Genomic DNA, 72,089 nt, shown 5'->3' with positions numbered 1-72,089 from the left:
GCGTTAGAGGTTCCTTCATCTATCGATTCTTGAATCTCTTCAAGCTCGATTTGCCTCCCACTGTCCTCTTGGCCTATGAGTTCTCGCTCTCGGAAAACTCCTCTCCTCGCAACAAAGACTACATTGTCCTTCGGTCTATAGAAGAGATATCCAAAGGATTTCTACGGGTAGCCGATGAAAATACATCGCTCACTTCGAGGTTTGAGTTTGTCGTGAGTATCTCGTCTTACGAACACCTCGCAACCCCAAACCTTGATATGTGCCAACGAAGGAGCTTTCCCCGTCCACATCTCATGAGGTGTTTTGGCAACCTTCTTAGTAGGGACTCGGTTAAGGATATGGGTGGCAGTTTCTAAGGCATACCCCCAAAAAGAGATTGATAGCGAAGCACGACTCATCATAGAGCGAACCATATCCAATAGGGTTCGATTACGCCTTTCTGCCACACCATTTAATTGTGGTGTCCTAGGTGGCGTCAATTGTGAAACTATTCCACACTCCTTGAGATATTCGTGGAATTCAAGACTTAGGTACTCTCCTCCTCGATCGGATCGAAGCATCTTGATTTTCCTGCCCAATTGATTCTCCACTTCATTCTTAAACTCTTTGAACTTTTCAAAAGTTTCTGACTTTTGCTTGATTAAGTAGACATACCCATATCTACTATAGTCATCGGTGAAAGTCATGTAGAAGCGGTTCCCATCCTTCGTGGTCGATCTAAACGGTCCACATACATCGGTATGTATTAGGTCCAATAGACCTTCACCCCTTTCGCATGTTCCAGCGAAGGGTGACTTAGTCATCTTTCCAAGCAAGCAAGACTCGCACGTGTCATCTTCCCTAAGGTCGAATGACTCCAACACTCCATCCTTTTGGAGTTGGGCTATGCGTTTCTTGTTGACATGTCCATGACGGCTATGCCACAAGGATGCTTTATCCAAACTATTGGAAGAATCTATATTCAAAACATCATTTCCTATATTATCAACAATCATGACAGTTTCATAAATTCCATTACATGGTATAGCTTCAAAGTAAAAGACACCATTTAGATAAGCTAAAATAGAACCATTCTCATTATTGAAAGAAAATCTAAAACCTTGTCTAAACAAACCATGAAATGAAATGATGTTTCTAGCCATTTCTGGCGAATAGCAACAATTTTCTAAATCTAAACATAAATTATTCCTAAGCACTAAAGAATATGCTCCAATCTTGGTCACAGGCGACGATCTTCTGTTCCCCATGATTAGATTTATTCTTCCTTGCTCCACATCCCTACTTCTTTTTAGTCCCTGCACATTAGAACAAATGTGGTAACCACAACCGATATCAAGAACCCAAGAAATAGCATGATTAGAATCGTTAGATTTAATTGTATATATACCTGCGAAAGATGGCTTGATCTTTCCTTCTTTGATTGCTTGCAGGTATTCTGGGCAGCTTCTCTTCCAATGCCCTATCTTGTGGCAGTGGTGACATTCAGCCTCCTTTGGGTTAGAGCAGGGCTTAGTGGGATCAACTTTGGTCCCACTAGAAGAGGCACCATCTCGGGCTTTCACCTTGCGTTGGTTCTTGGACGAAGCCTTCCTCTTCTTTCCCTTCCCTTGACCAATAGCCAAGACAGGAGCCGCGGGTGGATTGGGAGTTGGTGCAACAGACTTGTCTTTGAAGTTGCTCTCAGCGACCCTCAAGAGACCTTGGAGTTTACTTAGTGTGACCTCCTCTTTGTTCATGTGGTAGGTCATCCTAAATTGATTATAGCTTGGAGGCAAAGAGTGAAGCACCATATCAATCGCCAATTCTTCTCCAAAGTCAACATTTAACTTGCGAAGGCGATCGACGTACCTTTGCATCTTTTGTAGGTGCACGGTAAGAGACTCTCCATGACCCATCTTAGCGGAAATCATGTTAGTGAAAATCTCATAACGCTCTTGTCTCGCGTTTTGATGGTATCACTCCAATAAGTCTTGATGCATCTCGTACGGGTACATGTCCTCATACGAATTTTGGAATTCGGAGTTCATTGTGGCTAGCATGATGCAATGTACCTTCGTTGCATCAGGCTCATGAGCTTCAAAAGCGTTCATTTCAGCTGGAGTAGCAATTTCAGGGTTGATCTTTTCAAGCTTTTCGTCGAGGACATACTCTTTGTCTTCGTAGCGAGCAATGGTGCGAATGTATCTTATCCATTCGCTAAAGTTCGTTCCATCAAAGGTGACCTTTTGGCAAAGGCTCATCAATGTGAAAGAACTATCGGCAACGTTGTTGTTCTTCGACATCTACAATTAGAAAGGACAAAGATAGATTAGAATATGAATACCTAAATTTCACCCAATAAGAAAATTAGGGCTAGGATCCAACAACAATATTTACATCTTAGAAAACGGATGCCGTAATCTAAATGCAAATAATTTGAAGGTAAGTGAATGACGATTCACTAATTCTCCATCATGAAAAACCTAACTCTAAGTTCTAAATGTGTTGAGAATTCCTAGGTTTGGTTGAGATTCATTGAAACTTTTCAATGGCATGTTTAAATCTCGATATGCCCCTCTCGTTTGTGACTGGGATACCGAGGATCATAAAGTGGGTGTGAATTACCATGCAAATTTACATGGTACCTTCGTTGTAACAATCACCTATTCAATGTGCCGGTAAACCACACACGCTCCATCGAACTATGATAAACAATGAAGTACCCTTTGCCATCTTCGCTTAGAACTAATTAGTGTGCCGGTAAACCACACACGCTCCACTAACTTCTTAGCAAGGTGCAAAGTGTAAATTCATGGGATTGCATCAAATTCACTTTTCCTTAAGTAACTAAGATTGGGAAATTTTGAAAAATATTTAGTTACTTTGTATTTCTTATTATACTTTTAATGAGAGGATGAGGTTACCCTATCCTACCCGTTCGGCTAACGACCCTCCACCGATCAAGCAAGCGGTGGGTATGAGTGTACACCCATTAAGCGCCATTTTATAGGCCGCAACCTTATACCCACCTTATAGACCGGCTTCGTGAATGAGGCCTACTAGCGGTAAGACTAGCATTTAGTTATACATATATATATATATATATATATTAATCTTATAATATTATATTAGTATAAGGTTGAATTTTAAACTTGTAAAACTCTAGGGTTTGAAATTTAAATTTATCTAAATTAAACTTTTAATCATAAAACACAAATTTCAAAACTTGAGGGCAAGTTTTAAACTATTAAAAACATGGAGGATCAAATAACAAATAATTCCCTTTTAACAATTAAACACATAATTATCGATATTTGATTTATTTGAGATTTCTTAAAAAAAACAATTTACCAATTAAAATAAAATAATTAATAATTATCATATAAGTAAATTAAATATTTGTTTAATTGATAAATATCATTAACTAGATCAGAAATATGCTTATATTTATCACAAAATCGGATTTGGGATGATCTAATATGATAATGATAACCTTCCATAAGATAAACACAAAGAAATCCCGAGTTTGGCCTTTCCTGACGCTCAGACTCGCCGAGTTCCCACTCTGGACTCGCCGAGTCGGGTCTACTCACCGAGTCCACAGTGGGACTCGCCGAGTCCATGACTCAGAAACATGAAAATTGAATTTTTCAGTTATAATTCATACAAACAAGCAATAATTTAATGGAAACCAAGCTAGGCTCTGATACCACTGTTGGGTTTTGGCCATATGAACATTCCTATGTGCACATGCAAACCCTAATGCTTGGATCTATGGCTTCTAATTAAATATGCTTGTATCCAAGACTTACTAATGACTAATTAGGTATAAAACAACACAAAAATCAGATCTAAAAACATACCTTTGATTCTCTTGTTTGTTCTTGTTGTCTTGGAGCTCTATAGTCACAATTGTCACTCCTCTAATGGCTTACAAACACCAACTAGCAAAAGGATGATTTGGTAGAGAAGGGAAGGTATGAAATCGGCCAGAATATCCTTGCTTAAGGTGAGGTGCCGATTTCATTGACCTAGAGGGTATATTTATACTTGTAGACTCCTTAAGGGTTACAGCTTAAACCCTAATTGGATAATCTTCTCTTAAAGCTATCCAAATCCATTCCTTAGATAACCATATGGACGATTTTGAGCTATCCTTAGCTCCTAAAATCCGTCCAATCTCTATCTATATGGATTTACAGTCTAAAGTTTAACTTTCAAACAATTGACAGTTTATACCCTCATATTTAATTAATCTCTTTAAGTCACCAAATTAATACTAATTAATCTATGACTTATATTAATTAAATAACTATATTATTAATCCTTATATTATCTCCATAATATATTAACAATATCTATTCTCTCTTAATAAATCATCCTATCAAGTTGCTATGGTGAAGGCAACCCAAAAGGACCATGCACAATCGGGTCAAATACTTGCCTAATATAGTTGCAGCCTTAGATACTATTCCAACAGTTTGAGGGATAGGGCTAGAGATTAGTGGGAGTCGGTTGGTGACTCTCTGGGAGCCTCGGCTATTGAGGCTATGACTTGGCCAGATTTTGTAGCCCGGTTCAGGGTTAAGTTTGCGCCAACTATGGAGCTTCAGAAATTGGCCAGAGAGTTCCTCGATATGAGAAAGACGACTGACACAGTGGCGGAGATCACCGCCAAGTTCCGGGAGAGGGCATTGTTGGTGCCCTAGTATGCGGGAGACAAGGATATGTAGAAAAGTCGCTATCCTGATATGCTGAGGGTTGATATCCGGGAGTATGTAAGCTTTTCAGCATGCCTAACCCTGGATTCTATTATTGCCAGGGCGAGGGAGAAGGAGATTGATTTGGATCACCTCCAGAAGAGGAAGGCAGAGGAGGGACAGGTGACTAGGGCTTCGAGGAAGAAGCCCAAGGGATCAGATGCTAGGCCGAAGGGCCAGTCGGGCCATGGCCGCTGTAGGAAACGTGGCGGGTCACATGAGGGAGCTTGTAGAGTGGGATCGTCTGGCTGCTACAAGTGCAGAAAGATGGAGCATTTCAGTTGGGACTATACCACCCCTGCGCCCACTGTTCAGACATCAGAGTTGTTGTGTTTCCACTACAACCAGTGAGGCCATAAAATGGCCAACTGCCCGAGATTGACAACAGCAGCAGCAGCGCCAGTGGTGGCGCCAGCTCCGGCGACCCTGCGGATCACTGATGGCCGGCAGGGCAAGACAGAGGCTCCAGTGGTGAGGAGCCGAGCCTTCCAGTTGACTACCGAGGAGGCACTCGCCACACCCTATGTGGTGACGGGTATGATTTCTTCTCCCTAGTTTTTATTTTATGTTGCTTACGATATTGATGTGCCATGTTATATGTTTTCTTTAGGATCATTCCATGTGAACGGTATCCCAGTTCAAGTGTTGTTTGATTCGGGTGCTACTCAATCATTTATCTCTCTTGCGCTTAGCAAGAGGTTCTCTGACTATTCGGGCATGTTGGATTGCTCCCTAGAGGTCGAGATTGCGGACGATCGATCAGTGCGATCATCAGAGGTTTTCAGGGATTGTGTTTTGAGGTTGTTCAAGGAGCGTTATTTGGTAGACTTAGTTCCCATCTTGTTGCAGGGGAACAAGGTGATTATAGTCATGGATTGGTTGAGCCCCAATGGGGCGGTGATAGACTACGCACAACAATTAGTGCGAGTCAGGACCCCAGGTGGGGGAGAGCTGGTGATCCAGGATGAGAGGCCACGACGTGGACCGGCATTATGTTCAGCAACGAAGGCTAGGCACTACCTTCAGCAGGGTTGCGCGGGGTATGTCGCCTATGTTATGGATACCCGGGAGACGGGCAAGGCATTGGTGAGCGATGTACCGGTGGTGCGAGACTACAGGATGTATTCTGAGAGGAGCTTCCTGGGGTACCTCCGAAGCGGTAGGTGGAGTTCAGTATCGACCTAGTCCCTAGTGCGGCTTCGATAGCCAAAGCACCATACCGGTTGGCTCCTCCCGAAATTCAGGAGTTGTCTACGTAGCTGCAGGAGCTGCTAGACAAGGGATTTATCAAGCCAAGTATTTCACCGTGGGGAGCCCCGATCTTGTTTGTCAAGAAGAAGGACGGATCGCATTGGATGTGTATAGATTATCAGGAGCTGAATAAGGTAACGGTGAAGAATCGTTACCCACTTTCGAGGATAGATGAACTATTTGATCAGCTTCAGGGAGCATTTTGGTTCTCCAAGATTGATCTGCGGTCAGGGTACCACTAGATGAGGGTTAGGGAGGAAGATGTACAAAAGACCTCTTTTCTGACTCGGTATGGCCATTACGAGTTCGTGGTGATGCCCTTCGGGCTCACCAATTCTCCCGCCACATTCAAGGACCTCATGAACCGCGTATGCAGACCGATGCTGGATCAGTATGTGATACTTTTCATTGACGACATCTTCGTTTATTCCAAGACATAGGAGCAGCATGAGGAGCACTTGCGAGAGGTGTTGGATACCCTGAGGAGGGAGAGATTGTATGCCAAGTTCTCCAAGTGCGAGTTCTGGTTGCGCGAGGTGCAGTTTCTTGGGCACCTTGTCAACCAAAGCGGGATTTTGGTTGACCCGACCAAGGTGGAGTTCGTGATGAGATGGGAGGTTCCAAAGTCTCTATATGAGATTCGGAGTTTCCTGGGATTAGCCGGCTACTATCAGAGATTCATCCAGGATTTCTCCAAAATAGTCGTACCCTTGACCCGGCTGACGAAGAAAGCCATTGTATTTAGCTGGGGGCCTGAGCAGCAGGCCGCATTCGAGACGTTGAAACAGAGATTTTGCGAGGTGCCAATCTTAGCCCTGTCAGAGGGTGTGGAGGATTTTGTTGTGTATTTCGATGCGTCCATCTCGGGTTTAGGGGCAGTATTAATGTAGACGGGGCATGTTATCGCCTACGCTTCGAGGCAACTAAAGCCTCATGAGGCGAACTATCTGGCGCATGAATTAGAGTTGGGAGCAGTTGCTTTCACCCTCAAGATTTGGCGTCATTACCTCTATGGGTTTTGTTGTACCATCTACACGGACCATAAGAGTCTGAGGTAACTTATGGATCAGCCGAATCTGAACATGAGGCAGCGTCGATGGCTTGATGTGGTGAAGGATTACGATTGTGAGATCCTCTACCACCCGAGGAAGGCGAACTTTATGTCCGATGCACTTAGCCGTAAGGCAGCACCGATCAGAGATACTTGCTTGAGGATGACGGTGGTGACTCTACTGTTGGAACGGATTCGAGAGGCCCAAAAGGAGTCTGTGAAGGAGGAACATCGTAAGAGTAAGCACATTGTGGGCCAGGTTTCCTTCTTCGATGATGACAGCCGTGGATTGTTGACGCTACACCGTAGAGTGTGGGTCCCATATCATGGAGGTGTGTGCCAGGTATTGATGGAGGAGGCGCATAAATCCATGTTTTCTATCCATCCCAGGGTGATGAAGATATATATGGATCTTCTTCTTGATTATTGGTGGCTCTGCATGAAGACGGATGTAGCTTGGTTCGTTGAGAGATGCCTGACCTGCTGGAAGGTTAAGGCCGAGCACCAGAGGCCTCATGGCAAGACCCAGCCGTTGGATATTTCGCTGTGGAAATAGGAAGATATCTCTATGGATTTCATCACAAAGCTTCCCATGACTACACGAGGAGTGGATTCGATCTGGGCCATCATGGATCGGTTGACCAAGAGTGCCCATTTCATACCGATCCAGGATAGCATCTCGGCTGAGAAGTTAGCCGATATCTATATACGAGAGGGAGTACCTCGGCACAGAGTGGGGTACTCGTCTGCACTTCTTCTATATACGAGAAGAAGTTTCACGAAGAGTAGGGTACTCGTCTGCACTTCAGCACTGCTTTTCACCCGCAGACGGACGGTCAGAGTGAGCGGACCATCCAGACTCTGGAGGATATGATGCGGGTGTGTGTTTTAGACTTCAGAAATAGTTGGGATACTTACCTTCATTTGGCTGAGTTTTCCTATAATAACAGCTATCATGCGAATATTGACCGTCCCCCCTTCGAGATGTTGTACGGGAGGAAGTGCAGGACCTCGATATGTTGGGGTGAGGTTGGCCAGAGGGTCATGGGGAGTAACGAAGTGGTACTTAAGACGACGGAGTGGATCCAACAGGTGCGGAGCAGGCTTCAGACTACTCAGAGTCGGCAGAAAAGTTATGCCGACGGGCGTCGTTCGGACCTGGAGTTCCAGGTCGGGGATATGGTGCTCCTGAAGGTGTCACCTTGGAAAGGCGTCATTCGGTTCAGGAAGCGGGGCAGGTTGGGCCCCAGGTACGTTGGACCTTTCAGGGTTGTTGCCCAGGTGGGCAAGGTGGCATATAGGCTAGACCTACCAGCCGAACTCAGCCAGATTCACAGTACTTTTCACATCTCCCAGTTGCGGAAGTGTCTAGTAGACGATTCAGCAGTGGTGCCTTTGGAGGATATTCAGGTGGATGACAGCCTGAACTACATCAAGCGGCCAGTAGCTATCCTCGATAGGAAGTCAAAGGACATGAGAAACAAAAGGGTGGAATTAGTGAAGGTGCAATGGCAGCACCACAAGGGCTCGGAACGGACCTGGGAGCCGGAGGACGAGATTAGAGAGCACTACCCCGAGCTTTTTCGAGATCCAGCAGCAAACTAATGAAGTCTAAAACAAGTGGCAGAGATTTGTAACACCCGGTTCCTGATACGTATTTAATTCCAGGTATTATTGTATTTTACTATGGGACTCGATGACTTGAAGGCCCAACTCGTCGAGTAGACTCGAAATTACGTTTGGGTTTTAAGTGACCTACTCGATGAGTCGGGAGACCGACTCGATGAGTAGGAGTTGTCTGGACGAAACCCTAATATTTAGGGTTTGCACCATATTTAAACACCTTAAGTGGTTCCCTTTGCAGCCTCCAACACCCTCAGACCATCCCCACGAAACCCTAGCCGTTTTTGAGTGATTTTAAGCTCTTTGTGCCATTTTGTGCAAGTTAGAAGGTTGAAGAGAAGAAGAAGGAGCTTGGGATTTCAGAAGGAGCAAGGAGATCCAGAGGTTTTGCTTCATTTCCTGTTTATTGGAGGTAAAAATTCCAGACCTTGCTTCTCATTTTCATTAGATACTCTTTTTGGAGTAACTTGGGGTTTTTGGAGCCATTCTTGGATGCAACCACGATTTTGGGATAGAGACTTCAGATCTGGAACCATTGAGGGTTCCCATGGCATAAAGGTGCCAACTTTATGGCCATGGGAGACCCATGCATCATATAAACCCCTTTTTATGGATTTTTTAGCCAAAAGCCCCATGAATAGAGATCAAGTTTGTAGCTTTACGTGTAAAACGGACCCTAGGAGGCCAGATGTATAGTTTTGATGCGTAAAGACCCATTATAATCGACTATATAGTTTTGGACAAAGAAGGACCGGCGAGTCACTTGGGTGAATCGGCGAGTCTGGTCGCTTTTCCCCCCAAAACATCTTCTGGAAATGGTTTTGGTTGAGTGGTAGGAACACTCAACCTGCTATAGGGTTTGTTTTGGACCTGGAAATCATAGGACTCAGCGAGTGTATGAATAGACTCGGCGAGTCCAAGGCAATGTCCCAACCTCATGAAGACGTACTCGACGAGTTCATGGAGAACTCGGCGAGTCAGAGGCTAGACTCATTCATTCAAATGAAGATGAACTCGACAAGTTCAAGAACGAACTCGGCGAGACAGTTGAAGATAGTCAAAAGGTGTTGTTGAAGATGAACTTGTCGAGCTCTTGCTAGACTCGATGAGTAAGGACAAGACTATGGCTGTAAGTGGACAAGGGGAATCGGCGAGTTGGTGGAACAACTTGGCGAGTCGAGTCAATCAGAAGTTGACTTTGACCAGGTTTTGACCTTGACTTTGACTTGGATTTGGGTTGACCCTTGTAAGGGTTATGAGTATGTAATATTAATCGAGAAAGGTCGTTGTGTAGGGATAGTAAAGTAGAGACGAGTTGATTTCCGTGCCGAGGACTGTGCGGATACTACACGACATCCAGGTGAGTTGCCTTCCGGTAGAAGTGGCTCTAAGGCACCAAGGTCGACCCACTAGTAGTTGATTATAGTTGAGATGATTGTCTTTGTGATAATTGTCTAGTTTGCTACTACGTGATATGTTTATGTGTTAGCATGGTTATGTTGTATGTGATAATGGTAGTAGGAGGGGACTAGTCCCCAAGTTCGGTTGTTAGGACCAAAAAGTAGGTCAGGCACCCCAGATATGTCTGACAGTATGTTTATGTTATGATATATGTGGTAGTAGTGGTAAGGGGTGAAATAGTCCCCAGAGTTCGGTTGTTAGGACCGAAGGGTAGGTCAGCACCCCAGAATGGCTTGACATGGATAGGTCAGCACCCCATAATGGCTTGACATGGGTAGGTCAGCACCCCAGAACGGCTTGACAAGGGTTGGTCGGCACCCCAGAATGGCCGGACCGGGTAGGTTGTGAACCCTAGAATTGCCCAACAGTATATATGTTATGTGATTGTTTGGTATGTGGTATGATGGGGGAACTCACTAACTTCGTGCTTATAGTTTTCAGTTTTGTTTCAGGTACCTCTTCAGCGAAGTGGAAAGAGTCGGCGCGGTAGCTGCACATCACACGCACATCAGATTTCCGCACTATGTGATTCATGGGATTGTAATATGATTTTATTATTGTTCAATGCTTTGATTTTGAGACATGTTCATGATGGTTTATGGATTGATAAGATATCAACAATGTTTTTAGTAAATGATTTTATAAATTAATTAATCAAAAATGGTTCACACACTCACACAAAGCTCAAGCTCGCTGGTTAGGGTTTTCTGGATAATGGAGGATGATGAGGGAGGCCACAAGGGGTGTTATGTTCTTTAAATAGGGGGGAACCATTAAAATTAGGGTTTCATTCTAGGAGTCCTACTCATCGAGTCGGGGCTTCCCAACTCGGCGAGTAGACATCAAAACCCGCATCCCTCTCAATCTCTACTCAACGAGTCTGGGGCTACCAACTCGTCAAGTTGCCTTGCAAAAAAATGATTAGATAAATATTTAAATGCATACCATGGATTTGGGCGTTACAATTCTCCCCCACTTGTCTTAGACTTCTTCCTTGAAGTCTTATGTCTCGAGTAACTGTGGGTAGTGCTCCCTCATTTCCTGCTCGGGCTCCCACGTCCACTATGATCCCTTGCGGTGCTTCCACTACACCTTCACTAACTGAACAACCTTGTTCCTCAAGGTTTTCGTCTCGCAATCTAGAATTTCTACCGGCCTCTCTATGTAATTCAGGCTATAATCAACCTAAATATCCTCCAAGGGCACAATTGCTGAATCATCCACCAAGCACTTCCGCAACTGGGAAACATGGAAAGTGTTGTGGATCTAACTTAGCTCTGCTGGTAGATCCAATCGATATGCCACCTTGCCCACCCGGTCTATAACCCTGAAAGGGCCAATGTACATGGGGCCCAGTTTGCCCGACTTCCGAAACCGGATGACACCTTTCCAAGGTGACACCTTCAGGAGGACCATATCACCCACCTGAAACTCTAAGTCTGAATGTCGCTTGTCCACATAACTCTTTTGCCGGCACTAAGCAGTTTGGAGCCTGCTCCAGACCTGTTGGATCCGCTCTGTAGTCTTGAGTACCACTTCCTCCTATAGAGCATCTCAAAGGGAGGTCGGCCTATGCTAGTGTGGTAACTGTTGTTATACGAATATTCCGCTAATGGAAGATATGTATCCCAACTGCCACCGAAATCCAAAACACATGCGCGTAGCATGTCCTAGAGAGTCAGTATCGTCCTCTCGCTCTGTCCGTCTGTCAGAGGGTGGAAAGCGGTGCTGAAGTGGAGACGAGTACTCATCTCCTCATGAAACCGCATCCAGAATCTGGAAGTGAAACGAACATCTCGATCTGACACCACCAAGATAGGCACTCCATGTTGTGCCACTATCTCACACACATATATCTCGGCCAACTTCTCGGCCGATATGCTCTCCTGGATCGAGATAAAATGAGCACTCTTGTTTAATTGATCCACAATGACCAATTTCGAATCTACTCCATGTACGATCCTATGAAGCTTGGTAATGAAATCTATGGTGATATCTTCCTATTTCCACACGGGAATGTCCAAAGGCTGCATCTTTTCGTGGGGGCGCTTATGTTCGCCCTTGACCTTCCTACAGGTCAAACATCGCTCTGCATACCAAGCCACGTCTCTCTTCATGTAGGGCCACCAATAATCAAGGTGAAGATCCCGGTACATCTTCGTCGCACCAGGATGGATGGAGAACCTCGAATTATGGGCCTCATCCATCAGAACATGTCGTACTCCATCCTAGTACGAAACCGAGACCCTCCCATGAAGGGTCAACAACCCTCGACTATCATAATCAAACGAGGCCACCCGGCCCATGATCCGCTTGCACATCTGGCGCTCTTCCTTCAGGCCCTCAAGCTACGCCTCTCTAATATGCTCCAGAAGTGGAGTGATCACTTTCATATTCAAACATATACCTCTAATCGGAGCCGCCACTGCCTTGCGGCTCAGGGCGTCGGCCACCACATTGGCCTTGCCCAGGTAGGAAAGGATCTCATAGGCATAATACTTCACCACATCTAACCACCGACGCTGCCTTATGTTCAGATTCGACTAATCCATGAGGTACCTCAAACTCTTGTGGTCCATGTAAATGGTACAATGGACCCCGTAGAGGTAATTCCGCCAAATCTTGAGGGCGAACACCACAACCCCCATCTCTAAATCACGTGTCGAATAGTTAGCCTCGTGAGGCTTCAGCTGCCTCGACACGTAAGCTATCACATGACTCCTTTCATCAGGACTGCACCCATGCTCGTAATCGACGCGTCACAATATACTACGAATTCATCAACTCCCTCGGGCAGAATCAAAATTGGTGCCTCGCATAACCGTTGTCTAAGAGTCTCGAAGGCTGCTTACTGCTCAGGCCCCCAGCAGAATGTCAACGACTTCTTGGTCAGTCGGGTCAAAGGAACAGCAATCTTGGAAAAATCCTGGAGGAATCTCCTGTAATAACCCGCTAGACCAAGAAAACTCTAAATCTCAGTTGGAGACCTCGGAACCTCCTACTGCATCACAGCCTCTATCTTGTCCGGATCGACCAGAATACCTTTCTGGTTGACGAGATGCCCAAGAAACTACACCTCGCGCAACCAAAACCCACACTTGGAGAAGTTTGAAAAAAATCTCTCCCTCTCAATGTCTCCAGCACCTCCCTCAGGTGCTCTCATGTTGCTCCTAAGTCTTGGAATAGACCAAGATATCGTCAATGAAAACTACCATAGACCAATCCAGCATCGGTCTGCACACCCGGTTCATGAGGTCCATGAACGCGGCTGGAGCATTGGTGAGCCTAAACGGCATCACCACAAACTCATAATGACCATAGTGAGTCCAAACTGCACATCCCCATCCCTGACTCGCATCTGGTGATAACACGACCGTAGATCAATCTTGGAGAACCAAGATGCACCCAGTAGCTGGTCAAACAAATCGCCGATCCTCGAGAGGGGATAACGGTTCTTCACCGTTAACTTATTCAAATCCGGGTAGTCTATGCACATCCGATGCGAACCGTCCTTCTTCCTCACAAACAGAATCATGGCTCCCCATGGAGAACTACTAGGTCTGATAAATCCTTTATCTAGAAGCTCCCGCAGCTGCGTAGACAAATCCTGCATCTCGGGAGGACGCAACCGATATGGTGCCTTGACTATCGGTGCCGTACTAGGGACTAAGTCGATCCTGAACTCAACCTTCCTCTCTGGAGGGATCACAGGCAAATCCTCAGGGAATACATCTGAGTACTCTCGCACGACCGGTACATCATCCATTATAGCCTTACCCTTATCACGGGTATTCATCACATAAGCAACATAACCTGCGCAACCCTGCTAAAAGGTAACGGCTCGCCCTCATTGCGGAACATAAAACCGATCCGCATTGTGGCCTCTCACCCTGAATCACTAACCCTCCCCCACTAGGAGTTTGAACTCTCACTAGCTGCTGCTCGCAGTCAATCAATGCCCCATTGGGGCTCAACCAATCCATACCTACTATAACCTTATTCCCTCATAGGGAATAGGAACCAGATCTACCGAAAACTGCTCATCAAATAATTGTAGTGTACAACCTCTGTGAACCCTCGCAACCCTAACGGTCATGTCATCCGCTATCTCCACATTCAGTGGGCAATCTAGCTCCCGCGGAGCTCCTACGAATCGCTTATTGAGAGCGAGCGACACAAAAGATCTGGTTGACCCCGAATCAAACAGCACCAAGGCGGATATACCGTTCACTAAGAACTATCATACAACAAACATATAAACATAAGCAATAATCAAGATAAATAAAGAGATAAGGAGAAGATACATACCTGTAACAACATCAGGAGCTGCTCGTGCCTCCTTTGCTATTAACTGGAAGGCTCTGCTCTTCGCCACTTGTGCCTCTATCAGGACCTAACGGCCGTCTATAATCCTCAATATAGCAGGGGCGGGTGCAACCACCTTCCCTGCTGCTCCCAAAATCGGACACTAGGACCTCCTGTGGCCCCTCTGATCGCACAGAAAGCAAATCAGATCAGATGATGTGATGGTTGTGGTAGCTGTACAATCCTTAATGACATGCCCAGTTCGGCCGCACTTGAAGCAGCCCGAACTACAAACCCTACACGACCCATCTTGTTCCCTACCACACTTTCCGCATCGGCCTCGGCCCTGTTGGCCCTTCCCTCGGGAATCTACCATGGGCTTTTTGCCCAAGCCCTCCATGCCAGACACTGACTCTGGCATCCTCTTCCTCTCCATCTCCAAATCAATCTCTCTCTGACGAGCTCTAGCAATCATGTCCTCCAGCGTCTTGCAGCTGGAGCGGCTCACAAACTAGCGGATATCACTCCGCAACATCTCATGATATCAGGCCTTCTTCATCTCCTCGTCCGCCACGTACTGCAGAATGAGATGGGCCCTCTCGCTAAACTTGGCGGTGATCTCTGCCACAGTCTCTGTCATCTTCTCCAAATCCTGGAACTCCCTCGCTAACTGTTGCACATCAATCACATGTGCAAACTTGGCCCTGAACCTGGTCGAAAAATCACTCCATGTCATCGCATTCAAAACTGCATCATCTCCAATGTCTGTTCCAACCTCCTCCCACCAATCACGTCCCCTGTCCTTCAGAAGACAGGACACAAGTCTGACCTTGTCCCCCTTGGGACTTTTGCTGGTGTGGAATGCTTTGGCGACATTCGCCAACCAACTGGTGCTAGCAATGGGGTCCTGAGCCCCATGGATGTAGGGACCTCCACAAGCCCTGAACTCCCTAAAATTCGACATGCGCGACCCTATCATGTCCGCAACCTCAGTGCGGAAAGCGCTCATCTTCTCATCCAGAAGCTCCAAAACACCCTTCTTGACCGAATCGAAGATCACAGGAGTCTGGTCTAGAATAGTACATGTGATCTCAGAGGAGATGAACTCCCTCGTCTACTCGTCAAGCTTCCCGACTCCAGTGCCCGAGTCTGATCCCTCACTAGTGTCTGAAGTACCCACTGGCCTAGTGCGTAGCGTCACCATACTGAAAATACACCATAACAAACATCAGTATACTTATCATATCTCGAGAGATCTAACACACTACATGTTTCCTGGATTCATCTCAGCCTTCCTTGATTCGAGTACGGATACTTTGATTTTAGTAGTACGATCCCATACTACCTTCCACATATATTCTGTGACATCCCCAAAATCACGGCCACAAAAGACCGATTTTGTTTATGCTTTATAAAAATCAGAGTTCTTCTTTTAATAAAAATGTTGCGGAATTCGTTCCCAGAAAAACACGATAAATACGTTATTAAAACACTTTCGAAGAAACGTATTTTATTCATTTTAAAACGTTTGGGATGTCATCGTCAATACAGGAACAAAAGCATAAACAGAACTTACATTTATTTACACTAGTGATCTACATCTCTTTGATCTCTCAGTGTAATGTGACCTCATATCAACACCTGTGATATAAATAAACTGAGTGGGTCAGGTTGGGAAACCTGGTGAGCACATAGGGATTTCAATCCCACAATGTTATACCGTATATATAGTTTAAAATTCATAAAATATACAATTTCACCATACATATATATATAAACAACTCTTATCCCACCCCGTCGATCCTCGCAACGAGGCTATCCATACTCTCGGACCTAAGATTAGTCGTTTTACCTACTCCATACTCCAGGATTAGAAATGAATGAATATACCAAATCCTTACTCTCGGACTAGGGACGAATGACTAATCCATACTCTCGGATTAAAGATGAATGATTATGTCTAATCCATACTCTCGGACTAGGGACAATAGCTAATCCATACTCTCGGATTAACGACGAATGATTATGCCTAATCCATACTCTCGGACTAGGGACAATAGCTAATCCATACTCTTGGATTAACGACGAATGATTATGCCTAATCCATATTCTCGGACTAGGGACAATGACTATGTCTAATCCATACTCCCGGATAAGTGGCATATACTAACTTCTATTCTCTTAGTTTAACTCACTTGTACTCTTAAGAATATACTACCCAATATTCCTCATATTTAATTTAGGTCTACTCTTTATCCTAAATTATCAAATATAATCAGGTATGTTCTTTAACACGAATTTCAAGCAACATCAATTAACTCGCACATAAACATATAATTAATACTTCAATCAATACTTGTATTAAAATCATGTTCATGAAAGGGACTATGCACTCACTTGAAAGGTTGTGACTCAGCACTCGGACAGCGCTTCGATACTCTCAAAACAATTTCCTTTGATAAAACCTAGTATCAATACCACTAGGGTTTAGTCTAACGATAACCGTGACTAATTAATAGTCTAGCTATTATTATTATTATATAAGCGTTAAATAACACTCAATATAACTCATAATAATAGCCCAAATAATTATTTTAAGGACCTAATAACATTCCTATATTAAAACATAAGCTAAACTAAAGATAGGATAGGTACAGCTCACTTACAGCGGGTTTTTCTCGAAAACCGGGCTTTGCTAGAGCAGCGTTCCCAAGCCGAAAGGCTCTTTTCTCGGAGCCGTCGGGCGCTCCGGGGCTTCCGTCTCGTGCTAGGGAGTTACCCTAGGCTTTAGGGGGTTAGGGAGGCTTAGAGAGAGAGTTTAGAGAGAGAAAGAAGGTTTGGGAGGTGTGAGAATGAATGGAACCCGACACCTCTATTTATAGGGGAGAAATATGATGGACTCGTCGAGTCTGAGTCATGACTCATCGAGTTGGTCCATGTGGTGGCCTTCTGGTGGTGCCACGTGTCCAATTCTGGTGGTGCCACGTCACCCCTATCGCGTATCAGCCTTAAAACTTAGAAAAATCATAACTTTTGCATACGAGCTCCGTTTTCGACGTTCTTTATATCCACGCGTAGGTAAAATCAAGATCTACAACTTTCGTTTAGACTCCGTCGGCTAATTCTCGACCGATCTCAAATTTAATAGTAGGAGGCGTTTAGACTGTTAAATGACCGCGAAGAGTTCATAACTCTTTCGTACGGACTCCGTTTTCGTCTGTCTTTTTACCGTTGAGTTCCTATTAATGAGATCTTCAACTCTCATTTAGGTCACGTAAGCCAAAAACCGCTCGAACTAAAATTCGAGTTTCAGGCCGTGCACTGCTAAGCCGAATCTTAGAAAAATCATAACTTCTTCATACGAAGTCAGATTTGGGCGTTCTTTTTATCGATGTTCTTAGTTTAACATATTCTATGACTTTTGTTTATATTGCTAAGGCTAAAAAGTCTTCTATCGTAAATTCACTATTTACGTCTCCCGGTGTTGTGCCGGTTTTGCCGTAAAACTTCGGCGGGCCATAACTTCTTCGTTATAACTCGGATTTCGGCGTTCTTTATATGTACGGAAACCTTGTGACATATTCTACAACTTGGTTAAGATTATTTATTCTAAATAATCTTTTGTCGAAAATTCGTTTTCGACCCCTATTGCCTCTAATATTGACTAGCCCGGATCTACGGGCGTTACAATTATCTCCCCCTTAGGATGATTACGTCCCGGAATCATCAACAAAACAGGGTCATATAATGACTCCATACGTTATCTCTTCATCCTAGGTAATAATTATAACTTCTATATTTCTTCAAGTCTATCTCCTAGACTCGTTGACTGCAAACAGTACTCGATCGTGCACCTGCTCTCTACCTAAGGTTAGACCCCAAATTATGACCTTCGAGTAAAAAATCTCGATCCTTACTGGATACGAACTTGAGATGATTTCTCTTATTACTACTATAGATCGATGTGTCATATTCTAATGACCTATCATCGTATGTTGCAACACTTAGACTTAGGTCTCTTAGTGTTAAATTCTAAAACAGACTATGCCTTCCTTCATGTTCTAGTCACATCTAAAAAGGTAGCATCTCTAGCAACCATCTTCTTTTAACAATGAGCGCGATACTTCTATTGATCGCTTTTGATTTCCATTGTTTGGTTTAAGTCGGACGCTTCATCAAACTTGGTTCTCTGAACCACGTAACCTACTTATCGTAGTCGGACTCAATGTGATATGACCACTAGGGTCGGGATAACAACAATCTTCTTAGTCATTACCGAAACAATGGTAACGACCTACTTGAATAAAACGAAATCAATTACTGGTTTCTTGGTAACCTTGTGACTTTACCTGATCCAAGCGTGAGTCCTGTGCTTCCGGTAGTATAGGCCTCTACTACCATTCACACCTACTCATACTCGTCCCAAGTATTGTCCCGCAGTTTTTCCAAGTCACCATAAAAGAAAACCATACAACAACTTAACACATCAGATAACAAAACAAAGGTTTTATATTATTTCTTGAAACTGTTACATAGGTGTTCAAGTTCACCCTAGACTATTCCTCTAACAGGCTACATCGTGAGGTACTATCTACACGATTACTCCATAACTCGATCCTCGGATGTCAAGCCTTCACTCTTGAATCGTTGCATTGTCATCTGCTTCGTCAAGGATCATTGGAAATGCTCTCGCCTTTGGCTTTGGTGGCACATTTGGCTTTGTAGCCCCTTCTCTCTTTGGGCAGTCTTGTTTGAAGTGTCCTTCTTCTCCACACTTAAAGCAGACTTCTCTCTTGGTTGTGCATTCGCTGGCGTAATGACCAGTCTTCCCGCATTTAAAGCATGTCGTATATTTAGAGCATTTCCCGATGTGCTTTTTTCTACACTTGTCACACCATTGCGTTCCTTCTTCAGACTTCGAGAATTTTCTCTTCTCGCTGGACCTTGAAGATCCTTCAAACTTTCTCTTCTCGCCAACCTCCATCTTGCTGGCGGCTCTTCCCTTGATCATATCTTCGACAGACTTGGCAGCCCAGATAGCTGCCTCTAGAGTCGGTGCTTGACGCACTGGCACCGCATACTCCCATGGAAGTCCTTTTGCGTACTTGTCGATTTTCGTCAGCTCATCCGGAACAAGACGTAAGGCGAACTCCATCTTCTCTATGAAGTTGTTGGTGTATTCATCGATTGACAAGCTTCCCTTCTTCAGGGTTAGAAACTGGTTCTCTAGCTCAAGCAGGTTTTGAGCTGAGCAGTACTTTCGTTTGAATTGCACCAGAAATTCTGCCCATGTCAGTTGCAGGGGCTCATTAGGGCTCAGAGTCTTCCCCAAGGTATTCCACCAACGTACAGCGCCTCCTCGAAACTGACGCACTGCAAATGTGGTCTGTAGCTTCCCTCTACAACCGCATGTCATGAAGGCTAACTCCATCTCTGAGATCCAATCCATGACCCCGATCGGATCCTCCTTTCCAGTGAAAGTCGATGGCTTGCAAGTCAGAAAATCCTTGTACTTGCATCCATTCCTCTCGACCTCGTCATCTTGATTGTTCCTTCTAATCACTGGTGGATCAGCTTGACCAACGGTCCTGCTGTCGTTCCCTTCCTCAGACTGCCCGTCATTCAGCTCGGGCTGCTCAATAGGCATCGTAAGTTCCTCTCGAGCTTGTTGAAGTAAACGCCTTGTTTCCTCCATTTGACGATCCAACATCACCTGGATCATCGCTTGCACTCCGGCCATCGTTATTGGTCCGGCAGCGGCTTCCTCAACTGGTATTTGCTCAATCACTGGGGGTTGGTTTCTGTTCCCATTTGCATTCACGTTTCCGCTACGGGTTCTTGCCATCTTGATCTATACACCGAATAAGGTGAATCTAGATCTTTACTTAGGGTTGACGGTTAAATCATCCTTATCACTCCGAAACGTTTATATGCTAGTTCTAACATCGTAGTCGTACGTTTAGAATCCTAAACACATAAGGTTTCCAGATCCGGTCGGCCACAGACCATAGATCCGAATAAATAGCAGCATATAAGGCATAAAGCATTTAGCACATAAAAGCATTTTAGGCATAATTCCTAAAATAATCTAGTGCTTACACCTCACAATCATCGCTTAGCATTCTAAGTTTAAGTCTAGAAATAAATCCATATTCCTAGTTCGCTTAAACTAATGCTCTGATACCAACTGTGACATCCACAAAATCACGGCCACAAAAGACCGATTTTGTTTATGCTTTATAAAAATCAGAGTTCTTCTTTTAATAAAAATGTTGCGGAATTCGTTCCCAAAAAAACACGATAAATACGTTATTAAAACATTTTCGAAGAAACGTATTTTATTCATTTTAAAACGTTTGGGATGTCATCGTCAATACAGGAACAAAAGCATAAACAGAACTTACATTTATTTACACTAGTGATCTACATCTCTTTGATCTCTCAGTGTAATGTGACTTCATATCAACACCTGTGATATAAATAAACTGAGTGGGTCAGGTTGGGAAACCTGGTGAACACATAGGGATTTCAATCCCACAATGTTATACCGTATATATAGTTTAAAATTCACAAAATATACAATTTCACCATACATATATATATATATATATATATATATATATATATATATATATATATATATATATATATATATATAAACAACTCTTATCCCACCCCGTCGATCCTCGCAACGAGGCTATCCATACTCTCGGACCTAAGATTAGTTGTTTTACCTACTCCATACTCCAGGATTAGAAATGAATGAATATACCAAATCCTTACTCTCGGACTAGGGACGAATGACTAATCCATACTCTCGGATTAAAGATGAATGATTATGCCTAATCCATACTCTCGGACTAGGGACAATAGCTAATCCATACTCTCAGATTAACGACGAATGATTATGCCTAATCCATACTCTCGGACTAGGGACAATAGCTAATCCATACTCTCGGATTAACGACGAATGATTATGCCTAATCCATATTCTCGGACTAGAGACAATGACTATGTCTAATCCATACTCCCGGATAAGTGGCATATACTAACTTCTATTCTCTTAGTTTAACTCACTTGTACTCTTAAGAATATACTACCCAATATTCCTCATATTTAATTTAGGTCTACTCTTTATCCTAAATTATCAAATATAATCAGGTATGTTCTTTAACACGAATTTCAAGCAACATCAATTAACTCGCACATAAACATATAATTAATACTTCAATCAATACTTGTATTAAAATCATGTTCATGAAAGGGACTATGCACTCACTTGAAAGGTTGTGACTCAGCACTCGAACAGCGCTTCGATACTCTCAAAACAATTTCCTTCGATAAAACCTAGTATCAATACCACTAGGGTTTAGTCTAACGATAACCGTGACTAATTAATAGTCTAGCTATTATTATTATTATATAAGCGTTAAATAACACTCAATATAACTCATAATAATAGCCCAAATAATTATTTTAAGGACCTAATAACATTCCTATATTAAAACATAAGCTAAACTAAAGATAGGATAGGTACAGCTCACTTACAGCGGGTTTTTCTCGAAAACCGGGCTTTGCTAGAGCAGCGTTCCCAAGCCGAAAGGCTCTTTTCTCGGAGCCGTCGGGCGCTCCGGGGCTTCCGCCTCGTGCTAGGGAGTTACCCTAGGCTTTAGGGGGTTAGGGAGGCTTACAGAGAGAGTTTAGAGAGAGAAAGAAGGTTTGGGAGGTGTGAGAATGAATGGAACCCGACACCTCTATTTATAGGGGAGAAATATGATGGACTCGTCGAGTCTGAGTCATGACTCATCGAGTTGGTCCATGTGGTGGCCTTCTGGTGGTGCCACGTGTCCAATTCTGGTGGTGCCACGTCACCCCCTATCGCGTATCAGCCTTAAAACTTAGAAAAATCATAACTTTTGCATACGAGCTCCGTTTTCGACGTTATTTATATCCACGCGTAGGTAAAATCAAGATCTACAACTTTCGTTTAGACTCCGTCGGCTAATTCTCGACCGATCTCAAATTTAACAGTAGGAGGCGTTTAGACTGTTAAATGACCGCGAAGAGTTCATAACTCTTTCGTACGGACTCCGTTTTCGTCTGTCTTTTTACCGTTGAGTTCCTATTAATGAGATCTTCAACTCTCATTTAGGTCACGTAAGCCAAAAACCGCTCGAACTAAAATTCAAGTTTCAGGCCGTGTACTGCTAAGCCGAATCTTAGAAAAATCATAACTTCTTCATACGAAGTCAGATTTGGGCGTTCTTTTTATCGATGTTCTTAGTTTAACATATTCTACGACTTTTGTTTAGATTTCTAAGGCTAAAAAGTCTTCTATCGTAAATTCACTATTTACGTCTCCCGGTGTCGTGCCGGTTTTGCCGTAAAACTTCGGCGGGCCATAACTTCTTCGTTATAACTCGGATTTCGGCGTTCTTTATATGTACGGAAACCTTGTGACATATTCTACAACGTGGTTAGGATTATTTATTCTAAATAATCTTTTGTCGAAAAGTCGTTTTCGACCCCTATTGCCTCTAATATTGACTAGCCCGGATCTACGGGCGTTACATATTCGTACTTTCCTCAAAAACTGCCTCGACTCCACCAAGTCCATTCTACCACTACTGCTGATCTCATGCTAAACTCATCCTAGGCTTTCCCTAGGGTAATCACCAACCCACTCTCCGCTATCAGCTGCATAAGATATTCCTGCTATCTCCCCCTAACTAGCTCGTGAATACTATTACATATCACTAAGACTAGATAATTCTTCGAATGAGAGATCCTACCCTACAACGGTTGGACTCAAACAAGAGTTGCACAATAGAGCTAGACCTAACCTTCTGAAATTATTTAGTCCTCGCAATATGTAATGTAACATATTCATTTACTAGTTAGTAAAAGATAACTAGAACTCCTAAAAGCACAAAGAAAGAAGCATTCGAGCATCGAGTAAACATAATCTAGCATATCTGTCTCAGGCTATCCCTGACTAGTCTGTACTAGCATGCAGTTCATAAAGCTGAGATACATATACAAGCACATAAGGCATCTTTCCTAGATCCTTAGTCCTAATCTAGCATGCAAATCTCATGAAGCTGATACACATATATTAGGCACATAAGGCATCCTTCCTAGATCCTTATTCCTAATCTAGCATGCAATTCTCATGAAGTTGATGCACATATAATAGGCACATAAGGCATCCTTCCTAAATCCTTAGTCCTAATCTAGCATGCTATTCTCATAAACATATCATAACATAACTTGTATGGGTAATTTGGGAGTACTTACTTCAGCTCGGCTGATTTCATGCACCACACCCTTTTTCTCTTTTCAAAGTTATTTTCTCTTTTCAAAAAAAATTGTAAAAATGATTTTCCTTTGAAAATTTTCGTACCAAGTCCTTAATTTGTGTTCAGATACACCCGAGAGTGTGTCTGAATCCCTCAAACCAAGGCACTAATACCAACTTGAAACATCCCAAAAATACAGACCAAAAATTGTGTTTTTAATTATTAATAAAACATTAGTTATCCAAAACACATATCATAATATCTCAAACATCATATCAATGTATATCAAAATATCAGAGTATAATCATCCCAAACTGACAAATGGTGTGTGAACTCCAATCATCCTGAACCCTTCCCCTTGCTACCGGAAGTACCTGAAACCAAAACTGAAAACTGTAAGCACGAAGCTTAGTGAGTCTCCCCAAACTACCACATACCATACACATAACATGCAACTAGGATATACGGGCCCCGCCCACTCTCATGGAGATTTGGGTCCCGCCCACACTCTGTTGTCTAGGATATTTGGGCCCCTCCCACACTCCGCTGTCTAGGAGATTCGGGCCCAGCCCACTCTCTGATGTCTAGGAGATTCGGGCCCCGCCCACACCCCGCTGCCTAGGAGATTCGGGCCCCGCCCACACTTCGCTGTCTAACATGCATACAAGTATCACACAGACAAAAAGTATATCTACTTCTATCAAACAGTCACATAACTATACTCAAATAATATTACGAGATTCGGGCCCCGCCGACACTCGACTGTTATATGATTCGGGCCCTGCCCACACTCAGCTACTATCATATCACATATAAGATACGGGCATGCCTTAGTGCCGTAGACTCATTCCTACTGAATGAAACTCACCTCATAAGGCTGACTGTTGAAAACTCGAGTGAAGAATCTCTGACTACTGCTCGGCGACTTCCCGACTATCAATTTCATAATAACACTTAATCAAAATTTGATAATCCTTCCTAGGGTAAGATAACCATTTTACCCCTGGTCAAAGTCAATGCTTGGGTCAAATTCAAAGTCAAGGTCGACTCTCAGTCAACCCAACTCGGCGAGTTCCTGTACTACTCAGACTTGTCGTCAACCGATTTAATTCGGCGAGTCTCTTCACAAACTCGTCGAGTTTCGTCTGTCATAAAATTAAGACACCCCAACTCAACTCGTCGATTCCCTCCTTGGAGTCGTCAAGTTCTTCAAACCCCCAGTCCAAAACTATGTCCAGCTCATTGAGTCATCTCCTAGACTGAACGAGTTCACTCTTTAATAAAAGAGTTGGGGGACCACGACCCGACTCGCCGAGTCGCATGAACAACTCGTCAAGTCCCCCATGATCTTAATCTATTCATTCGATTTTAGTTGGGTTCATTGCCTCGAAAACATAGATATGGACCCCTAAGGTCCTTATGTCACGTAAAGTTTCCAACTTTATGTGCACACATGGGGTTTTTAGCTCACAAGGTCCAAAAAGGTGTGTTATAAAGTGCTTGGGACACCCATGGCCATAAATTTGGCACCTTTATGCCATGAGTCCCTCAAAGACTCTAGATTTGTAGTTGATACACCAAATCATGCTTGTATCCATGAATGGTTCCAAAATGCACTGCAAAAGCCGTAAACTACCTCATAAGAAGATCTAGAAAATAAATGGTCAAGGTATAGACTTGATTACCAGAAATTGAAGGAAAAGTGATGTTGATCCTGGATCTACAACCTTCTCTTGGATTCCTTTAGCTTCTTCTTCTTCTCACAAGCTTCAACTCACCCTAAAACACTGAAAAATGGTTCACACACTCACACAAAGTTGAAGCTCACTGGTTAGGGTTTTCTGGACAATGAAGGACGATGAGGGAGGCCACAAGGGGTGTTATGTTCTTTAAATAAGGGGGCCAAACCCCTAAAATTTGGGTTTCAGTATGGAAGTCCTACTCGTCGAGTCGGGGCTTCCTAACTCGGCGAGTAGACATCAAAACCCGCGTCCCTCTTAATCTCTACTCGACGAGTTTGGGGCTACCAACTCGTCGAGTTGCCTTGCAAAAAAATGAGTAGATAAATATTTAAATGCATACCTGGGATATGGGCGTTACAATCTCCCCACACCCTCAACTTTTCTTCCTTAACGAGATGATTCTTCACCACCGACTACCAAACCATCATTCATCGGATGTTTTCCAACTGCCTCTCCCTCCCAGAAGACCTAAATCACCAGACGATCAATGGTTTAAAAAAGACAAATTCGGTTTGAATGGTTTTATCACCTCTCTCTTCTTCCTCGGGTTTAAATATATAGATCGATAGGTTTAAAGAACAGATCAGGTATGTCGCTCTCATTTGCAGATCTGTAAACGCACATATGGAGCTACCGGAGAAGACGAAGGGGTGGTGGTAAGTAGGCAACGTGGCTTGAATTTACATCTGGGTCGCAAGCCATCTTCACCGGAGTTTGCTAGGGGTAGGAGTTTTTCCACAAGCAGGGGGTAGAGAGAGGCATGTGGGTCTTCGATTATCAGGAGCAGAGAGAGCCGTCATGTAACACCCCATTTATTAAATAAATAAATAGATAAAATTTATATGAATAGTAGCCCTAAAATCCATAATATCTAGTAGGGTGTTGGTTGTGGGGAGCCAAATGTTTTAATTTGGATTATTCGGGGGTTAAAGTGTAGTTTCGGGATTTATTTTGTAATGATTTTTAGAAGATAGGGGGTATTTGGTAAGTATTAGACTTAATAGGAAAGGATTTATGGAAGCAGGGGCTAAAGAGTATATTCTGGACCTATGTTGAAAAGGTTCTGTAGAGCAGGGGCCATTTGGTAACATAAGGACTTCAGTTGAAAATAATTTGTAGAGGGAGGGGCTGCTTGGTAAAATTCCAGACTTGATTTGTAAGGGATTTCAGAAGGCAATGTTTAAATGGTAAATATTGGAGCTAATTTGAAAAGATTCTTATGGGGAGGGCTGGAAGTGTAAAAATGAGTCAAGATTTCAAATTTACGGGCATAACCCATCATCCTCCTAGTTGCCTTCATATATATTGTAACAAACCCTAACCCTAGGAGCCATATCAGCCACCACCTCCACCCTTATGTCTCCCACCACTGGCCGACACCCTACTCTCTTGCTTCTCCGACCAACCAAGCCACCGGCGAACCATTGTTGCCAGCGAATTCGTCCTTTGATGTTGCTCCCGCTGCCGGCGAAGGCAACCACCATTGGTCCACGACGTACGAGTTAGGAAGACCGGGAACCACCAATCGAGTATCGTCATCGCTATCTCCGACCGATGGCGCCACCGCTACTGTTGTTCCATTGCCGACTATGACGACAAAGCTTGGTTGTCGCTGCTACCGTCGTGGTTAGAGAAAACAAACTTATCCCATTTCCTTCCCCATTTCTTTTTCGGTTGCTACCCTTCTCATGTTTCGTCGCCACCGTGGCTCCAAGCGGCCACCTGTTTGCGGTGCTCCGGTTGCGGCTGTCACCCCGAAGAGGATGAAATGGGTGCGTGTTTCGGTTACATCCTGTGTTCATGCCAGTGACAGAGAAGAACCACCATGGCGGCTAACCATGGTGGTTGCCGCTGTCAACACTGTTGTTGTTGCCTTCCTGTGTTGTTGTCACCGTCGTACACCACCAGGTGGGTGGTTGGGTGCTTTGCAAACAGAAGTGTGTGTGGGTGTGTTTTCTGTTGTAGTGTGTGTTGTGTGTGGTTTCGTTTGGCAGGAAAACCGAGAAAAGGCCACGACCACCACCATGAGGTGGTGGCTGCCACCATGTACCACCGCTAGCCACCATAAGGGTAGTTGTGTGTGTGTGTTTTTATCTTAGTATGAGTGTGTGTTTATTTGGGATTTTGGTGTTGTATGTTGTAAACAGTGTCGGAATAATCAAAGAAAACTCATAACCACCACCATAAGGTGGTGGTTGCTGCCACCAACCGCCGTGTTGGGTGGCGATGTGCATTTGCTTATGTTTATCTTGCTTGTGGATGTTTGGATATAATTAGACGAGAACCATAACCACCACCGTGAGGTGGTGGCTGCCCCCGTGAGTCGTTGTTGATCACCATTACCTAAGGTGGTAGTGGGTGGTGCCCGACTTGTCTAACCTTAGCTAACTAATGAAACCCTAATTGATCTAAAGACTTAGATTTTAGGCCTATTGGGTTGTGATTGGGTTGGAAACCCTAATTAGGGTTTAGAAAACCCTAATTTTGGATATATGGGTTTTGGAGTGTCGGGACCCGCATTTTGGATGACCAGATTGGGATTTTGTATTAAGCCGACCACACTATATGATTGACCCAATAGATTGATGGACTTAATAGTTTAAGTCCTTAATGGGCTAAGTAGGAAACACTTAACCCTAATCGTAATTTTATGAGAAAATCCTAATTTTACTTGGGCCTTAAGTTGGGCCTTTCTATTGGGCTATTGAAGGGCCATTCAAGAACAATCATATGGACTAAGAATATATGAATGGGCTTTAGGATAAGGTCCATGTGAGGGTTTGGGCCCAATTTGAAAAATTAGGCCATAGGTGGGTCATAATTGGGCGTTTATGATTATGAGATATTGGACCATTGGAACAAATGTTTGGACTAGAGTAAATGGTTGGGCCTTAGGGTAAGACCATGTAAAGGTTTGGGCGCAATTTGGAAAATTGGGCCATATGTTGGGTTTTGACTCATAGTTGACTTTTAGGCCTTTGAATTGGGCCTTGGACTTGAATCAAGCTAAGTTGGGGGTAGAGTAGTCTTTTACCCCAGGCATGGACTTATGGATTTTTGTTGGAACCCAATTATTAATTGGGTGTTATTTTGATGATGACAAGTCGGGAATCTGTCATCCAGCAGCTAGAGTTTTGTATGCGGAACTTCAGCAGTGCGAGGTGAGTTACCTTCTAGTAGAAGTGGGTCTAAGGCCACAATGTCGGCCTACTAGTAGGAGTTGTTTGTTAGATGATTGTCTTTGTGATAATTATCTGGTATGCCACTATCTGTTATATTTGTGTGCTAGGATGCTCTGTTATATGTTAGTAGTAGTAGGGGTGAAATAGTCCCCGAATACCGGTTGAAAGATACCGAAGGGGTCGTCAAAACCCATGCATGCCTAGCAGTATGTTTATGTTATGTTATTATGTGGTAGTGGTAGGGGTGAAATAGTCCCCGGTTTCGGTTGAAAGATATCGAGGGGGAGGCCAGCTCCCGGTTACCGGTTGAAAGATACTGAAGGGGAGGTTAGCTCCCGGCTATCGGTTGAAAGATATTGAAGGGGAGGTCAGCTCTCGGTTACCGGTTGGAAGATACTGAAGGGGAGTCCAGCTTCCAGTTATGCCAGACAGATACCGGTTGAAAGATACTGAGGGATAGGCATTATGTGTATATGGTATTTGGTATGATGGGGGAACTCACTAAGCTTCGTGCTTATGTTTTTCAGTTTTGATTTCACATACTTCGTTTTCAAAGGAATGGAGTCAGCTCCATCGCAGCACATCACACTATGTTTTTCGCACATGAGATCTTTGGGATTACACTCTGATATTGTTTTATGATAACATGTTTTGATTATTGACACTTTGGTTTTGACAGGGATGTTTTTATGTATGTTTTTATGTTGTTGGTTTTCATGACAACTTATTTAAAAACGAAATTTTTGGTCTTAAATTTTGGGATGTTACACGTCATTCCTACGGTTAGGGTTTGAGAAAGATTGATGATGATGGGTGGTGGGTTCTGTGGAGATTTGAATATGGATAAAAAGGGTTGCTTCCGGTTCGTAAACAGATTCCAAATCCAAAATTGGCAAAACTTCCATTCACATTTCTGTACTAACAAGATATAAGTCATTGGGATGAAGAACAAAATAGCATACGAGAGAGAGAGAGAGAGAGAGAGAGAGAGAGAGAGAGAGAGAGAGAAGCCCTAAACGGAAGGGATAAGAGGGGTGGTTTGGGTTTTTTTTTTAATTAGAATAATTAGAAAATAAATTAAATGAAATTAAAAAGAAAATTATTTAAGGGCAGATTTGTCATTTCAGGTGGAGTATGGACTAAAACTACATATAAATGTCAACCATAGGACCAAAACCACACAAAGTATCCGAAATTAGATTACTGATGCACCACTAAACTTTTTTGGACCAAAACTGCAGAAACTTGACAAACACAGGGACCATTTTAGCAATTTTGTCTAAATATTAAAAACATGTTGTGTTATTGATTTAGGCGGTTAGTGAGAGTAAGAACGAAGAAGAAATAATCAACAGACGACAGAATATATGAAGATCGAAGTGCAATTCAATCAAGTATTGTTAAAAGTGAAGATGCAGAATCCGAAATCACAATCTAATTAGTTAATTTTGAAGAAACATGGTCTGGGCAGGAACAAGCAAAAGAAAATTAAGAACAAGGTACGTCTCATGTGTTGTTATTTTATTAGACTCAATTCAGTTAACGATAGCGTGAATTGTCAACTCAGCATATCAATTACTACAATCTACACTCTACAGAAACATAGTAGATAAAATTTTCTCTGAGAAGTTATGGACCAACAGTAAGATTTTAACCAATAGTATAGTTTTGTTTAATTCTTATGTCAGCTAGGTTGATAAGTTGGAAGGATTTGCGCACGGGTGAACAGAGATTTGTTTAAGAGTAACTTTAGGTGTCACATTTAATTGAACAGGACAAGTATTAGGGCATACCAAAATATTTCAGTTATATGCTTGGGTTGGGAATGGGAGGTTGTTTTGCAAATATATGTCAAGGATCTTCGTGTGAGCCTATACATCAAGGTGAGTTTTATTTAAAGAGTAAATTACAAAATTGTCCCTGTGGTTTGTTTTTGTCAAGCAATTGAGTCCTTTAAATTACAACTAAAACAAGGGGGAAAAGACGTGAGTACTAAGTAGAACCAAAACAAGGACACTGTTTTCAAAGGAAAATATCAAATGGTGGAAGTTTTCAAAGCTTATCTCCTTTGATTCTTAAGGTTGTACATAAAAACAAGCAAGCACAATCTTAAGTTGTAATCCAATAATGCAAGATTTCACATCACCATCTAGAAAACATGAATGAAAGACCATTAATGCATAGAAAAATAAGGTTATATAATGGCAACAAGCTAGGATGACAAAAATAGAAATTACCTTTGATATAATGTTGACATTAAAAATCCTCGTCTCCCGCTTCATCAGACGAATAATCAAAATGATATCTGTTTCTGTTGAATCCCTGCATAAAACATATAATAAATATAAAGGTGAAAATTTAGAAAATATGGTTGGGGCTCTGACAATGTATAACAAAAAATGGTCCATGACATGTTTTCAGATATAGTTTAAGAATATGTACCTCTTGATTCATATTTATAAAGGAGTTGATGTCTTCCTCTACATAAGACGGGCCATAACCTGTTTTGGTCTGTTTTAGCTGTGGGGTAGAGGAATTTCCCATGGTGAAAGTCATCATTGTTGGGCATCTCTTAATAGTCAAAGTATCCAATAATGGGAATGAAAAATCCGCCTTCCCAATGCAAAACCCCTTGAGACATTCAAGTCCATCGAGTTTTAAGGACTTGAGACGAGGGAACACAATCTCATTCATTTTGCCATCAGATTCCTCCTCTTCTTCTACAACAAATACCACCCCCATGTGTTTGCACTTAATGATATGTAGCTCTTGGAGTTGCAACAGGCTACCAACCATGGAACTACTAAAAACATGTTCTAACCTATCACATCTCTCAATAGAGACTCTTGTTAGGGTTGGAAACTCAAACACCGTACACCGATTGCTCTTCCATATATACCTCAGACAAGGTAGCTTATCTAACTCCACTTGTGTTAGGTTTGGAAGTTGGACAATAGTTGTTTGCGAATCATCAAAACCACTACCATTTGTCCCTTCCAACGCTTCAAACACCTCCTCTGCAGAATTACAGTCCGTTACCTGAATCTTTTCCAGCTTTTGCAGTTGTAGCAACTCGTTGGATGGAATAATCTTTTCAACATGATGATTATATTCCACATCTAATTCGATCATATTATGAAAAGACCAAATGTTGATCTCGTCTTCTGAAGTAGACGCGGCAGGGCATGAGGAGCTTCTACTTTCTAAATTCGGGCATGGGGTCTGCAAGGCCAAAAAAAAAAAAAAAAAAAAAAAAAAAAAAAAAAAAAAAAAAAAGAGGAAGTATTATATAAGGCAATCAACTCCAATCCAACTAAAACAAGTTTCAGCTGGGTTACTTTTACAGAAACTAGTATCAATCTTTTATATAATTATTTTTTTACTGGGCATCATGATTTCTTAATCAGATCATAAATGCAAAAAAAAAAAAAAAAAAGGAATAAAAAAAGCTATACCTCCTGATGCTGCTGTCGAGTATTAGTGGTTGTCACATGTGAATTAAACCAACTTCTAGGAGGACTATATTTTCCAGTCCATGTTTGCACATACTTGAGCTGTGGAGCTGTCGACCCACCAGATATGAACACCTTCATCTCTGGGCAATTAAAGATTCCAAGCTTGTCTAATGAAGGCCACTGGAACTCGTTCGTCCCTAAAAAGAAACCCACCAGCTCTCGTAGATTAAGTAGTGTAATGGACTTTAGACGAGGAAACTTCACCATAGCCTTAGAAGAAGATCCATTTGTTGTTGTTTTCTCTACTCCATCATCTTTTTCCTTCACCACAATCACTTTCATTGCCTTGCAATTTTTTATCATTAATTCTTCAAGTTGTACGAGGCTTTCAAGTGTAGAAAATGTGAATATATGTTCCAAAAGGCCACAATAAGTAATTTCCAGTTTCTTTAGGTTGCCCAGTTCAAGCATAATAACACTTTTGTTGATCCCTAAAAAGAAACCCTCCAGCTCCGGTAGGTGCTCTAGTTTAATAGTCTTTAGACAAGGAAAGGCCACGGCCTTAGAAAAAGATGTCTTTGTTGTTGTTTTCTCTACTTCATCATCTTCTTCCTTCACCACAATCTCTTTCATTGCATCGCAATTTGTTATACATAACTCTTCAAGTTGCACGAGACTTTCAAGTGTGGAAGATGTGAATATATGCTCCAAAAGGTCACAATAAGTAATTTCCAATTTCTTTAGGTTGGGAAGTTTCAGGGTAATAACGCTTTTGTTCATCCCTTGAGTTTCAAACACTTCCTTCATCTTGTCGCAAGAATATATTTTCAACACTTGAAGCTTTTGTATCTGTCCTGCTGCATACCATGGAATCACATTTAACAATGCATGACACTTCCATATACTTATCTCTTTAGGGTATTGGCATAAGGTCCAAGAAACACCATCCACTTGAGAAATCTGCAGTACATGACAAAAATATATTTTAGGTTGTATATTCTATAAATCTTAACTGTTTGTTACCCACAAGTGCACCACTTTGTATAATAGATTTAATTAACATTTATTTTTTGTAATAAATGACACAATGCTGTCCACATCATGAAACTGCTTCAGAAACAATGTATCTCAGGAAGTTGTAATCCAAAAGTGCTTTAATGTGGGACTAAAATTTTGGAATGCACGATTAACCAGGTTAAGTGAGCATATGACTAGACCAAAAAGCTTAAAATTGTCATTTATTTTATTTGAAATGAGGAACGGCCTGGCCAATGATTTTGTATCAGCTTGATTAATGTTGAGATATAATGTATTTGTGTAAGATATATAATAGGAGGGCTAATATTTATTATTAGCTGTTGATGTTGAATATCAAGCATAGAGTAAAACATAACTAATTGAACCCATAAATTAATATGAAGAAATTTATTGACATGATGGGTTACTTGATAGAAATCTAACTTTCATATTGTGGGAAATACATATACACATACATGAATAACTCAGAATCCGATTACAAGAAGTAAAAATTTCAATCTCTTGCATGTTCAAATCAATGGCACTTTTATGCCTTCTAGTCTCATCGTTGGGTTTCTATAGCCGCTAATGAGTCAATTTCATGCACTAACTTCTTCAATATCTTCTAGGCATAGGGTTTGTTGAACTTTTATAGAATATGATTTATTCCAAAGAAAAAATGGATTTTAAAAAAGAAATTAAATAGGTAGCTGAACGTGTTGAAAACATACCTTATATTGATCAAGAAAGGAGGTAGTTGTGGTGGTACTGCTGAAAGATATTCCATTGTTCCCAGCCTTGGCACCACCACCACCACCAATACACTTGAGATTTTGCAGGCTTTCTAAAATGAGAGAATCAAGAAGAGGGAATAGAGTGGTGCTTGTTATGTGGGTAGATGTAGATGTTATTCTTTCTTCTTCTTCTTCATCGTCTCTGTTTGAAACAACTTCTTCCATACCAGCACAACTTTCTATCTCGACTTTCTTTAGGTTGGAAAGAAGTTTTGCCATGAGAGGTGAAAACAAGTACTTGATTCTACGACAACTTTTCATTTCTATGATTGTGAGGTTGTGGAATGGGGATTCTGACGGTTTTCTGTGAAGAATTAAGAACTTGTTCCAGTTGCACTTCCACACGTGACTCATCCTCCCCAAAGATCTTATATCCAAATTCTCAAGGTAGGGAAGTATTCGCTGTTGATTATCCTGACTTGTTGGAGTACTCTTCATCTCAAATATCACCTCCACTCCTTGATATTCCACCAACTCAAGATTACGGAGATAATGAAACGAGTGTATGTGATTGGTTGGGAATAAAGTATTCTGCACAAACAAGAAATATAATTACGAACTTTAATAGTTAAGCTAATTTCGAATTACCTTTATGATTTGATGAATGGACATCCTTTCACAATTCCTTGTCTTAAAAATTTTGATTTGAGAAGGGTCGTTTTAGTTTTAAGTATTCTTTCAAGGAATATTTGGAAACGATGCAAATAGTCAACAAATTAAGAACATTCCGATTTTTGTCTTTAAAATAGTGACCTTTTTGTTTTTTAATTGTGACAAAATTATGACATGGAAAGGTCAAAACAATCACAGAAAGATAGTCAAAACTCTTTTTTTTTTTTTTTTTTTTTTTGAAAAAGGTTGCTTGAATAATAAATCATGAAAAGGTGCAATAGGTTCCTACCAAACAAACAAAATTTGGGTACGTAGTTGGTAATTTGTTTTGATAAACAATGTTAGTTCATTAAATACAAACATAAATGCATTAAACAATACCTCTTGCCCTTGGCTACTTTCCACCGATCCATATTTTCTCCTAATTTCTCCCGATTCAATTATATCCATAGAGGTGAGTGCCCCGAGATCAAAATTGGAGGTGGTGGGTGAGAATATATTTCTAAACCTATTACAATTTTTAATTCTTATGCTTTCAACAGCTTGAAAGCCACGGATAGGGATATGAGAGTGATTTGCACCTTTTATCCTCCACACCTCTTGTAACTTTCCTAATTTCCTTACTTCAATGCTTCTCAAGCTGCTAATGCGGCCTTCTCCAGTCTCACCGACACAATCCAAGTCAATGTTGAATAACGCTTCAATGGAGCCACATTTTTCCACTTTAAGCTCTTCCAGATGATGCAGCAATTGCAGGGGATTGCATGGAAACAGATTCACAAGCTTATCACAACGTAACACATCAACCCTTCTCAAGCTGATGCTGCCTTTTTCATCTGCTGTAATGCAATCCAAATGAATGTTGAATAACTCTTCAATGGAACCACATTTCCAAACCACAAGCTCTTCCAGATGATGCAGCAATGGTAGGGGATTGCATGGAAACAGATTCACAAGTTTATCACAACCGCACACGAAAATCCTTTTCAAGCTGATGCTGCCTTTTTCAAATGCAGCAACACAATCCAACTGAATATTAAATAAATCCTCAAGTGAACCACAATCCATGATGTCAAGCTCTTCCAGATGATGCAACAATTGCATGGAATTGCATGGAAAAAGATTCACAAGTTTATCACAACCGTCCACACAAATCTTTTTCAAGCTGATGCTGCCTTTTTCAAATGCAGCAACACAATCCAACTGAATATTGAATAACTCTTCAATGGAACCACAATCCCTTACCTCAAGCTCTTCCAGATGATGCAAGAATGTCATGAAATTGCAAGGAAACAAATTCACAAGTTTATCACAACTGAACAACTCAATCTTTTTCAAGCTGATGCTTCCTTTTTCATCTGCTGCAATGCAATCCAAGTCAATTTTGAATAACGCTTCAATGGACCTACAATGCCTGACTTCAAGTTCTTCCAGATGACACAACATTGGCATGGGATTGCACGGAAACATATTCACAAGATTATCACAATGTTCCACTTCAATCTCTCTCAACTTAACTTCCCCACTCGTCCGATAGTCGCAAGGCCATATCTCCTTGAGATCCTTCATATAATTAATGCACAGTTTCTCCAACTTTGGAATCAAAACCTGAAAAAATATTGAAGTTTTCAATATCCATTAATACCCATTACAAACTATACACCATACAATCAAATTACTAATAATGTTTTATATATATTTCACCTGTTTTAAAACATAAAACACAATGTGGATGAAATCCTTTTTGAAACTATTGTTTGAAATGTATTAAGATAAAACATATTTACCTTTTCCGTTAACAAGCAAGATGTAGCCCGCTTATTCTTGGAATAAATGCTTGTGATATTTGGAATGCCTTTAATATTCAACTCCACGAGTTGTGGTAGCTCAATAATTATGTTGACATTCAAGCACAAATCCAATAGCTCTGGTAGCCTACTCAAAGATAGAATCCTTAACTTGGGGAATTCAAGTGTATCTTCTACACCACTCTCAATTTGTATGAGTTCTTTCATAACAGGGCAATTAGAAACCTGAAGATGCTCAAGATTTGACAAAATTTTTGCAACACTGAGGGTGAAAAGGTATCTCAACTCTGTACACTTCGAAACAACAAGGATTTTTAAATTACAGAACGAAAAGGACTTATGATGCAGTGAGGACTTCACCCCAACATCTTCAAGATCATTCATATCATCCACACTTAAACAAAGCACCACCGTTTTCTCAAACAACTCATTTATTCTAGATCCCAATACTTCACCTTTCTTGGTTACCAACTTCAACGTGTTTTCGAATGAGTGCTTGCTCTCTTTGAGATCATATTCTCCTTCTAAAGAACGTCCAACTGAAATCTTGAATCGTTCAAGATTCTCAAATGACAGATTCTTCCATTGAGCATTGTTTGTAAAGAACTCAAATTCTAATGCAGAAAGGTTTTTCCAACGTTCTGCCACTTCATTGCACTTATCACCTGTGAAGCTAATGGCATTTCCATAACGATCAAACGAGTATGCATAAAGCACTTCAAGTCTGACCCAATTTTGAAAGACACCATTATCTATATGAAGTCCACCACAACCTGTCACATCCAGTACCCTTAGCTTCTTCAAATTTCCGATTGTTGAAGGTAGAGATTTAATTCTAGATCTAGCAAAGCTGAGTACTTCCAGATTCAGCAGGTTTCCAACAGAAGATAAATCAAATGTCAATGAGCATTGATGGAGACGAAGCACTCGAATGTTGGTGGAGCATTCAAGTGACGAGAGAAGCAATGGAGACTCCATATGATCATACGATATAACTTGAAGCTTTCCCATTTCTTCGTAAAAGTTTCGAGGAAATGTCAGCGACTTATATCCATGCATAAGCTTCAGAATCGAGAGGTTTGGAAAGTTGAGGTCACTAGGAAACTCAATAATATCCTGGCATGTTAATGAGATTCTTTTGCAAGAGGCGCTCACATCATTTTCAGTTTCAGGCCACCCTGGCTTACTACCACCATGGTTGACAATGGAAGCATGCTCGACTTTGGAAAACATATCCAAAACAAAAGCACGCACCAGATCGTGCATCTTGACGCACCCAACTTTATCACTTTCGATCAACAAATTGGTATGTATGAGCCGCTCAATGCATGTGTTCAGCTTGTATCTTGCTTCTCTTATAGTATCTAGTCCCTTGAATAATTTTAAGCCCCATCCATACCACAGAAGGTCCTCGGTACGAATATTGAAGTCCTCTGGAAACAAACCGCAGAGCAAAAAAGTAGCTTCGGCCACCTCGTCTCGAAGATTGTCATAACTTGTTTTAAAAACAGCAGGTGCAACTGTGTTAATATCATGGTGATGTAAACTAGAAAGTGCATTCTTCCATGTATCCTTACTTTTACTTCTAAGAGTGCAGGCCATTGTTTTGATGGCAATGGGTAAACCACAACACTTCCTTACAATTTTTTCTCCGATCGTATGGAGCTCATGATCAACATCATCAGAAGGTTCCCAAAGTTGGAGGAACAAGCTTTGTGCTTCCGCTTCCTCTAGGACACTCACCTTGAGAACTGAATCGGCTTTAACTCCCATCTCAGTGCAAACTGCTTGGTCCCGTGATGTAATCAAGACCTTGAACTCAGCACCTTGATTTGGCAAACAGCTTAAACCAATATCTTCCATATCAACCGGCTGCCATACATCATCCAGTATTACCAGGAACTTCTTCTTTCCTCCATCTGAATTTTTTGTGAACCATGCACGGAGCTTATCAGTTCTTGCTGGTTTAGTGGTTTCAGTTAGCTCTATACCAAGGTACTCTGCAACCGCTTGCTGAATAGCAATGGGGTTCGTCTTTTCCCCTATAACTGCCTCAACATAATGATTAAACATTTTCTTTTCTACCACAACCTCCTTTAGCTTCTTCATCATTGTCGTCTTTCCCACTCCACCCATCCCACATAAGGCTACCATGTGGGAACTGTGGTTGGGTCCGAGCGCTTCGAGTGCTTCCGTAAAAATCTTCTCTCTTGACTGGAAGTCACTGTGATCTCCTGATGGTGTGGAGGTGGATGCCATGTTGGAATCAATTCTCCCAAGAGGAATTTGCAGTTCAGTACCTCGGATATCAGGGCATCGTCCCAGAACACTCTCGATCTCCTTAAATATCTTGAATGCTTTCTTTCCAAGCTTGTGCCTACTCTTGAGATCGAGACAACCGAGGACTTCACTTGGAAATTCTTCCACCTTTTTATCCATATGTTCTACTTCTATCAACCAAGGGTCGACTTGGGCAGGAACCTCGAGACGTCTTTCTCTGTTTTGCTTCTTCTGGGATTCCACGCCGACTCTTGCAGCATCCAGATCCTTCAATGTGGTGTGCATCTTCCCTACATATTGTTTGTACGAAATCAAGTAATCCAGTTGTTTTTTAACTGGAACCATGAGAACCTGAAAAACTCCTTTCATTATTTCACTAGCAACCTCCATTGCTGGCAATTCACACTTGTGGTAGTAGCGCCTGCATAGTATAACATAGCAGCCAACTACTTAGCAAAGGGAATTCGATGGAAATTCATTTCACTTAGTGTATATGGGTGTATACTTGTATTAGCTTTGCCTAAAGCTTTGATAATTTTATACTAAATGTAAATGATGGTAATAAAAATAAAAATTTAAAATTTAAAAAAAAAAAAAGATGGCTTTTCATATGGTCAACTTTTTAAAAATTATTTATTATGTTGAAAAAAGAAAATTCCAAAAACATATGAAGTTTGAATGATTACAAAAGGATGAATATTTAAGTGTTTAATTAATTGTTTTTATATAAAGGGAAATCTCCAATAAAGTCCTAAAATTTTGGCCCGATTTATATTTTAGTCCTAAACTAATTTTTGTTTACGAAAAAGTCCCAAAAACTGGCAAAAGTTTGCATTTTGACCCTTTTTTACTGGTTGGAACCGGTAACAAATTAATTTGGGACTATTTAATAAATTGACCCAAAATATTGGGACTTTTCTGCAAAAACAAAAAATATTAGGGTTTTTCTACAAACAAAAACTTTATTATTATTATTATTATTATTATTATTATTATTATTATTATTATTATTATATTAAAAATATAAATAAGTATACTATTTTTTTAAATTTGTTATAATTAATATTGTTAATAATACATATAAATATATTTAAATTAAAAAAATATTAAAGACTTTTTATAAAGGTGAAGGTTAAGTGGATGGAAATACTTTAAGCTTTGAAATCAATAATGTCTGTTTGTATATGGTCATTTCACATTTGTTATTATTGTTTTTAATTTAGAATATTAACATTTAACAATTTAAAAGAAGCTACTGATTTTTCAAATTGTTTACAAATAGTGAGCGTGTGATATGCGTGTATGTCTTGTGTGTAAGTATTTGAATTACCAACATGTGTGTTGCTCTTTTTTATTACTTTATCCTTGTGGTTTTTTTGAAAACATAGCAGATATAGTGTAATAAAGAAAAACAAGTCATATTACTTTCTATTAAACAATATATTTTAATTAATATTTTCGAATTTTGATATGGGTTACCAATGTAAATATTTATTCTGGATCTGTTGGATTTGAAAAGAAATCATTCTACCTTAAGAAATTTTAGATACAAAGTGAGAAATCATTTTATCTTAAACTATTTATACACAATTTTACAAATTGGCAACTTCTTTTAAATTGTTAAGTGTTAATATTTTGAATTGAAAACAATAATAAAAAATGTGAAATGATCATATACAAAGTGAGGACATACAAACAAATATTCATGATTTCAATGCTTAAAGCATTACCATCACCACCACCTTCACCTTTAAATAATTTCTTTAATATATATTTTATTTAAGTGTATTTATATGTATTATTAAAAATATTAATAATAATGAATTTAAAAATTAGTATACTTGTTTATATTTTTAATATAATAATAATAATAATAATAATAATAATAATAATAATAATAATAATAATATTTTTGTTTGCAGAAAAGTCCTAATATTTTTTTTTTTTAGAAAAGTCTCAATATTTTGGGTCATTTTGTGAAATAATCCCAATATTTTGATTCAGTTTATGAAATAGTCCCAAATTAATTTGTTGCCGGTTCCAACCGGTCAGAAAGGGTCAAAATGCATACTTTTGCCGGTTTTTAGGACTTTTTCGTAAACAAAAATTAGTTTAGGACTAAAACGTAAACCGGGCCAAAATTTTAGGACTTTATTGGAGATTTCCCTTATATAAATGTAAAGATAACAAAACATAAAAATATGAAGTGGGTGAAAATGAGAAGAAAATAAAAGAAATTGGTGCCGAGTTTCATTAAAGGAGGGAAGTGGAAAAAAATGGAGGGAAGTGGGAGGATGACTTTCCCTCCTAACTTTCCTTCCGAGTTAGGAGGATTTGGAAAGAAAGAACAAAATGATTTATTTTTCTTCCACTTCTCTCCAACTCGGGAACACAAAAGAAAATTTTGTTTTCCTTTCCTTTTTCTCGTAACTTTCTTTTCTCTTCTTTTCTTTTCTTTTGTTAAACTCCGGAACTAGGCGTTAGTTTCTTAATTTTAATTTATTTATTTATTTTTATTTATTAATTTGTATGCTCCTTACAAAAGGATTTTTGTGCTCGTTCAGATCTAAAAAGACGTTATTGCCCATTTTTTTTTTTTTAAGTTTTTTATTTTTTATTTCTTATTAATATATACATATTAAAAGTGGCCTAAGTTAGCAATAGTATACTTTGTCTATTTTAGATTTTTGCCACATAAATTTCTTATTTCAGATTTTTGCCACATAAATTTCTTAAATTGATAGTTTCATCCCTGGTAAGTTTTCATGCTTTACAATTTTGCCACCGACTCCATTACACCGCCTTTGACTCCATTAAAAAGTGGGATGACTTAGGAATCGAAAAGTTTGTCCCTTCAAACTTTGGCCACAATTGTTTGTGATGTTAACACTTTTGGTCCCTTATTATTTAATGTTACACAATTTGGCAACAATACTTTCTACAACTTGACAATTTTGGTTCATTATTTAATAATAATTAGAATAAGCCACAATATTTTCTACAACTTGACAGTTTTGCTTTCTTCTTTAATATTAATTTTCGTTTTTCAACATCTAACCACCATAGTTTCTATATTTTTTCAACTTTGGTCCCTTATATATATTCTAAAAAAAACTATCCCATAAACAAACACAAACCGTAAAATCTGAAACAACCAAGAAAAACAATAAAAGAATTCTGACCCATAACAACGCGAGGGCGCACCCTTTAGTTTATGTATTAAAAATGTATAATAAATATGGTAGGCCCACCTAATACTCCATCCCTCTTATGAAACTATGAAGCGTCTGTTTAGTGGTTGTCGGTCATCTCTATGACCGTTCTGTTCTCCGGAGGTGATAATCTTCTCTGATGACCGTTTTGTTTTCTAGCGATGGTAATCTTCTTCGGGTAGCTGTTGTCAATAACAATCATCAAAGGAAAACAATGAAAACCCGACTATAAGATTCTTTAGCCAAAATCTTGAGCCCTAAATCTTTATTCTCATCAAATTAGTCCAACTAGATCTGTTTCCAGGCAGAATTTTTTAGGAAAGGAGGGAAGGACATGCTTTTAGTGAAGTTGAATCCATAAAAGAAAAGTTATGTTTTTTTCAGTAAAACCCACCATCACCATCATTTCTGCAACTTGAATCCAGAAAAAAAAATGATGATGTACTGGTGAAGTTATGTAGGGAATCAGGTAACTCACCACCATTGTCATCTACTTAAACCCACCATTCTTGTTTACTGTTGGTAAAAAAAACAATGATGATGGTCTTGGCTAAGGTTGTTTCATCAGGAAGAGGAGCAGATGGAGGAGAGGTGGACTTTTGGGGGACTCCGACGATTGAATGTGAAGGAGGCAGTGGATTTAATCTCTCCATATTCGTGATTTCACATCTAATGAGTGTGAAAAATAGGAAAGTGGGAAAAGAGGTGTAGGTAAGTATGGTGAGTAAATGTGAAGGTAAGGGATAGGACCCACATTAGTTCTTAAATATATTTTCAATAAATAAATAAGAAATAAATAATTATTAATTGTAAAAAGTATTAAAGAAGGACAATATACTCTTTTTAGTTATACAATCATTAAAGGCGCAATTCAAATGAATCTAGGGACCACTTGAGTTAAAAAAAAAAAAAAAAAAAAAAAGGACTAAGAATTCAAATTACCCCAAACCATAAGGGTCATTCGTGTAATTTACTCTTAGAAAAATATTGTTAAAATGTTTAAGGTTCATTTTAAAAGAAATTGCAAACCATAAATATTTATGTATTTATAGTTTATTCTTATATAAAATGATTACTATCTCCCACTATAGCTTTTGATAAGGTGTAAGAAATAAAGTTATGGTCCCCACAATTGGTTTATACTACCACTTTTGGGTTTCAAATTACACCTTCGATTTTCATGGTGTTTTGTGTGGTAAACCCTTAGTTCTTTTTTCTTTAGTAATATTGGACAAGTCAACTTATTATTCTCTTTCTGGACTCTACTTTGGGGCGTTTCTTGAACATAAGTTGGTAATATTACTATAATTAGTAGTGTCATTTTGGGTTACATGCAAAAATAAATATGAACAAAATTGAAAAAATAATAAATTATATGGACTAGTTTCTTAATTAATTAATTGTGTAATTATTTCTGTGAAACATGGAAATACTTGAATGTTCCGGATAAAGGATTTAAATTTCAGATAGTTGCCAAAGTTATAGATAATTATTTTGAGCCCTCATATTTATAAGTTAGGGTTTGAATCCTTCTCCTATAAATAGAGATGCCTAAAATATAATCAAATGCTAAAAAAATTAGTCAATACCCTAAGAAATCCAAAGGTGCTCCCGAAGTCTCGAAAAAATCTAGAAGTCGTTTATCGCGTCGCAGTAGAGGAGTTCCTGCACCTCGTAGCCGCGATCTAGATTTGTAGCATTCTGATTTGTGGTATGCTTCATGTTTGTGTGTTTCTAGTTTTCTGTTTGATTCTTGGGCGCGATCACAAGAGAGGCATTCTACGTTCGATCTTCCAGGTTTGATCAATCAGCGAAATCAAAGAAATTAAAGAATACAAGTTTATGTATTTCTATATGTCTTGTTTTCGTTTATGTACTAGTTGCCTAGTGAAAAAAGGTTCCTTATGAGTTATGAATTTGATGTTGTTTCCATTATCCCTTTTCTTGCCTAAAGGATTTGCATAACCCAACAACGGTATCAGAATCACAACTATGACACTTAGGGTTTCCATGATTTTGTGTTTAATAGAGTTTGCATATTCTCATCTGATTTGGTTTCTAATTTTTAAAAATTGTTTTAAATGTTTTAGAAATTGCCTAAAAATTCATATGCTTTCGAAACTGTTTTAGCACCTCTATGGCAGGACGATACATTTTGATTTTTGCCTTTTGAAATCGCAACGTTATCCTGGTGTGCGACGCGACAACTCCTTCTCCGCAGCGCGTAACCTCTGTTCCCATAAAAGGTTTCTTTTACTTTCAAGATCCTTTTTCCCTATCCGTCTACCCCGATAATATGCAAACTTGTCAAATTTACTAAAGCTAGAAATCATAATTCTAATTTGTTTGTTTATTTAATTAACGCCTAATTGACTAATTAAAAGTCAAAGATATAATACACATGCTTAAATTAGTTATTGACTTGCGCCCTCGCATGTCCAGTCGAATTAAAAGACATTGTCAGACTTATCGTGACTAGGCTCACTACTCATATGATCTAGGAAGGTTCAAGAAGGTTTCTTAGATCCCTAATGTGATCGACTTTTCGTGCTTGTCACCATTACCGCCTTCTTATGTTTTTAATAGAGTTACCGAAAGAGTTTGATAGGACGATGTGTCTCATTAAAACTATTAACTTTAAAGTATTAAAATAAAATCCCGTTTTAGATAAGTAAAGATGTGAGTCTTATGTTATCCATGAAAAATACACCTTGTTGTATATCTTCTGGCGTTACGTGTGTGGTTTACCAACGCGTTAATATGAGAATGTAGTCATAACGGGATATGATAATTGTGATTCTCAAACGTTACATGAGCCGAATATCATCGTATTTTTGCATAGTTGATTCACTGTTTGGATTTATCATGTTCAGTTAATCGAGTCATAAGTGCTAAATGAGCATAGAAGAGATTAACATGTTATTGACATAAGTGAACAAATCTCGATAAATATAAGAACTTCATACAGACTGAAATTAGCAAACGGTTGCCTACCTAAATGACTTCATTGTGTAATTTTTTTTAATCCACTTTGCATCTTGAAGCCAAATATAGATCCTAGCCCTTTACTAAATCATTTGTAACTGGGTAATTATTTTAAATGGAGTTTTGATCAAACTAATCACAAACATTGTTTACTCTTATAGATATCTGTTGGTGAAGGTTCACCTCTTCCCCCTCCTCCTACGTCATCATCAAACTTTTCACTGCTTCACATCCTCTCACAAAGATAAACTCACTGGTCCGGACTATCTGGATTGGATTCGTTCTCTAAGGATCACCTTAGACATCTGGACAAGTATCTGCTTGAGGAGCCTTTTGAGGATGCTACGGTTGAAGATTTAACCAATTACTAAAGGCATCGTAATCACTCAACTGAAGTCGCATGTATTATGTTGGCGACCATGGTTCTTGAGTTCCAAAAGAGCTTTGAAAAACTTGGGTTGTGTGACATGAATGTAAAGCTCAATAAAATATTCCAAGAGCAAGCTCGACATGAGTGATTCGAAGCTGTGAAGTCTTTTATAGGTTGCAAGCTTCAAGTGGGTGGTTTTGTAAGTACCCATGTGTTGAAAATGAAAGGGTACTTTGTTCTGGCTATTAGGGAGGATGTTGTCAAAAGAAAGAAAACTTCTGATCCGATTGGTAAGGGAAAGGGCAAAGTTGGAGGGTCTAACCCAACCCCTAAGAAGGACAACTGGCATAGCACCGATGAGTGACCCTAAGGCGGCCGTTTTCTTCTACTATAAAGAAAAAGGACATGAGAAATGTAGCTGCCCAAAGTACCTGGAGGATCTCAAGAAGAACAAGGTCAAAGGCATTGACACCTTGGGTATATATATGGTTAAACTCCATGAAGCTTCAACTTCTAACTCTTGGATACTTGACACATGATACGGTGTTCACATGTGTTCTAATGTTCAAGGTATAAATTGTAGTAGGAAGCTAAGACCTGGCGAGCTTGACTTAATCATGGGAAACAAGAACAAAGTAGTTGTTACTAGGATTAGGGATTACAAGTTTGTTTTGTCTTATGGTTTTTAATTCTTTTAATAAATTGTTTTTATCCAACTTTAATGGAAAGAAACATTATTTCCTTTAATGTATTGTATTGTGATGGTTTCGCTTTTGGATTTGATAATAATAATGGTAGCATTTTGGTTTACAAGAATGATGCTCTTTACTTTAAAGCAAATCAATGGAATGACATTTATGAAACTATTATAGGTTTAAGGAAAAATGATAGCTTAATATTAATATTTGGTTCATCCAAAGATGATTCGGATAAATCATGTTTACGACATTGTCGACTTAGCCATATAAAAAGGAAGCGCATCACGAAAATCTAGTCGGATGAGATATTGGAATCATTTAAGTTAGACTTAGATGATGTATACGAATCTTTAATAACTGGAAAGATGCCAAAGGCACCATTCACATGTTATTTCGAAAAAGGAAAAGATTTTTCGGATCTTATTCACACAGATGTATGTGGACCATTCAGATCTGCCACACGACATGGTGAAAAATACTTTGTCACGTTTACTGATGATTTCAGTAGATATGGATATATCTATTTGATTAGACATAAGTCTAAAACTGTAACACCCCGAATTCAGAAGACATAGAAAAGAAAGGAAAACCTCAAGTCAAGAAGTCTACTCGTCCAGTCCGGAGGGATGACTCGACGAGTAGGAGTGAGTTTTTGTGACGCGGGTTAAGTGACCTACTCGGCGAGTTGGTCTGGGTTTGGGAAACCCTAAATTTGGGCTTTTGTCCCCTATTTAAGCATCTTATTCTCCACCTTTCAGCCCCATTCTCAGCCCCCACTGTCTAAACCCTAACCCACGAAACCCTATTGCTTTCCATGAGCTTGTGAGCCATTTATGAGTGTTCTTGAGTGCCTTGAAGCTTGAAGAAGAAGAAGAAACCTTGGGGATTCAAGAGAGGAAGTGTAGATCCTGAAGCAACACCCTATCCTCATCAATTTTTTGGTAATCAAGTTTCCACATTGACTTTTAACTTGATAGATCTCTTCCTGGTCACTTTATGAGGGTTTTTGGTCCAAGAACCCTAGCATGTGGAAAATGGACGTCCCAAAGACTTATGTTTTCAGATCTAGAACCATTAAGCATTGTTATGGCATAAAGGTGCAAACTTTATGCCATAGGAGTCCCCATGCAAATAATAGAGTGTTCTTTTGGCCTCTTTAGCTCAAAAGGCCATGTATGGAAGGAAAAAGGCAGGATCTTTGCATGGTTATGAGATGTTTGGGTCCAGATCTATGTTTGGATGCATTAGTTTGGTGTATGGTTGGCTTGTGGACCAAGATCTAGGCCCTTAAGATTTAGGGTTTGAGTAAAATCAGTCAAGCAAGGGTATTAATGGGAAAAGTTGGAAACTTTCCCCCTAAGGTCATTTCCAGAGTGTATTCGAAGTTTGGAGCCTATATATGAAGAATAGTGGCTTAATCCATTAAGAAAGGCTTAACAGACTGAAGAACTCGCGGAGTCCAGGGAAGAACTTGACGAGTTAAGATGGTAACGTCCCGATCATGTTCAGAAGGAAATCGACGAGTCCGTGAAGGGAATCGATGAGTCGGTTCGCGGTTTCACATTTATGAGCAGCATAGGAACTCGGCGAGTCCAGGAGGTGACTCAAAAAGTGGAGTCAACTCGAAGCGTTAACTTTGACTTTGACTTTGACTTTGACCAAGGTTGACCTAGTTGACTTATGAAGGCATTTGGATAAGAGTATGTGAGGGGTGGAATGGTCTTCTACCCCAATTATGACTTATGATTAAGTTATAAGAATCCTGGACTTAATTAAGTTGTATGATGATCGGTAGCTCGGGGAGTCGAGAGATCAGCAGTTCAGGGATCTTCCAGCTAGCAGCAAGGGGTTTATTCGTGGGATTCAGTAGTCAACTTGTGAGGTGATTCTCCTCACTGTGTGTATGGGTCTACGGTCACAATGTCGGCCCATTTAGTTTATGTATAGTAGGAAGACCTGGGGGTTAGCCCTAGGCATTATGCAGGAAAGACCAGGAGGAGGCTCATGGCACTTAGTATGTTATTATGTATGTTAGGAAGACCCGGGGGGTTAGCCCTAGGCACTATGTGTGAAAGACCAGGGGGTAGCTCCTAGTATACAGTATGCTATTTTGTATCGAAGGAAGACCCGAGGGTTAGCCCTAGGCAATATATATGGAAGACTAGGAGGTGGCTCCTGGCACACTGTATGCTCATTAGCCAAGTAGAGTAGTATGTATGCTAGTTGTCTTTGTGATACTTGCATGGAAGACCAGGAGGCGGCTCCTGGTACTTGTCTATAAGACCCAGGGGGTGGCCCCCAGCTTGGCAAGCAAGACCACATGGCAGCCTGTGGCATAACAACAAGACTATATGCGACACATAACACCTTATTTGATATATGATTGATATGTATGGCTCACAGTATGTATGGCATGTATGGGCCAATTTATATGTATGGTATGTGGTATTTGGGGAACTCACTAAGCTTCATGCTTATGGTTTACAGTTTTGGTTTCAGGTACCTTCAGTTTTCAGAAAAAGAGACCGAGACGATCGCGGCGCATTCACCCATATTATTCCGCATTATGTGATCTTTGGGATTAGACTCTGATATTTATTTTAAATGAAATGTTTACAATGTTTGGGACAAAGTTATTAAGTGTTTTTCTTATATTAAAAACGAAATTTTTAGCCTTGAATATTAGGATGTTACAAAAACCTTTGAGGTGTTTAAGAAATTCCAACAAGAAGTAGAAAACTAACATGGCAAGAAAATCAAGATTCTCCAATCTCATAGAGGCAGAGAGTATCTTAGTGATGAATTCTACAATCATTATAGAAGTTGTGGAATAGTTTTACAACTTGCTCCAGCTAGAACACCACAACACAGATGGTGTGTCAGAAAAGAGAAACCAAATTTTGTTAGACATGGTTCAATATATGATGACTCGTGCTACACTTCCAGTAAGCCTATGGGATTATGCCTTAGAAATTGTCGCTTATATTCTAACCATGTACAAACTAAGAATGTATCTACGACACCATTTGGGATGTGGAAAGGGTCTCATCTTTCTTTTCCATAAATCAAGGTCTGGGGTTATGAGACTTTCATTCGTTGTGAGTGTGCGATAAACTTGAACCAAAATCTGAAAGATGTTACTTTATTGGTTATCACAAAGATTCCTTCGGATACTTATTTTCTAGGCCCATTGATAACAAAGTCTTTGTTGCTCGATGGTCAATCTTCTGAGAGAGGGAGCTGATATCTCAAGGAGCTAGTGGGAGCCAGATTGATCTTGATGAGATTCAAGGGTCGACCATTGAAGAACATGTAGTTGGCACTAGCCTTCAATAAGAGGTAAAAGAACATATTGGGGAATCTAACATCCTTACACATCCACCTCATAAATCTGATAAAGATAGTCGTCCACCCGAGTTTTATGGTTTCTATATTACTGAGGAGGATGACAACCTGTTAGGCGACAATAAGCCACATAGTTATCAGGGAGCCATGACGAGCCTGGAGGCTACAAAGTGGAAAGAGTCATTGGACAGAGAGATCCAATCCATGTATGATAACCATTTTGGAATTTGGTTGATATTATGCCTAACCTTAGAACCGTTAGGTGTAAAGGGGTCTTCAAGAAGAAGAATGACATGTATAGGAATGTACACACATTCAAAGCTCAACTGGTTGCGAAAGGTTATACTCAGACTCAAGGAATTGACTATGAGGACACTTTCTTGTGAGTGATGATGATCGAATCTATTAAGATACTATATAACATAGCCATTTTCCATGATTATGAAATACAAAAAATGGATGTAAAGAACGTTTTCCTTAATTAAAATCTGTTGAGGATGTATATATGACTCAAGCAGAAGGTTTTGTATAATCCAAGTATCCGAATAGAGTGTGCAAGCTTTATAGATCCATTTATGGGGTCAAACAAGCATCTCGTAGATGGAAAATCTATTTCGATGAGAAGATCAAAGAATTGGTTTAATAAAAAATGAAGATGAATAATGTATGTATGTTAGAACTAGTGAGAACTTTGTAGTCTTTCTCGTTCTATATGTCAATGACATATTACTCATAGGAAACGACATCCGAACTTTGAAAAGTGTAAAAACTTAGCTTGAGAAATATTTCGCTATGAAAGACATGGGAAATGTCGCAAACATACTTGGTATTAAGATCTATAGAGATAGATCTAGGCGATTAATTGAACTTATCAAAGTACATACTTAGACAAAATCTATAACAAATTTAAGATGGAAAATTCTAAGAGAGGATTTGTACCTATGCAACATGACACGATATTTAAGTAGTAAGATTTAATGTCCTGGTAGTAGTAAAGAACTTAAGAGAATGAGTTGAGTCATATATGCTTCTGACATATGCTCGATCATGTACGTTGTGCTATGTACAAGGTCCAGTGTCTCACACGCTTTAAGCATGATGAGTCGTTATCAGGCCAATCCTAGCGAATGTCATTAGATCACGGTCAGGAACATTTTAAATTATCTTAGAAGGACTAAGGATATGTTCTTGGTCTATGGTGGTAAGGAAGAACTAAATGTCGATAGCTATGTAGAAGCAAGTTTCCAAACTAATAGAGATGATTCTAGATCTCAGTTGGATTTTGTATTCTTAATCAATGGAGGAGCAGGGACTTGGAGGAGGTCCAAGCAAGAGACTATATTGGATTCGATGACATAGTCAGAGTATATAGCAACTAATGAAGCTACAAAAGAGGTAATGTGTTTCAAGAAACTGATCAATGATTTGGTGCCTAACATATATGAACCAATTGAGATCTTCAACGACAACAAGGGCAAAATCGCTCTGGCTAAAGAACCTTGAGATCACATGCGCTCAATATATATATATATATATATATATATATATATATATATATATATATATATATATATATATATATATATATATTAAAATTAAAACAAACTTTATAGTGATATTATATTTTAATTAAAACAAAGCTAATAATGATGGTAATCTTGTATTATGAGCATTATTACATCCGATTTTAGTTGCTTCTTTCTGTTTGTGATCCATTCTTCTTACACAATTAATATTTTTTATGAATCGCCATTCAAGTGTGGAAGTCATTTGAGTTTAGCTCAAAAGACATACACATAATACCATGGATTGCTTATTTTCTTGTAAATTAATATATATAATGAAAATACTTGGATTTTAATTTTCGTCTTGCAATATTCTTTTTTAGATAAAAGGATTCAAAAGTCTAAAGAGGGTAAAAAGAAGGCTATATATACTACATTCTTGCTTGCATTGCAAAGTGAAGAATGGAATAAATACTCTATTTCTGAGGGATATTTTAGTGGGAAATATGCTTCTCTCTTGGTGTGAGATTCCTAACCCCATTTCAAATAGAGAGAATTAGAGATGATAAAATGTCTGATGGGTGGAAAAATAAGGAGTTGGCTTGGGCTTGGTGTAGGGATATCATTGAGGATATTGAAGACCATCGGTTTTGAAGAGCTGCAACTCTTATTTTTTATTCCCATACGAGTTATGAGGTGTCTTTACTATCAAAAGTACTAGATGTTTCATGGAACAAAGTAGGCTTTAGATGGTAACGTGGAAATTAGATGGATCAAATATGTCCCAAAAAAGTTAATATTTTTACTTGGAATCTTCTGTTAATCCGACCTCCCTTTAAGACCGAACTTAGTGGCTAAGGGTATTGATCTGAGTCCTTACACCATTTTTTATCGAGTGTGAGATAACTACGAGAACTTGGAATGTGATTGGGAGTTGGATTGATGTGAAAATTCTGGTAGATATTACTATTAGTATAGAGCTCTTTTCTTGGGTAGAGGACTTACAAGTTAATGCTTCAAAGAAATGTGTTATTGAAGTCATTATAAACATGACATTATGGGTTTTTAGGCGGTTTAAAACAATATGGCTTTTAAGAACAATAACATAAAAATGAGACTTCATTTTTAGTTTATGTTTTTAAACATTCTTTTACATGGTATTCTAGAAGAAACCGTGAGTCATATGTAAACTTGACCGACTATCTCCAAAACCTATTACTGTTACTTTATGTGTAATGTTTCTTCCCTTCTAGCTCATTGTTAGACGGTGTTACTAATAAAATTTAGTTGTTCAAATTCTTTTTATGTTGATATAGATTAAAGAAAATGAATAAATATATAAGATCCATTTATAAACTTTGGAAAGGTTTATGGATGCTAGGAATATGTTTATGAAAAATAATTAATCGTTCATATGTGATTGATGTGGCATGACATATTATGATAATGTTATGAACCTCAAGATGAGGTTCAATGTCATAGATGCTCTTAGAAAAATTTGTCTTTGTAATTTTTTTCTTTCAAAGTTAAAGGCTATATTACGAAATTCGGATATAAAATACATTTACTATCTTACTACAATATAAGTTCATTTATTCTAAATCCTGACTCATTTCATAATACGAACACAATTGCCTATAAAGATCATTTCACAAAGAATAGAGTTTTACTAGTACAAATAACTAACATAAGCTTCTTGTATTAACATAATACTTTATTGTGAAGTTTATGATTGATGATTAAAATTACCAGAATAGGTGGTGTACTATCACAAAATACCAACATTCATCATAAAATATCATCTTTGAACACTTATCACAAAATAACCTTCCATATAGCAAAATGCCTTTTTTGCTAAAATTGTTTTATGAATGGTCCCATCACAAAGAACTTTTCCAAAAAAAATCACAAAATATTCCTTTTCAGCTAAATCACTTCATTGTTTCCCGAATGAATTATGACAGATCTAAGTGTTTTTTGTGTGTGTGTGATTAAAAGAAAATTGATCTTAAATTAGAGATGACGAAATATAAACTATGAAGTAAAATGCACCATGATTAAGATTTGGGGGATTATATATTTTGTTTTAACCTTGGCTTAATTTCATAATAACATGAAAGTACCGTTTACTTTGTGTTCATACGAGATTTATGTGATTCATTTTTTTATTAACACATGTGAGTCTTTGTGTGACTAAAAGAAGATTGATCTTAATATGTTTATTTTTTATAAAAAATTGAAGAGAAACAGAATATAAAAATATGAAAGTTGAGGCCAATAGAAAAAAAAATGAAAGATAAGATATATAGTTCATTTTAGTTTGGTGTATTTCAAACTTAAAAATCAGATTAAAATGAAAACAAAGTTTCTAATCATGTCCGTCTTTGTTTTAGGACTATTATTACATTTGCTTCTTCTGTTTGTGATCCATTTAAGTGTAGAGTTCATATATATATATATATATATATATATATATATATATATATATATATATATATATATATATATATATATATATATATATATATATATATATATATATATATATATATATATATATATAATTTGGGTTTAGAGGGTGTTTGGATAAATAAGTTTTTAGCTTATTAGCTTATTGCTTATTGTTTATTGTGGTGGGAATAAGCATTTTTTTAAAATGTGTTTGGATTAGTTTATTGTGGTGGGAATAAACAATAAGCATTTGAAGTGTTTGGCAAACAAAACAGCTTATTGTGGTGGGAATAAGCAATAAGCATTTGAAGTGTTTGGCAAACAAAACAGCTTATATGAGTAAAATGACTAATAAGCAATAAGCAATAAGCAATAAGCATTACCCCCTTGCTTATTAAAATCAGCTTATTTAGTTTATTCCCACCGCAATAAGCTAATTTTTTAAGCATCCTATCCAAACACTTAAATTAGCTTATTGTGGTGAAAATAAGCAATAAGCAATAAGCTGTCTTTTTTTTTTCCTATCCAAACACCCTCTTAGTTGGAAATACATAGACAAAATACCATGAATTGCTTGTAAAGTAATACATATAATATTAAAAATAATACCTGGCTTTTAACTCCGACTTGCAATCTTGTTCTCTCAAACAAAAAGATTCAAAATTGTGAGAAGTCTAAAGAAGTGTACAGAAGAAAATGTATTGAGAGGGTTTTATAATCAAAAGTTTGGATCGAGGTCATGTGGGTTTGGTCATTGGTGCCTTGCTGGAATGCAAGACTACAATTAAATAAGAAAATAAATTTCTGATTTCAACTTTTTTTATTTGTTATATATATATTAAAATAATATAGTGATCGAGATATAAACGTGTAGCCATAAGTCAATGGAAACTTATTAATAAAAAAATAACATGTGCTCCCCGCTTGGTTTCCTAATCATTCACGTGCTTATATATTCTTCCTATATATGCTTTCCGAAATCTTGCAGGTATAGCCCAAAGGATTCATTTGTTGCCGATATGGTCCCTATATCAAACCTTTTTCAACATGTTTGGTCTCCGTCCCCACCAAAAACACAAATTTAGTGAACGTAAACAATTTTCATTAGAATCTCATGGATATGCTCTCTTTGTCCATATACTTCTATTCCCTTCAAAAAAAACTGACTTACAAATGGTAAGAAGAAATAGCACTTCTCGTTTTCATTGTGTGGCCAAAGGAAAATCCTCACCTGCCACATCATCATCTGGTCGATTATCATCAATGTCAGTAAATTGCCCTTTATACCCTTCTCGCAGACCTTTAGAGTTATAAATCGTTTGACTATCAAACTTTTTTTTTTTTTGACATAATGATGTATCGGATAGATTCAGCATCAAATTAGGATCAGATCTTAGATACATCTCATCAAAAGATCTTAAATACATCTTCTCAAAAGCTGTATTAGTTTTTGGAGTATCCTGAAGATTATTGAAACATATTTATATATAGTTTAATTTTGAAGCCCTTAGTGAACAGTTCTCGGATATGATTGGCTTTTTTTTTGTGGGTTGTTTTTAATCTTTTTCCCTTTTTTTTTTTGTTTATAGTGGTTACGTGTTATGTGCTCAGAAAACCCACCCTGCCGTTCCAACTCTGTGTCTACCATGTACACATAAACCATTTTCTTGATGTTTCCTCCACCGCCTCAGTCTCTCCCTGCTCTTCTTCTCACAGCTTTGTTCTTATTTTCTTCCACCGACTCCGGTTCTACCTCTCCAAAAAAAGACACCCAAGTCACTTTCATCGGTGTGATTTTGCCACGACGTTAATCAAAAGGTGACTATTGTTCCAGTTTCTTCCGGTTGACTTCTTGGTCTACGTTTACAACTTCCTCTCCACCGCCATCGGCACCTTGTGTTTGTTCGTGGAAAAAAACGCATGAAGGGTCCGTTAGATCGTACGAAAGTTGTGCTACACTGCATTACGATTTCCCAATCGGCGCTTATGGAGCAAAGCGACGCCCGTTTTTCCAGTCGCCATAATTGGTTCAGTTTCCGTTCCAGTAAGCAAAGGTTAGGGTTTTGTGTTCAGTCCGTTTAACCTTCGGTTTACTGCTAGCATGTTGAAATTACCTTACACAAAATTTGAATTTGAACCGATACTGCTTCAATCAAGTGCATACGATTTCCCAGTCGGACTGCCCCGTCGCGATTGATTTGGCGTTGCTCAAGAACTTCGTCGACGGTGGCACCGGTGAATTTTTTGGAATTTTCTTTTAATTTTGTTTCAAATTGATGATTTTGAAATCAATTTACTCACTTTTTTTTTTGCAGAAATATTGGATAATATCTGGTATGTGAACCCTGTTTGGATAAAATACTTCCTTTTTAGTACATTTCTTGAAAAAAATTCTGTTTTCACGGGAAAATATGATGAAAGAAGTACTTAGGGCTTTGTTTTCTCATATTGAAGCAATAGAGTACTGACCTTTGTTTTCTCAGATTGAAGCAATTCAACTTGATGAAAGAAGTAGCCCTGTTGAGGTAATAGTGGCATGCTAATAGTATATAAATTAAGTTTGTTACTGAGGAACCTGTTTAAAGATGTTCAAAAAGCTTATTTGTGTTTGAGTTTTGACTTTTGGAAGTCAAAATCGATGCAAATAGTTTACTTAATTTTTTTAAAACCATAAATTTGATGAATATACCTTTTTTCTTCACACGACATTTTTTTTTCAAATCCAATCATCTTTAGCTTGAAGCTCTACCTGTTTCCTCTTTCACCCTATCTTTTTTGGTCACCCTATCTTTTTTGGTCACCTGTTTACTTCCAAAATTAAAGAAGTTTTTCTATTTCTATTTTGAATGGTCTTTTTAATTCGTCCAACATGCATGTGTATGTACGGATAATGAGGTTTGTCTTTCTGTGTATCCATGGGTGCAGATGTCTGTATGTGTGTATTTATGGGATAAGAAGGTGGGAAAGTGATATTTTTGTTTAATTATGGGTTATTTTGTAGGGAATTTGCTCATACAAGTGGTTCACAGGATTAATTTTCCCATTTTTTCTTCCTATACTTTCTCATCTTATTCATCTATATAGATCCTTTGATTTTGTTTGTCTTTACATCTGGAAATGAAAACGGAGGTTTGATTATTGTTTGTTTTGATGCAAAGTAGATAGAATTTAATGAGCACTTATCACAAAAGGATAGAAAAGTAATTAGGACTTTGTAATTTGATGGTATTATAGAACTTTTGATTAATTAAACTCGAATACTAAAATTGTGCACGTATTTTTGATTTTTTATTTACCAATTAGTATTTTAAACTTTTCAAAATACAAATTTTGGTGATTATTAGTCATTGTCACCTTTATTTCTGAAAAACCACCACATGCACATGTTGCTTATGAATTGCAGGGGTGATTTTGATATGATATGCAGTGGAAGGGACAAGATTAAAACCCCTCAGCAGGTTTTAACTTTCCCTTAGATCTATGGATGTAGTCTTCAAAATAATTGATTTTACCATACAAAAGGGCTTAGCGGCACAACTTGTTGCCCGTTTTCCTTCTCATTCGTTGTATGATGAATGTAATTAAAAATATGTGTAAAAATGGTGTAAGGTTGCAAACGAATCACACACTATATTTGTTAATTAATTAGGTTTCTTTGTTTTTTGTTTAAAGAAGCTCAAGAAACAGTTAAGAAGCTTGATTTGGATGGACTTGTGGTCATTGGTGGGGATGACTCAAACACAAATGCATCCCTGCTAGCAGAAAACTTTAGGTCTTTTTATGTTCTATTTTTTTCAAAAATCAAAACATGTTACTTTTTTCTACACATTTTTTACTAATTTTTTATCAGTGTTATTAATGTTTTGAAGGGCTAACAACTTGAAAACTTGGGTTGGATGCCCAAAAAAATACCAGAAGGCCTCATTGATTTCATTCTAGAGGTATATATTTTTGTACATTTCTTTTTTTAATTTCTTTAATTATTGTAGTATTAATTTTTGTAAAATGCCTTTCTCTCTTATGACATACTTTTTCACCAAGAGAAACTGTCATCCCCGTTTCGATCGGAATGGATATATAATGACCATAATACCCATGAACAATTCATCTTTGAATTTAGTCTCAAGAGTTTGAGAAGAATGAAGAGTCCGAGAAAATTGATGATTTGGACGAATCCACATGAAGCAATAGTGAAGTAATAACAAATCAAGTTGATGAGGACTATATGTCAACCCTCTCACCCTCCCCCAAATCTTAGTTTGTAATTTTTCAAACAGTATCACAACTATGTAAGTTCAAATTTACATTTTATTCCATATAGTTTATCAGATCTTCTTCTCTTTAAAAACTATGAAGATTTTGATTTTTTTCCTTAATTTATTTCCATTTTCATTAAATAATTAAAAGTTCAGTTTGCATATAGAATAATTACAGATCCTTGGAGAGCAATTTTCTTGATGGTTCCATCTCCATATATATGGCAGGTGGGTAAATTTGATGAAATTTAATCATGGCCATGATTAGACAAAGTGTAATATAAACTTTAGAGTTTAATACCCAAATAGGGCTAGCCTGGCGAGGGTAATATCTTTTGGAGTCAAAGTCTCAGGTTCCAATATGGGCAAGTAGATTCTAACTAAGGAGTATACAAACCTGCTAACTAATTAATTTGCCATCCAAATTTTTTTTAGAGTTTAATAGTATTTCCAACCACATTTTATTTAGGTGAATGAATACCCATGAATTAGCATTCTCATTAAGATTTAAGAGTATATCTATTCATACTTTATTTTTATATTTTATTTTTAAAATTTAAAATAAAGTTTGTAGTGATTCACTCCGTTCAATGAGAAAAGGGTAACAAATTTGTTTTGAATTTTTAAGGTCAGATTAGTTATAATTTGATTTCATAACTGATATGAATTGTTTTTTTTTTTTTTTGGTGTTTCAGATTGTGCATCCACCGGCCTTTCTTTGATGCAGAAGCACGTCTTTTTAATAATATGATATTGTTTTCTTGAATATTTAGTAAAGTTGGTTACTTAATTGATTTTTTATTATCCAATGGACGATCTTGATAACCATCCGGTGCAAACAAAAATTTCCTTCTGACCCATGCGTTCATGGTCTCTTCTCTAGTTCAAATTAATGGAAGTTAGGTCTAGGGATTAAACCTGTTACAAAGGTTTGAAATAGGACCTGCATCAAAATAATGAATCTCATGGACTAAACCTACATGATTCCAGAAAGCACAGGGGTGATTTCTGTAATTTACTCTAACAATTATAATATGAATAATCATTAATTATTATACAGATATGCATGTTCACTTATTCACTCTCTACGTATATTGTTATAAACCTTGTTACTTGGTACGAGATACACAATACGATTACGAGCAGAATCACCTCTGAAAATTATCACAAGCAACAGACTTAGTTCTACACATACAAGTTAAGAATGTTGGAACTTTTTACAATGTGGGACTTATCCCACATTGGTGGAAAAGAAAACCTTCTCTCACCTTATATTGGGCTTGGGTTGTGTTGTTGGATTAGCCTATTAATATCAAGAGAATATTTAATGGTCAAAATATGGGCCTTGGGCCTTGGGGTCTTCCTGATTAATTAAATAATTTTTAATTACGAAATTAATTTTTATTCTTTATTTTTTATTAAATTTTGTAATCACGGTATTTGGAAGTTATTTTTGGTTTTGACAGTTGTTAACTGTCATAATCAATACCTATAAATACATATTCTTTGTCATTTGTAAGGGGTTACAGAAACAATCACCATAAATTCTCTTCAAAATTTGATCTTCCTGAAGATGAAGGGGACATAGAAAATTCGACAGATTCAAGATTAGCTCTTGGATTGATTGTTGTATCCTCTAGACAGATCCCTACCAGGGAAATTTCTGTCTTAAGACACTGCAATTTGCAGGCCTCAATCTACATAATTTCGGCTTTGTGTTTCTGTTGTAAACATAAACCATCAAGTATGTTTTCTGTAAACTAATTCTTATATATTATTGTTAAAAAACTCACAATCACAATTTTCCCAACATCTTCATTTCTTATATCATTTTAGGACAAAGAAACAGAAAGTTTTCAAGAACTTACAAGAGAACCTCACTACATAAATCCTAAAGTACTCTCATAACAAAACACTCAAACCCTAAACTAAAGATACAATCAGAAGATGTAAGAACTAAGATCTACTCATCTGAAACAAATGATCAACAAGAAAAGAATAACAATTATACTGAACTATTAACGATCTAACAACGAGAAACCCTAAACACAAAGAAACCCTAATCTTATAGCAAAGCTTCAAGTTGAATAAACCAGATGAGAAGTGATCAAGTGTTATGACCAGATACACTCTCTCTCTTCTTTTATATGCTGACCAAGTAAATCGGATCTAACTCAAAGTCTTCTTGACCCGCTTAAGATCCGCGTGCATTTTCCTGTAAAATCACGTAACTCCAGAAGAACAAGACTTGTACACATTACACCCTCTAAGTTATAAATAAATATGAGATTGCAAAACTGTATCACCCTTATTTTTAACATCCCCCCTCAATCGAAATATTTATTTTTCATTTTTAAAAACATCTATAAGACCCATTTTGTTAGACAGAAAATCATGTTGTTTTATAGTTAAAGATTTAGTAAGAACATCTGCAGTTTGTTCAGAGGAACAAATTTTGACCAATTTTATCACACCACTAGAAATTTTTTCTCTAACAAAGTGGAGATCAATTTCAAAATGCTTTGTCCTCTCATGAAACACAGGATTTAAAGCCAATTTAATAGTTGACTCATTATCACAAAAAACTGAAACTGGAATTAATTCCTTAATTCCTAACTCAAACAAAATTTTTAACACCCAAATTATTTCACATATAATAGAACCAAGAGCCCTATATTCAACTTCAGTAGAAGATCTAGAAACAGTAGATTGTTTCTTACTCTTCCAAGATATCAAACAATTGTTAAAATAGACCAAATATCCAGACACTGACTTTCTTGTAACCAAGCACTTAGCCCAATCTACATCTACAAATCCTTTAAGTTCAAAACTGTCAAATTTTGTTATAGCTACTCCCTTTCCTGGACTATTCTTTAAATATCTTAAAAGTCTCAAAGCAACTTTAAGATGAGACCTGTTAGGTCTATGCATGAACTGACTAAGCACTTGAACAGCATAAGAAATATCAGGTCTAGTAACAGTTAGGTATATTAATTTCCCTATCAGTTTTTGAAATTCAGTTTTATTTTCTAATAAAGCATTTCCTTTATCTTTTCCACCAGAATCTAACATAAAATTTGTTTCCAAAGGTGTACTTACAGGTTTACATCCAAGCATACCATATTCATGCAATAACTCTAAACAATATTTTCTTTGATTTAAGCATAAACCATTATTAAACCTTACTACTTCAATTCCCAAAAAATACTTCAAAACTCCAAGATCTTTAATTAAAAACTGAGTTTTCATGAAATTTTTAACTTTCTGCAATTCATGTTCACAATTTCCAGTCAAAATAATGTCATCTACATATACAAGTAACACAGTTAATGAACCTTCAAACTTCCTCACAAATAAGGAATAATCACTTATACTTTGCTGAAAACCATATAAAAATAAAGAAGAACAAAGTTTTTCATTCCATTTTCTAGGAGCTTGTTTTAACCCATATAACGATTTAGTAAGTTTACACACCCTAGAATCACCAGCAGAATAATATCCAGGAGGAAGAGACATATAAACATCCTCAGTTAAATCACCATATAAAAAAGCATTATTAATATCAAGTTGATATAAAGGCCAAGAATTATGAACAGATAAAGAAATAACAATACGAACAGTCACAATTTTTGCAACTGGAGAAAAGGTTTCTTCAAAATCTATTCCTTCTCTTTGGTTATACCCTTTAGCTACCAAACGAGCTTTATATCTTTCTACTTCACCACTGGATTTGTATTTAATTTTGAAAACCCACTTACAACCTATTGGTTTTCTATTTTTAGGCAAATTAGTAATTTCCCAAGTATTATTTCGATGGAGTGCCTCCATCTCTTCATTCATTGCTTTAACCCAATTAGGATCAGTTAAAGCTTCCTTATAATCTTTTGGTTCAACAGTTTTATTTAAATTTGAAATAAAGCATTTTGTGTTATTATCTAATAAGGAATAATTGATAGACCTTTCAATACCATATTTATATTTACCTTCAACAATATAATCAGCAAACTTAACAGGCATATGTGACTCACGTCTAGACCTAGAAGAACCTATAGACTGCTCAACAGAAGGAATGACAGATGACTGACTACTTTCCTCAGAAATATCAAAAGAAGAAGGAATAGAGCCAACAGAAGGAGGCACAACTACCTCGCCACTACGGTTGACAGTATCATTAGAATTATTATCATCCAGGTGAGTGGCTGCATCAGCACCATCCAACTGTGACTCTATTCTCAACTCATCAGGATCAATAGAATCATTTAAGTATTCATTAGTATCAAAATCATCATAGGAAAATGGATCACTAGAGCCAAAAATATGTAAAGTTTTGTCAACATTTGTTGACTTTAACTTGTAAGGAAACACAGACTCATAAAATTTCACATCCCTGGACATAAAAGAAGTGTTAGTATCCAGACTAAGAAGTTTATAAGCCTTTTTATCAGATGAATACCTAATAAAACACATTTTTCAGCACGCTCAGAAAACTTATCATTAATATTTTGTTTGACAGCAAAGCAAAGACAACCAAAAATTCTCAGATGATCGAAATTAGGAGCCTTTTTGAAAACAAGTTCATAAGGAGAAGAGTCATTTAAAACTGAAGTAGGCATTCTGTTTATCAAAAAAACTGAGGTTAAAACAGCATCTGCCCAAAACCTTAAAGGAACTGCTGATTGAAACAAAAGAGATCGTGCAACATTAAGAATGTGCATGTGCTTTCTTTCCACAACCCCATTTTGTTGTGGAGTATAAGCACAGGAAGTCTGATGAATGATGCCTCGTTCTATACAAAAGCATCTCATTTGATTATTAACAAACTCAGTACCATTATCAAAACGCACAACCTTAATATTAACACTAAATTGATTTAATAAAATATTCACAAAAGAATTAAAAGAATCAAAAACTTCACTTTTAGACCTTAAAAGAAAAACCCAAGTAGCCCTAGTAAAATCATCAACAATAGTCAGAAAATACTTAAATCCTTCTACAGAAGCAAGTCTATAGGGACCCCAAACATCTAGATGAATTAATTCTCCTAACTGAGTTGAACTATGTTGACTAAGAGAAAAAGACTCTCTAGTCTGTTTAGCTCTGTGACACACATCACAAGGGGGAAGAGATTCATTTCCTAACATCAGCTTATCTTTTAATGAGTTTAAAGCTTGGTCAGCAGGATGACCAAGTCTGCTATGCCAAGTTAACTTTGAAACACAACATTTAGAATTATTTAGACTAACTGAATTACCTGAGGGAACATGATCTAGATAATATAGTCCCCCAGACTCTCTACCATTCTCCACCAGCTTCTTTGATAGTGAATCCTGAATTTTACAGTTATGTTCAAAAAAAATCACCTCACATCCATTATCCTTACACAGTTTATGTACAGACAAAAGATTAACATTAAAATCTGGCACAGCAAAAACATCAAATAAAGTAAGATTAGAGGATAAGTGAATATTTCCAATCTTATTTATTGATGCAGAAGAACCATTAGGATGTTTCACAAGAAGATTAAGTTTAGACACATCCACAGTGTCTTGAAGTTGTGACTCTGAGGCAATCATATGTTGATTTGCCCCAGAATCAACAATCCAACTTTGAGAATTATTTAAACTAACAGAGGAATTAAAACAATATGTTGATGTACCTACCATATTTGCAGCAACAGATACATCCTCACTAGCAGAGTTCTCATTTATGAGACGAAGAAATTTAGAATACTGTTCACTTGTGAGATAGTGACATTCACTACTAGGAACAGAACCAGAAGAAACTCCAGAATTGTTGGTTGGAACAACAGAAGAAGAGTTCACAGAAAAAGACTTATTTTGATTATTATTATTATTATCATTCTTTGGTTTAAAATCTTTTGGATAACCAATCAATTTATAACATCTCTCTATAGTGTGACCCTTAAGATTACAATGCTTACACTGTAACCCTTGATTTCTAAACCTATTTTGACCTTGACCCCTTTTTTGAATCAGTAACTTTACTATTAAAAACAGACACTTGGGGTTTTGAAGACGAAACAGAACTCAAAGAACCATTTTTTTGAAGAGATTCCTCTCTAGAAAGAATTGAAAAAGCTGTTTTAACATTAGGTAAAGGTTCCATTAAAAGAATGTGACTTTTAACTTGATTATACACATCATCAAGACCACTCAAAAACTGCATTAATTTCATCATTTTAGAATGATCATCAAGTTTAGTAGCAGCCACACATACACATTCAGTTAAACTAGTCAAACCATCAAATTCTTTCCACAAAGAGTCAAGTTTATTATAATATTCAGAAAGAGAAGAACCATTCTGTTTTAAGGTATTAATCTGCTGATGGATATTAAAAATTACTGAACCATCAGCCTTATTATAAGTTTCAAACAATTCATCCCAAATACTTTTAGCATTATCAGAATGAACATGACTAGCATATATAGTTTCTGATATTGATCCTAGCAACCAATTACACACAACAGCATTTACACGTTCCCATTTAGCACTTTTAGTGTTATCAGTTTTTTCACGAGTTAAAGTTCCATCTACAAAACCCAATTTATTTCTGGCCTTAAGGCCCCTAGTCATAGCACTACGCCATACTCGAAAGTTTTCATTACCAGTCAATTTTATTGTAATAATAGAAGTAACTGCATTATCAGATGGATGGATGTACAATGGGTCATCAAAATCAACAGGAACATCCTTGGGAGTACCACTCCCTTCAGACGTTTCACCAGCCATGACTAGTCACAAAAGACACACAAGAAACAAGCAACAGGGAATAAAAAACAGAAAAAAAAACTTAAAAGAAAACAGACAAATGTGTGACTTAAAGTCCAGATGGTCACCACTGTTTGTCGGGGCCCAAGACAATCAACACAGAGTCTAAATCAGAAAACAAATTAACAACCAATCAATTAAGGATAGCAAACGAGACCAATCAAGGAAACAACAAGTATAAACTAAATCAAGTAATCAAATAAGCACAAATATGTTACTAATGTACTCAAGACATCAGAACTCACACATCTACGACAAAAAAGTTGAGAAGGGAACAAGAAATCGCTCACAGTGATACTAAATAGACGTTTGCAAGGAAAAAGACCGCTCACCTCCCCTAGGATTTTTCCCTGTCAAAGTTATTTCAGACACTAGTCCGTTCCCTGACAGAGAACTTGAACCTTTTGCAGGGATTAAGTGAGCAGACAAAACGCTGAGAAGTTTTTTTTCTCCAAGATCGAACCACAGATCCTCAAGAATCGGACAATATCACCAAACTACAAATGACATAACAGCTTCGCAGTAACTTGTTTCTTAACAAAAGAAAAAAACAAACGATCTGAAGACGATCGGACTCAAGGATACACGGAAAAAAAGATATGAGTAACACGAACCTGTACAAAAATGTCTTCAAATCACCAAGATCTTCAACAAATACTACATCGTAGCTCTGATACCATGTTAAAAAACTCACAATCACAATTTTCCCAACATCTTCATTTCTTATATCATTTTAGGACAAAGAAACAGAAGGTTTTCAAGAACTTACAAGAGAACCTCACTACATAAATCCTAAACTACTCTCATAACAAAACACTCAAACCCTAAACTAAAGATACAATCAGAAGATGTAAGAACTAAGATCTACTCATCTGAAACAAATGATCAACAAGAAAAGAACAACAATTATACTGAACTATTAACGATCTAACAACGAGAAACCCTAAACACAGAGAAACCCTAATCGTATAGCAAAGCTTCAAGTTGAATAAACCAGATGAGAAGTGATCGAGTGTTATGACTAGATACACTCTCTCTCTTCTTTTATATGTTGACCAAGTAAATCGGATCCAACTCAAAGTCTTCTTGACCCGCTTAAGATCCACGTGCATTTTCCTGTAAAATCACTTAACTCTAGAAGAACAAGACTTGTACACATTACACCCTCTAAGTTATAAATAAATATGAGATTGCAAAACTGTATCACCCTTATTTTTAACAATTATATATATATATATATATATATATATATATATATATATATATATATATATATCAATTTCGTTTGTTTTATTTCTATTAATCATGTTGATTGTATACTTCTGGCCTAACAATGATGATAGCTAGGTTTATCTGTATTAGCATGATATATTTAGTGTGCAACTTATGCTCTCCAAAAACATCCAAATGCTAAAACCACCAATAACTTACAAAAATCATCCCCTAATCTAATAATCAATTCTAACATGACATCACTTTAAGCAAAGAGAACATTAAAGTTTAGTTCATTACAGTCGAATGCTTTAACTACATGGCTCTGCGTTTGACCTTATATCATTTAACCCATGACACTACAAGAATACTAAGCTATGCCGACGACAGCGGTCGTCGCTACAGGTCGCCCTATCCCGACGACATGTCGTCGCGATATCTTTTGGAGCATTTGACCAATTTCCTTTGACCGCGATATCTGTGCCGACGACTAGTCGTTGCCACAAGTCTGGCGAGAACGACGAAAATAATCGCGGTAATCTGAAAATCTATACCGACGACATGTCGTCGGTATAGGTATCAAAAAATCTATTTTCCATTTATTTTTATTCCATGTGCCAGAAAAACGAAACAATAGTTTTAGGGAAGGCTATCCCGACGACATGTCGTCGGCACAGTGTTTTTAATTTATATATATATATATATATATATATATATATATATATATATATATATATATATATATATTATTTCAGCAAAAATCGCAACGTCGTCGTTTATGTGGACCCTATACCGACGACTTGTCGTCGGCATAGGGGTTTACCCTAAAAAAGATACGCAGGCGTCCTTCATTTGCACACAGCGACCGTCTTTCTTTTGCACTCGACGAAAATTCCATCCCAACTCAAATCACCGGCGATTATCCCTATCCAAGGTTGTTTCTACCCCTATTTCGCTTTTTATTGTTGTTTGGTAAAGATTTTACCACAAATTAGGTGTTTTTTTGGTGTGTAGGGTAGTTAACCTGTGGTGAAGCACCACCGCCCGTTTTCTTGCCTCAACCTTCCCACCGGCGAGTTGTTCGCCGGCGACCTTGTTCCAGCCACCACCGGAGTTGTTCACTGGTCCGTTTTTCAACCTTGTTCATATTTTTTTTTTCTGATTTTGTATTGTCGCCTGTGGCCACCACCAGCCACCACCGGAGGATTATCAGCTTCTTTGACTAGCCAGAATTCGTTCATCACACAAGAACAAAACATAGGTTAGTTTTTTTTTTCTAATTTTTATTGAAATTGAAATTATATATATATATATATATATATATATATATATATATATATATATATATATATATATATATATATATATATATATATATAGAATTGTGTTGAAATTGAAATTGATCCTCCTTTGAGTATATAATTGTGTTGTTTGTTTGGTATATATATGTGATTGTGTTGTTGTTTGTTTAGGTTTATACTTTAAACAAACTAATAAAAGTATATTGCTATAGAATTCTTTTGCTTGATTGGTATATGTGTGATTGTGTTGTTTGTTTGTTATATGTGTGATTGTTGTTTTTTGTTTGGAATATGTATATAGTTTGTTTAGGTTGGTATGAAATTCATATTGTTTAGATTGATATATGAAATTGAAATTGTTTAGGTTGGTATGAAATTTTATGTGATCTTTGTTGAGGTTGGTATGAAATTTTGTATGATTGTGATCTTTGTTTAGGTTGGTATGAAATTTTATGTATAAAATGTAAAATATGTATGGTTGTGTTTAATTTGTTTAGTTATTAATAGCAACATACTTTTTTTATCTTGATAATTGAGATTTTTGGAATATGTTTATTGAGATTAAAGTTTATTAAGTCAAAAATATTTAAACTATAAAAGTTATTAAAAGCAACATACTTTTTTTTTATCTTGTTAATTAAAGTATTTTATTTTCATTTCTATTTGAAAGTTATAACATAAAACAAAATAATAAAATTATGTTGTTATTAAAAGTAATATTAAAAGTATTTTTTATCTTGTTTATGGTGTTAAAAAAAACAAACAAAAACAAAATAATATTAAAAGTACAATGCTGCAATTGAAAAAAATAAAATGTATATATACTATAAATATGAAAGAGAAGTGAAAAATACAATGTTTTAAACAAATTAATGAAAGTACATTGCTATAAAATGTGTTTAGAAGTCTACCCTTGTGAATACTCTATCAATTCCGTCCAATTTCTACTTCCAGGGTATATTTTTCTTTATATACTTGTAAATATATATCCATTTCGTCCGTTTTTTTCTCAAACAAAAAGTCATACCATTTAACTATGTATAAAATATGTATGGTTCTGTTTAATTTGTTTAGTTTATTAGCTTAAGTGAATAAAGTGATCAAATGTTTAATTTTTAAGTTAAAATGTTTGTCATACTTTTTTTAAGTTAAAATATTTAAACTAATAAAAATATGTTTATTGAGATTAAAGTTTATTAAGTCAAAATATTTAAACTATAAAATTTATTAATAGCAACATACTTTTTTTATCTTGTTAATTAAAGTATTTTATTTTCATTTCTATTTGAAAGTTATAACATAAAACAAAATAATAAAATTACCTTGTTATTAAAAGTAATATTAAAAATATTTTTTATCTTGTTTATGGTGCTAAAAAAACAAAAACAAAAACAAAAACAAAAAACAAAATAATATTAAAAGTACAAAGCTTTAATTGAAAAAAATAATATATATATATATATATATATATATACACACACACACACACACACACACTATAACAAACTAATAAAAGTACATTGCTATAAAAGGTGTTTAGAAGTCTACCCTTGTGAATACTCTATCAATTCCGTCCGATTTCTTCTTCCAAGGTATATATTTCTTTATAAACTTTTCAATATCTATCCATTCCGTCCGATTTTTTCTCAAACAAAAGTCATACAATTTAACTATGTATACAATGTTATTTTTAATAATAAAACAGTAATGACAGTCGATAAGAGTTGGATTCGTGAAAACCGAACGTCCCCAAAATTCTCGGAAGGTCTTAAAAACTTTATGGAGATTGCCAGGAAACATGTTGACTCTAAAGACAAAGTGCGTTATCCGTGCGTAAAGTGTGTGAATATGTATCGTCAGTTGTTGAGTACGGTTTATGCCCACATACATGACCGTGGGTTTCTAAAATCGTATACCGTATAGATTTATCACGGTGACAAGCGTCGTGTTTTGGATTTAGGCTACAATTCGATTCCAATAAACATTCCAACAACTAACGAGATGTTTGATGTAAATTGATGATGTTATGGTGGAACAAAATACAAATGAAGAAAATACAGATGATGAAGGACGAGGCATGGACCCAAAATTTGATGCTTTGTTTGAGGAGCTCAATACCAAGTTATACCCTGATTGTGAGATGTCTTCTTTAAACTTTTTGGCGAAGTTGTTGCATATTAAAGTGATCAATAAATGGACAAATATTTCATTTGACCAACTTGTAGAGTTGCTAAGAGTTGCTTTCCCGAAGAGCAAGATTCCAAATTCGCACTATGAAGCTAAGAAAAAGTTGAGAAAGATAGGGTTAGGATATGAGTCCATCTATGCTTGCAAATATGACTGTGTTTTGTTTTGGAAGGAGAATGATTCCATGCAGAATTGCCCGATTTGTAATGAGAGTAGATGGGTGGACACAACCACAAAGGGGAAGCGAGTACCACAAAAAGTGTTGCGGTACTTTCCTTTGACTCCAAGACTTCGACGGATGTATAGTTCCAGATTCACAGCTAAAGACATGATTTGGCATAATACTGGAAGATCAACGGATGGTATGATGTATCATCCAGTAGATGGGAAGTCATGGCAAGAATTTGATAAGAGACACCCAGAGTTTGCCAAAGAACCTAGAAATGGTCGTCTAGGTTTAGCTGCTAATGTCTTTAATCCATTCGGTAACTTTAATAACAATTATAGTATTTGGCCGGTTATATTGACTACCTATAATACACCACCATGGATATGTATGAAAGAGTCTTCTTTCATGCTAACTTTGCTGATTCCTGGCCCTAGATAACCCAAAGGACATTGATGTTTACTTGAGGCCTTTGGTAGATGAGTTGAAAATGTTGTGGGCCGAAGGAGTCCAAATGAGAGATGCATCAACCAACAGTGTATTCAATATGCGTGTGATGTTGTTATGGACTATCAATGATTTCCCAGCACGTAGCAGTCTGTCTGGATGGAGTGGTCAAGGTTATTTAGCATTCCTTACTTGTAACGAAGACACATCTTCCATTTATGTGACCAACAAGACGTCTTATGTTGGTCACAGACGATTCTTGAATATAAACCATAGTTTGAAGGATAGTTTATTGTTTGATGGTCAACCTGAGACACGACCGTGTCCTAGACGATTCAGTAATGAAACTATATTAAAGCAAGTAAATTGTCTCTCTGATTGAATTCTAGGGAAACATCTTGATTATGGGGGCAAAAAAAAAGCGTGGCGATGAAAGAAAAAAGAGAGAGTTAAATTGGATGAACGAAGTATCTTCTTTGAGCTTGAGTATTGGTCTTCCCATGACCTAAAACATAATTTCGATGTTATGCATGTTTCAAAAACTATGAATGAGAGTGTGTTGAATACTGCACCGATGAAAGATAAAAGCAAAGACACAAAAGAAGCAAGAATTGACTTGAAAATATATGGGCATTAGACCAGATTAATGGCCAAAGGAGAAAGTCAAGAAGATGAAGAAACACAACAAGGAAGAAAACAAGAAGAAAGAAATACTCCCACATGCTTCTTACTCTTTCAAACCAATTGATCGACAACGTTTCTGTCAATTCATTAAAGGAGTGAGACTACCTGATGGTTTTGGATCGAACTTTAAGAAGAAGGTTAATGATACTAAATCAAATATGGTTGGGTTTAAGTCTCACGATCATCACATCCTTATGCAACGATTGCTACCTATATGGGTTTGAGCATGTCTCCCACCAAATGTTTCAAGAACAATCATTGACCTGTGTATATTCTTTAAAAAAAATTGTGCATGGTCATTGGATGTTAACGACATGAGAAATGTCAGAACAGAAGTGGTGAAGATCTTATGCAATCTTGAGTTGATATATCCTCCAGCGTTTTTTGGCATAATGATTCATCTTATTCTTCATTTACCTGATGAAGCCATTCTTGGAGGGCCTATACACATGAGATGGATGTATCCTTTTGGAAGATATGTGAAAAAACTTAAAAATTATGTCAGAAACAAAGCCAAACTAGAAGGTTCAATAGTAGAGGGTTATGTTGCAGATGAAGCTTTGACATTCTGCTCTATGTATGTTGAGGGTATGCAAACTAAATTCAACCGTGTTGATAGAAATGATGATCTGGGCCTTCTAAAAAGGCAATTTTCTATGTTCTCATCACAATGTCGGCTAAGAAAATCGCTGAACTTTGTAAAGAGGCCAAAAAATCATTGCATTGGTTTATGCTAAACAATTGGGATGAGGATGAGATGAGAAGCTACAAATCGTAAGCTTCTGCTCTATTATCTACATTTTCCATAGTGTTATAATATATTTTAACTATTCTAATTATTTTGTCCCATATTCAGTGAATTCAAATCAGAATTGCCTGAAAGTGATTTCAAAATGGAATTTCCTTCATGGTTCAAAGAAAAGCTAAGTATGTTATATATTTATAATGTAAAACTAATTTTTTACTTAAACATACAATCTTATATTTCCTTACAGATTTATCGTCTCCAAAAAGATATGCCTTCAGATTGTACTGATGAATTAAAGGCGTTGGTGTATGGTCCGTTGCGTGCATATTCTTACGTTGCGTGCATAGTAAATGGTGTTCGATTTGTCGTGAATAGTCGTGATCTCCGGCGCACTACTCAAAATAGTGGTGTTGTAACATTCGGAGAAGACGGTACACCATTCTATGGTTAATTAGAGGAGATTATAGAGGTGCATTATTTATATGATAAATCAGTTGTACTCTTTCGTGGTAAATGGTTCAATGCGTCATTACGTAATGGACATTTACAAACTATAAATAATATGGTTCTTATCAATACCATTTATGAATGGTATGTCGGTAAAACGTGGTATGATGATCAACAATACATCTTAGCCACATAAGCAAAACAAGTATTTTATCTCCAAGATCCTACTAAAAACGATAATTGGAGATTTGTGGAAGAGGTTCATCATCGGAAACTTTGGAATCATCCAAGTATCGGTATCATGAGTGAGATAGATGTCATGAATGACACTCAATCAACTAATTTTACCTTGGTTGTCGACATAGGCACCTTGCCTATGCAGACGACTTTAGGTGAAGTTGGTGAATCAAGTGTGGTTTCTAGGAGGAATGTTGCTCCTACTATAAACGATGATGATTTCATTAACGATGACAATGACGATGGTGATACGTACTGTTCAGATGAAGAAATAAATAATGAAAAATATGACAGTGATGATGATGTTGTACATGTATATTGTTCTAGTGATGAATCTGATTGACGGTATGTCGTAGTTATTATATATCCCGATTGCTTATAATATTTGTTAAATTTTCAAATGTTGCTTATTTATAATTATCTTTATTAT

General features: G+C 37.8%; 1 protein-coding gene and 1 long non-coding RNA gene across 2 annotated transcripts; one reads left to right on the top strand and one right to left on the bottom strand.

Moving 5' to 3' along the window:
- Positions 1 to 30,409: 30,409 nt before the first annotated feature.
- Positions 30,410 to 53,853, bottom strand: LOC145030575 (uncharacterized). Its single transcript, XM_078978945.1, has 8 exons — positions 53,795 to 53,853; positions 36,319 to 39,040; positions 34,913 to 36,139; positions 33,857 to 34,450; positions 32,109 to 33,068; positions 31,096 to 31,875; positions 30,891 to 30,975; positions 30,410 to 30,802 (listed from the first exon to the last, which is right to left on the bottom strand). The coding sequence occupies exons 2-7, from the start codon at positions 39,007 to 39,009 to the stop codon at positions 30,910 to 30,912; spliced, it is 6,318 nt and encodes a 2,105-aa protein (XP_078835071.1). The 5' UTR covers positions 39,010 to 39,040; positions 53,795 to 53,853; the 3' UTR covers positions 30,410 to 30,802; positions 30,891 to 30,909.
- A 2,652-nt stretch (positions 53,854 to 56,505) lies between these two features.
- Positions 56,506 to 58,172, top strand: LOC145028730 (uncharacterized). The gene is made up of 4 exons (XR_013676152.1): positions 56,506 to 56,957; positions 57,055 to 57,126; positions 57,227 to 57,474; positions 58,137 to 58,172. It is a non-coding gene; the product is annotated as an uncharacterized LOC145028730 (long non-coding RNA).
- Positions 58,173 to 72,089: the final 13,917 nt, after the last annotated feature.

Source organism: Lactuca saligna, chromosome 2 (assembly GCF_052625555.1).
Source record: "Lactuca saligna cultivar CGN05327 chromosome 2, ASM5262555v1, whole genome shotgun sequence".
NCBI lineage: Eukaryota > Viridiplantae > Streptophyta > Magnoliopsida > Asterales > Asteraceae > Lactuca > Lactuca saligna.
Note: the sequence above shows the minus strand (reverse complement) of the source record. Positions and strands in the feature narration are given on the sequence as shown.

Excerpts from the sequence above, each read along its gene's own strand:
- LOC145030575 (XM_078978945.1), bottom strand. The coding sequence starts at position 39,009 with ATGGAGGTTGCTAGTGAAATAATGAAAGGAGTTTTTCAGGTTCTCATG. Across the intron at positions 36,140-36,318 it reads CTTGCTTGTTAACGGAAAAG|GTTTTGATTCCAAAGTTGGA; the intron begins GTAAATATGTTT and ends ATATTTTTTCAG. Across the intron at positions 31,876-32,108 it reads CTCGACAGCAGCATCAGGAG|ACCCCATGCCCGAATTTAGA; the intron begins GTATAGCTTTTT and ends TTGGCCTTGCAG.